This window comes from Pomacea canaliculata, linkage group LG2, assembly GCF_003073045.1.
Source record: "Pomacea canaliculata isolate SZHN2017 linkage group LG2, ASM307304v1, whole genome shotgun sequence".
NCBI classification, from domain to species: Eukaryota; Metazoa; Mollusca; class Gastropoda; order Architaenioglossa; family Ampullariidae; genus Pomacea; species Pomacea canaliculata.
In genome coordinates this window covers 14,267,892-14,339,017 of record NC_037591.1, presented here as the reverse complement: position 1 = coordinate 14,339,017, position 71,126 = coordinate 14,267,892, and the positions used below count along the sequence as shown (strand labels likewise).

The following is a 71,126-nucleotide window of genomic DNA, read 5'->3' as shown; positions in this document are numbered from 1 at the left end:
AATGGAAATGTTATTTTGACAGCAAATCAGTAAGATACAGAAAAGTATTAGAGCATAAAATAAAATCTGAGATGGGCGCCAAAAAAAAAATTAATTAAAACTCCAAGTCAGGACAGTTTATTTCAAAAGGTCAAATCATATCACCCTTCACAGACCATAGACACACCCTAGCATGGAGAGGGCATGTACCTTAAGATAGCACTCTCAAAGAATTTACACTTTTATATAAATATCAATCACCTTTCTTCAGTTAGTCTGATTAGCAGAGACACTGTGTCGTTTTGAAATTCTGAAAGCTGAAAGTCAGAGGTCCAAAAATAATTTTTGTATAGGTTTCTCTTTCTCTTCAGCTGATGAACAGAATTGTAACTTGAAGACTTGTAAAGTGAATGCATGCAACTGGATTACTATTGACAGTTTTGCTCTAGTTTTCACAGTAAGATTCCCTTGTGTGCTAATAATATTGAATGTAGCACTCTTAAACATGAAAATGTGCATCAAATGTGCACCCCAACATCAAAACAAACTTTCAGGTGTAGCCTCTTGATTAAATTCTTTACACACACTGTCAACATAAGTACTATCAACAAAACTAAGTTCTTTATCTATAAAGTAAGGACAAGGCATTATGCATGCATCTGTGCATACATGGCTACTCAAATGATTTTATGTATAAGCATTGTTGGTTGTGTTAATGCTGCATGTACTTTAACCTCAGCTCAGTCACAGAAATAGCACGGACAGAAAGACATAAAGCTAGCTCCCAATAAAATATACCCCTTTTTCTATAATTAAACAAGTATACAGTTCCAAATGGAAAAACAAGAAAATTAAAATATATATTATAAATATATATATATATACTTATTATAAATATATATATATACTCTTTCCAAGACCTTTACTATGTATCTACAAATCAATGATTTTATGAAAGTATCACAAAATGTTCTGAAATAGACAAAGTAAATGTATCACAGCAAAAGTATAAAGAATGTGCACAAAATTTTAAAAACATTTATGACATTTATTCTCAGAAGAATTGTGGTCTCACAGCCTTGGTGACATTAAAAACTAGTCACTTGCAGTTTGTGCATCTATGCCATTAATTACCTTCTCAATTTTTGTCATATTAAAAGCTGTCTCTTTCTTTCTAGTCTTCATGAAACTGCCTGACAACAGCCTCTGTTCCTGTAGTGTTTCTAAAGAAAGTTTCATAAAATCTCCTCGACAGTATCCAGGAGGTAGTGGAAAGTCAAAAACAACTGGCTCATGGACAGGTCTGTACTGATCATTGCACACAGAAGCATTGATAAAAGTTGTTTTTCCATTTGAGAATACGCCATAACCTGTAACACAATCACCATAAACACTCAGAAGTTTATGTATGTACAATGATAAGGTCAAAATGTCTTGGATAAACTTTATGGGAAAGTGGTTTACAATATATTTGTTCTCAAACATGTCTGCTTTCCTATTTCAAAAAGAAACAGCCTCAAATTATGTACTACAGGACACAGCTGACACTGAAAACAAATTCATATGATTAGGCAAAAGTGCCATCACCATGAAGATGCATGTGCATGATGTTACAAACTGCTAAAAATGAAAAAAAAACATATTTTGTCAAGTAAATGGCTAAATTTGTTATGTAAATGTGTTTTACCATTATGGATATGTCCATAAACATGAAATTTGGGTTTCACCCGTTTGGTTACGGTATTTAATAGTTCAGCACATCCCACATGTTTGTCACTTTTTGTAGTATCTCCATATCCTGTCAGACGACACATAAAATATTTAAAGATCACCAGAAAACATTTCAAGAGATATATTTATGTCTTGTTTAAAAAAAATGTAAATGAAAATCAGTTAGAATAACTTAAAATCATTACACATAAAATTACTGCTCCTTTAACAAATAATAATAGCACCATGCAAAGATTCTTTCATGTTACAGTTGGTGTGTGTGATAAAGAAAATAATAATTTTTTTATTGGAAAGATGTTGAAATAAAATGAAATCTTCCAAAACTGTTTTTAATCATTCATTCTATGTTTTAAATAAACCAGTCTTGTATAATGTGGGGATAAAGATAAGGTTCTGTTTCTGTGGTCTTTGCTTATCAGTATCTTTTCTACACATATACATATCTGTTTGTATATATATATACAAAGAAACAGATTCCTGTAAACTATAGTCTTTAAGATATTGTGCACATAAATAAAAGCACACTCTGCCAACCTAGCGGTGGAGAATGTGTCAGAAGAATATCTGTATCAGTTGGAATCTTATCCCATATTTCAAGCAAAGGCAGACCCCGTGAACAGCTGAAACCTGATGTTCCAAATCTGGGAACCCTGCATTTAGGATGTACCCACATTTGAGCTGACAAGTATTCTTTCTTCATAGATTGTACTATACTCACATTATTTTTATATAAATATAAAATTTAACTCTATATATATATATATAGTATTCCTCTTTATTATCCCTTTACACAAATGAAATCTTGCAATGGGGATAGTTTATGACAAATTTAAAATAATATCAACATGCTACAAAAAATAGTGATACAGCTAATAACAGAAAAAAAGCCATTTTTCAAATAATCTAATTCAAAATTCTCCAATTTTTTTTTTTACAAGTTAGAACTCTTAAAATAATCAGACCAAATAAAAAAATTCCCTAGACAGTGCTAGATGCTGATTATTCCCCTCACAGGAACTGAAATTGTTCATTTGCCCAGTAATCTATATTTAAAAGTTTCCTACAGATTATTAAATTCTTGACAAAGTTACCATGGAGTTCCATAGATCTTGATGCCACAGATTTCAATAACCTCATCTTCAAGGTACAGAACATCATGCAGCAACTCCTTGCAACCTTGTGCTACTTCTTTGTGACTAGCAGTTTGTGGAAGACCAAGTTGCAATCTTTCAAGTGTTGGATGTGTTCCACCTCCACCAAATTCATCAAATGTGACTTCATGATTTCCTGCTGTCACAACTTTAATTCTGTGGGGAAGGTGAGCTTGAAAACAAAACAAAATGGAAGAGATACATACAGAACAGGTTCAGCAAAGACAAAGGATGAACACATATATATATCAAAGATTACAGAGGTTATACTTCTCTTTAAGTACAAGGACTTCTTGCAAATGAAAATTGAAAATTTAAGCAAATTTCTAAAACTTGATAAAGCTCACCCATGAAACTGTTAAAGCTTGTTATTTCACATGGCATTCCAGCCATTGTGAAGTCACCAGCGTGAAGAAGGATATCTCCATTAGGAATTTTGTTAGCAAATTTGATTCTGCCTGACTCAATGGCAGCATGTGTGTCAGAGATACAAACAAATCTTAAAGAATCAGGTGGTTGCGTTGCGGCATATGACCATCCAATGCGATAAACAGGATGAAGTTGTTTCAGTGTTTCCCACAGCAGATCAGGATTATGTGTATTGGGTTCCACTTCAATTTTAGCATTCAACGGTTCGGTTTGCTGACTCCCAGGGTTAGATTTATGTCTCCTTTTTTGACTGTTACTGCTGTTCATGTTTGAATCCTAATCTGTAATCATGGGAATGTCAAACTTCTTTATACCTCAATATTACCCTTCTCCCTATCTGCCTAAATGCTAATGACTCATTCTCCCACTTTCTTAATTGTGTCATCTGATTAATTAAATTGTCTCCAATGAGGGTAGATGTTAAAAGAAATAATGTAACAATGGAAATCAAATAAGCTATAAGAATCCAAGCTTCAAGATGCAAATTCATTCATTGAAGCTGAAACCATATGACAATAGAATTATTAAATAATGGACTGATTTATATTAATGAAGCCAATAAAGAATTTTGGTCATCTTGAGACCATAGATAATATATATGTATATGAAAAGTCCTTAATAGCCATAATAGCACTATTTTTTAATTTTGAATTACACATAAATGATTAGACTTGTTAAACTGAAAAAAGACATATACAAAGTAACTCTAACACTAAAAGCATGCATCCAAGTATGATACATAGATATATATATGAGAAGTATAGTACTGATAACGTACAAGAATGTATTTTTTTTTTAATATAAACTATTATTTTTGATAGTCCTTCTCTTGCAAATTTTACTTACATTCGATATTTCTTGCAAGCAAATAAATAATTAGTCAACTGTCACAAAGTTAACTGTGACTGTAAAACTGCTGTCGGTGTTTTTCCAGGATTTCCTATATTTATCTGTTGACTAAGCTGGCGCATGACCAAACACATAATGGTGAGGTATATATATATAGCAGTCACATTAGCAAATTGTACTTTGGTTTTTAAAAAGAGACTAGTTTTTCTTTGATTTTGGCAATGGTGCTTCCATTTCCTGATGTCGTTCTACCTCGCTCTATTTTCCAAATCATCAAAAGCAGAGGTAAAAGGTATTCTTTCCAACCGAAGCCAAGATTACGATCTTCGAGCGAAGCCAAAGTATTACCTCCCTTCCATCTGCGCACTCGAGTGTTGAAGGCAGAAAACTCATTTGCAAACTGAACAACGCAGTGATAGAAAATATAGTCATGTAAATGTTATAGTACAGCCGAACTCACCATCTTTGAGTGCATTTGTTTAAATTTCCACAACTCTCCCTCCCGTATACTTATTTTGGTACAAAGCTTTTCCAGCATCGTTTGCTAATTCGACCTGTGATTATGGCAGACTCCAATGCAGACGAAGACACACTTGCGAGTTTATTCCAGTCAGTTTGGGATACCTACATTTTCCTCGAGAGTCAAGAGGAATCTACAGGATCAGACAAAGTGCAGGTTTGATGATCATCTTTATTCGCCAGTATTATAGTTTCCAAGTGATGAGTGATATTGCTCATAAAAGAGTTCATTTATTTGCGAAGTGACATTGCACGAGAATAAAGTCTTACAGGTAGCACCCTCTTATTCGATAAATGCCATCTCACTCGCTGATGCCACTGTAGGCACTGCTATATGTACACTTAAGAAATGAAATGTAAAAGAAAATGAAAACGTCCTTCTTACACCCACACATCCGACGCAAGCTTCTTTCACAGACATGGATGAAAATGCGTGCATACACATACATATTCACCCTCTCTTTTGCTTAGGCTATACACTACCCACACATTTCAATTCCACTTCTTACATGCTGCACAGACATACCCGAATATACATGCACACTCACACACACTGCACACAGTGCCCATAGAGTTGTACGAGGCACATTCAACATTCAGTCCTTACTCAAGCCACAGCTGATTTCCATGAGGCTATTGCTTTGGCTTAAAAACTGTTTATCAAGCATGTTCTGGCCTGTTAATTTCAGTATTGACATCAGAGGAGGTATGCGACCAAAAAAATATATATATATATCGCTGAGTTTGATACAGCTAGCTCAAGTGAATAACCAAATGAATTATTGATAAATTAGACTTTATCATCATTTGTTTGAGAAATCTTCTTTTTTATCTTTGATTTGTATACCTGATAAATTAAGCTGTTGGCAATTATGTAACTCTTATTTGTAACTATTGCAGCTATAGTAATAATGATATGAGAACTTAATTGTATAGCACTGTTCCCCAACCAAAGTCAGGCTCACAGTCATAGTCCTTTACAAAACCTACTTTACATTTTTAGTAACTTTAAACTGTCCTATGCACTAATTAATGACATTAAATATATAAATATTCACTGTTACTGTTATTGCACTGGCCCCTTCTCACCCCAAAACACATACACACCACAGAGACATGTCCACAATCTAGGACAAGAAATAACTATAGATAAGACTTACACACACATTCTCTCTCTTTCTCTCCCTCTATCACACACACACACAGAAAGCGCACATCATAAATAAAGTTTCCATGTTTATTGTCTTATTTAGGGAAAGAATGTTAAGAGAGGAACAAAGAAAGGAAGTGTCTGTTGTGTGTACCAATAGAGAGAGAGAGTGTATGTGAGAGAGAAGGAGAGTACATGTGTATGTTTAGTTAAATGTATACGATCTTCATAATAAGAATAACATTAGCATAATAAATAGTGGCTATGACAAAGGCAGAGATTTGCAGTCATGCTACCTTTGAGGCAAGATATTTCACTTCAGTACATTTCTCAAGTTCCTACTTGACTCTTTGACCTGGTTTAATCATGCTACTTTTCAGGTAGAGGTAAGAAAAGCCCTGGCAAAGGCTGAACAGGCCATAAACATGGTAAACCAGTTGCAGCTTTTCAGTGATAATGAAGATATTGATGAAGTTGCAACAAATGAAATCAGGTTTGATGCTGGGTTTTTTTGCCCCCTTAATCTTTTCTCAGAATGCTCTGTAGTTTTGATATTTAAAAATTGCTTCAGAAATGTATACAATGTTTCTCAAGGGTTTTTATTTCTTTTTACCTGAAAGGATGAGACATTATGGTCTTATTGAATCCAGTGTACCTACAGACCAGAATTAAATTTGTATTTAGAAGTATTTGCTCTATGCCATCATTTGCACATTAAATAAAATTTATTTAGATCAAGTACTGTTAGATCAACAACATGAACACCTGTGCATAAACTAACAAAGTGTCATCATCATGGCCACCGTCATCATCATCATCATCATTAAATTAAATGTTTGTGGTTACAGGTATATGCTCCTCCCAGCATTGTTTGCATATTTACATGGGCTCAACACACATGCTAGTCGTCTAGAAAGTGTAAAGAAGGCAAAGGTATATACTCCTGTTCATGGCCAGTGCACTCTTAGCAGCTTCATTTAGCGTTCATGAATAGCGTTCATTTAGAATTTTAGATAAAGCAGGATTACTGCCAGCCTTTCTAAATCTGACGTATTATTTGCTTTTGTTTGTTTGGGTATTTTGATAGGGAGATGGGATTTGGGAAAGTTCTGTTGCACCATACTATCTCTTCTGTTGGCCATGGCTGTTGCATAGGAAGTTCTGGGCAAAGTAACTAAAATCAATCTTTGCCTAATATTAGTGGTACTCATTTCTGTATTTGTTTGTGTATAGTTGGCATAGCAATTTTGAGTAAATACTTGTATTTGTATTCTCTTGAAGAGCCACTACAGAGATTTCTTGAAAATGTGCAAGTCATACAAAGTATCGGCAGTATATATTCCTGTTGATCCTGAAGATGAAGAAGACAGCACGGATAAATCTCCTGAAGCTAGCATTGTAAAGTGAGTGAAAACTGAAAGTGTTATTTCAGCTATGTACAAAGAAAGTCCCTATATTATTCAGGGCAAGCAATTCTTCGTCATACTCTTACATCATCAGCTATCATTCCCCTTTTTGTCATCTTCTTATACCTGCATCTGCCTTTTTGACATCATCATTTTTAAAGCTTAATTTTAGTTTCAAAGTTTTTACTTGTTACAGAAGCAAAGATCTCCAAGCTATGGCTGTTCAGCGTCATTCAAAAATTGAGAGGTATCGGCAACGAAAGGAGTTGGAAACTCGCCTGAAGGATCTCTCTTTGCTAGTTGAGAAGGAAACCGTAGATGAAGAAACCAAGGCAAGATAACATCTTTTGTCACATTATCATTGTACTCATTAATCAGAGATGTGTTTTCCAAGTTCCCTTCCACCCACCCCTACCCCCAACTGCACCTACTTGCTCTGGTAGATTAAAACAGTCAGATAATATAGTAGACATTTCTTAACTGAAGAAAGCATACATTTTAAGCTAGTCATATGATCATCATTCCCCATTATAAACCTAACTGTAAGTAACAGTAAGTTGACACATACATAAATGACATAAAATCTAGGGAAGATATAGTTCATAATTATTGTTTGTTTCTCATTAATTTTTTTTTTTTTTTTACTTTTTCAGAGAGAATTTTATCTTTCTCAAGTAAAGCGATGGATAAATATTGCTTTGGATGAACTGGACAGTTTCACTCGTAATTCTGTTTTTGTTTTGTCTTAAAAGTATTGTCATTTTTACTTGTCAATAAGAATTATTTCATGAAATACTGTCAGACTATATGTATCTAAAAGAATATCCTTGTTATAATTCTGCACACATCTCCGAACTTGTGTATCATTCTGTCCGCAGTACTCACTGAATGTGCATGCACTGCAAAAACAAAATACAGAAACAGTACAAAACTAGATAAGCTTTCTTTGATAGTTTTTGCTAAACATTAAGTCACTGAGTCATTGAAGGTTTTATTGTATTTTTTTTTTTTTTTCCTCTCACCAATTGTATGTGTGTGTGCGCTTATCTCCAACCTTGGGCTTCACTACTAAGTGTTGAAAAGCATGAAAGGTAAGTTTAGGCCTTTATTTTTAATATGCTATTTATTTCAGAGGAAATACAAATCCTTAAGCACATGGCACAGATGAAAGACCAGCAGGGGCACAGTCATCACAGGGAACCACCTGGTGCTGGGACTCAACAAAATCCAAAGGTGAGCTTTACAGTTTGAATGGATTTTTGCAAGTGCAGGAACTGTAAAGATTTTCATACAATTTTATCTATTTGCACGTAGATGCATGCACATTCATCTGTATAAGCAAACATACACGCAAACCTCATTTGCTTGTGTAAATATGGTAATTTCTTTGTGTGCAGCCTCTTCGTCCATTTATCTTGACAAAGGATGTCCTTCAAAAGAAGGTAATAGGTGCTGGCTATCCAGCCTTGCCAACAATGACAATAGATGAATTTTATGAAAAGAAGGTGGCTGATGGAACTTTTGCAAATCTTCATTCAGGACAAGGAGGGTGAGAGCATCATTTGTAAGTTTTTAGTCAAGTTTTTAGAGAATTTGGCTCCCAAACCACAGGAAAAAGATGAACAAAGAGCTTAGTTATATTTTCGCAGGTTATGGCATGCTTATGACTACATTACTTAAAGACACATTTCACTTGTAATTTTTTCATGTGTGACCATTACTCTCTGTAGGAAAGCCATAGACATCAAGTGTGAACATCAGAACCTCTTTTCAATATCTTTAAGCTTTTATTTAAACTTATTGTTGTGTATTTGATGCTACAACCTGTATCGTAGATTGCATCCTCAACATTCCAAGCTGATCTGTTAAATTCATACTATAAAATTAAATGTTCCAAATTGTTTTCATTTTCTTATGTGGTAGGATAACATAGGAACAATTCTTACCTCCCCTTTCACATAACTGATGTTTGAGGGAGGGATTTCCTCTTAACATCCGATGTCTCAGCCATTTCCTATCATTTTTCATCATCTGTTTCCAGTCATAGTCAAATAATGCTATGATTTCAAATTAAATATTATCCCAATTTCAGTGCATAGTTTAAGCCAAAACTCAGAGTTTATTACAGAGCAGCAGTAAATTTCCTAAAGGTGACTGTGTTGTCAATCTTTGTCATTACTTCGCTTATTGACTGGCAGCATTCCAGTCTACTGTAAACACCACCAGCCAGTCATGCTGAAGTGGCTTTTCTACTTTCACTTGTTCCTGTTAAAAGAGTAATAGCAGCATTGTATCATGCTGGACAATAGTTCATGACAGAATTAAACACTGCCAATGTCATATGTCTGTTTTGTTTTGAAATGATGTCAGAAATGTTGAAAAAGATCAACGCCAAATTTATATATCAAGCATAAAGAGCAAGGTTATCTTCTGCTGTCTTGCATAGATCTGTAAAAGCCATTCCTTTATTAGCATCCCAGAAAGCACGGTCAGAGTAAATTTCCTTCATTGTATAGTGACACCAGATAATTCTGATCATCATGAAGAAGTCAAATGGCGTTCATCTTTCAATTACTGTTACAAACGGCATGTGCTCTCTCTGTTCTAGTCTATCCCTGCAGGATATGGCTTTAAACCCAGAGAAAGCAGCTAAAGAACAAGAAGAAGAAGACGCTGAGGAAGAGAGAAAACGAGAAAATGATGACCCTGAGATGCTGAGAAGAGCACGAGCAATGGATGAGTTCAAAGATGGTATGATGGAGTAGAATTTGCTTCAGTTTTGAAACTCTGTTTTTGGTTTTATTGGTTTTGAGATAGTGTGATTGATTTGGTCTTTTTTTATCTGTAAGTATAACATTGTATGTATATGCTTCTTTTGTGCTTTATCTTGTAGTTTTTTTAGTGGCCATGAAAACACAGTATCAAGCTAATTTTAATGTGTTATATTGCTTGACATCATTTTGTAAGTTTAATGTATTAGGGTTGTATGATTTGTGTTTGAATGTGTGCACACATACCTACAAGCATGTAGAGATGTATATACATGTGTACATCCAAGTATCCATGTTTGTAAATTGATGTTTTCATTGTTTTCTTCACAGATCATCGAAGAGGCTGGGGAAACCGCCAAAATATGGGATAAAAGAGACTGTTTCTACATACTGAGGCTTAATGTGGAATTCTTGTCCTAAAGACTTGTCCTATAACTGTGTTAAGGTACCCAGGGCACTAATGGAATGTTAATTCCAAAAAATATGGCTCTTTAACCCCTCTGATCTTGAGGAGAAGCTCTTGACCTTTTATCATGACACAACCACAGAAAAATCTGCAACATGCAGCAGAGAACCCTCCTTCAAGACAACAGCTGCTTATAGTACTTACTACTGGTTGATTGGGTGTGTACTAATGTAGAGAGTGTGAGGAAGGAATGAGGCTCTTGATATTAATTTTTTTTTTTAGGCAGAAATAAATAAGAAACAAGGGTTTGAATAACATTTTGTGAATTGTTTGTGGTGGCTCATCATTAAGTTTGAGAAATTTACCTCTGATAAATGATCGAGTGTGTGGAAGAAGGCCTTTTTATTGATCAAGTTGCTGTGTACCTGACTTCATTAATTATTGATTTTAAGTAAAAACTTTAGTACACCATATAATCCAAGTAAATGTCTGTAACATGCAGTAGTTACCTTGGGTCATTCACCTGACAGCTTTTTAGCAGAGTATTTAAGCATGGCTTACACATCTGCAGGACAAATCCAATTTTTGAGTACCAACAGCTGGGGAGATTGTAAAAAGAGAGTCTTTTTCCCCATGTCTCTTTCAACAGAGCTTTCTTAAGTATATTTCTATGAAGAGGTATTCAAAGTGCTATTACATATACCTAGAGGTAGACAGATTAATGGGTGTGGTAAGATACTTCTTTGTGGTCTCTCGGTTTTAAAATTGCACTCTTTATGTTCAGTGCTTTTTATGATGTACATGTGTTCATGGGAGGTCATCCTGCTGAATGACAGAATAAATACTTCTCCTTACCCTTTGATAGAAAGCGGGTTGCTAACAGAGCCTCTGTAGAAGTGCAGGTGAACGTACCAGTGTATTGTGCCTCATGGTTTCTCCACATCTTCTCTCTGTCGTTGTCAGTTCAAATTTTCCTGCTCCAGTATAGACACCGACTACACAGAATTTTCTCCCTGCCAAAATGTCCACCATTCTGACTGACGAAACTTCGTCCTGTAAAACGCCATCCAATTGGTTGTGAAGTTGGCGAGACAGAAGATATGACGTTTCAAAAGCTATGAGCAACGCTTCCCTGTCGGTATTCTGGGGGGGGTGGGTCTGCATGATTGTTTCTCCTTTCATCTTTTGTATTCTGTTTCATACTAATAGCTGCCTTCAGGACCACCGAGAGCCAGCGCGGGCCTTGAGGCAGACGACCTCTCCTTGCCCCTTATAATGGTAGATTATTTTCCCAGTATATAAAAGTATGTTTACAATTCGATTGTCAATATCTACATTTCATTCAGTAACGTAATGTACAGACTGCAAACATTAGGACAAGTGCGCTAGGATTTACATCACTACTTGAACATAGAGTTGTTTACACATGAGTGGTTAGTAGGTGAGGAAGAATGACGGTAAAGGATCAAATATTATATCCCGCTCCATAGAAAAAATCCCCAGAGTGAAGAATGTTATGTCGGTAGCGATGTCAAAACCTCGACAGATTAGAAAAACAAAGGCAATACAATTGTTCCATTCGCCTATTGCAGGTGTGATAAAGGTGCTATTAGCAGTCTATACAGTACAAGGAAATGCCCGGGCATTACACAAACGCAGCACTGTCCGGGCTAATAATATAGGTCCTTACAATACCTGGCTCACACATTGCCTTAAAATTACAGAGTGGTGCTTTGCGGATATACGGATACGAATGGTTTATTTGTTAAGCCTTGGGGCCCATTCAAAAGAGTGGGCATACGTTTCAGAGAAAGAAATATAATACCCAATAGATGAAAAGTATATTTAGCATAAAGTAGCATTTGTTTTCTTTATCACTAAATATAGAAACTTGGCAAGGTTTGCTTTGTGTAATAACAACAAAAAACTGTTTATGAAGTGGCTAAGAAAGACTTCAGTCACGTCTGCCGGCGATGAAACCAAGATTATGCGCGACACAGAAAGCACACACTAGCAGAGCAGAGCAAGTTTTGTGTGTATGTGCGAGAAGGAGAGAAAGAAAAAAAAAATTGAGTGTGTGCATTTGAATGACTGTATGTAAGTAAACTAAAGACAGAATAGCCTACAGACTGCTGCAGGCTTTGTGTTGCAACACTGAATACTGAAGACCGTAAATTTCTGGTAGTTACGAGTGTCTGCTAAGATAAACAGCTGTTACGGGTGGGGTCAGTAAGTGCTGGGGGTGAATAAGGGGGTACTATTTATTGGTAAAGTTACTGCTCCTCGGTTGTCAAGTTCAGTCGCTGTTACGGAAAATACGCACCAAATGTTTACTTTACGACCACCAAAACGTCTTCGGTCTCTTCTCTGGGCACACAAAAGCGTACCAGACGTTTACCGAGGAGGATATTTACATCACCTGGAAGACCCGTTTTCAGTTCCGCAAACAAACGTCACATGTGGCTTGAAGTAGTCCTTTAAAGATGAAGAACGAGCTGGTCTCTTTTTTTCAGGTGTGTTTACACGCTCACATATGTATTGAGGCTGAATCTTTAAGCAGGGCTTAATCTTAAGATCTCAATGAGTCTGACCTGCAACAGTTGTTTAGAATGTAAGAAGAATATTGAGTTTTTTTCCCGTTTAGGTTTCAGAATACTGCTTTCGACCGTTTTCCCCCGTAAGCATATCTAGAGCGAGACAGATGCTCGAGTAGGGGTGAGAGGTGGGACAAGCACATCTGGCACAGAGAGAAGCACTCCGAGGGTTTTGAAACTCCTCTCCTATGCACGGTGTCTCTATGTTCGCTTAGGTGCGAGGTCCTCCAGGTGAGTAAGAAATAATATATGAACTGTCAAGTGTACTCTCCTAATCCTTCACCGTCATCACCCTCCTTTACAACAAGGGGAAGGTGCTAACTCCCGTGAGTACGAGTGTACTGTAACAGCCTGGGGCCACGCCTGACTCCCGCAGAGACCGTGGCTGACAACTGAGACATGATGCATTTTTTATTGTTATTTTTATATACTCTGTATGTGACCTTTATGCACAAGTTTTCGAAGACGTTAAAGCAGAGTAATGTTCACACAAAGCATTTTTTTTACCTACGTCATGTAAGGGAAACCAAAACGAATTTACGATACTCTCTTTTTTTTTTTTTTAACTTAAATTCCTGCTTTCTCAGTCGTGTGGTTCTTTTTTTTTTTTTTTTTCCTTTGTAACGATCACTTACAACACCGACAACCTGGACAATTTTTTGTTGGTTTTTTTTTTCTGTTTTTCCTTCTTTTTTTTTTTGGCTCACTTCTTCATATGTAATGGGATATTCGCCTTCAGTCTCGCATACTTGGCTGCTATTATTTCAGTCGCAAGTGTCAGGCACATTATGATAAAGACGTTTCTCTTCAAGAATCTGCCCACTACCTGCTCATTGCCCTTGTACAAGTGTTGCTTTGCTCCGTAAGTACTTTATACTGCCCCTATACGTTCTACACTGCTCTTTTGCGAGTGTCGAATCAACCGACCCACCCTCTATAAGTGCTTTATTGCCCTCTGCAAGTAGTATATTGATCTCTGCAAGTGTTTTGTTGCCCCCACGAGTGTCGTGCCGTGCTTTCCAGCAAGTATCTTTGTGGTCTGTAATCCTACAAATGCCACAGCTGTCTTACTGTGATGTCCGATAAACGCTCGAGGAAGTCACTGCTGTCTGACAACAAACTTCTATTACTGGACTGTGGGCAGAAGATTTTTTTTTTTTTTTCAGTTAAATACTAAAACGAGGTCAGTTGTATACAAAGCTTCCGGTTTAGTCACATTCTTTGTTTAGGCTCGCCGAGACTAACAGCGGAGAACTTCGCAAGACGCTAGGCGTTGGTCTTGGCAGACAGACAGCAATCCACCTATAGACACCCGTGGGCTGAGCATTCAGTTCTGTAATCCCACTGGGTAGTGTTTGTCAGGATTGTTTGCCTGTTTAAGCCCGATTTTTTTTTTTTTTTTTGGAACTGACATTTTTCATACATACAAGCATGTGCCTATACTTTGACAATAAAATCTCCTCGGGCCCATAGTCACTAGCGTTCTGTGGATACCAACTGGCTCCTGTCCATTAATTCACTCCCTACCCTTCCTCCCAGTCCAGACCACTCCTGCTTCATTACGTCATTGTGTACAAAGGCCATGCAGTTACCTCCCTACCTGTCTCCATCACGTCTGCTAACCTTTTGTTTTTTCGCGACAGCGAGTGTAAACGCGCCTGTGTTAGAAGACTAGAAGTTTGGCCCACACAGGCAGGTTCGAAAAACGTTTCAGATAAACACAATATGTTGATGAGGAAGCGAACATTGTGGACTTGAGTGTCAGGGCCTTTGAGGGAGACGAAAACGATTGTTTGTAAATATAACAGCGTCGACAAATACAGGTTTGGGTTACGGCGGTGTTGTTGTCATGTGTCACACTCGGATGTCATGACACTGGAAACGCAATGTGACTACCAGTCTTCTAAGCTCGAGTTCATTCTTGTCACATTTAATGTTCGTCTAGCACAGGGGTGGGCACACCTTTTTTTTTTTTGTGTGCAGGCTGGTCTCAAGTTGTTGTTTTTTTTATTCCGTTGCACAGATGCATAACACATAAAATACAATACATGTACTTAAAAATATAGAGCAGACAACATATGCTCATACGGTAACAGTTATTTAAGAATACATCCATCACTCAAGCACGCCGACCTAAAAATAATGTATACACAATCTCTTTTTCAGTCTTGTTCCAGTTAGAGACTTATCTGAGATATTTCATCTACACTTGCTCCAAAACTCGTTCCCCTCTGACTACTGAAAATGAGTAGTAAAAAAGTTTTCAGGTGTTCAGGTCTGCTTTACGACATGCTGGGTTCAGGATTAGGGTTGGGGTTTAAATTAATGAATTGTCATCTATTTTTGCACTGCCATTGTTCTTCCTTTCTCATCTAGGTCTTTGACCTCCTTCTCCATCCTCAATGCTCAGTTGTAGTTTGAAAAACAAAGTCCGTCTAAAATTTGGATATTTGCTTTTTATGTGTCAACTGACATCTGTTTTAACACAGAGGACCTTGGCTCTGAGCTGCTGAAGGCTGACAACCCTTTCTCTCTTTTTTTCTCTCGAAGTAAACACCTTGTCAAGTCCTCGTTCCTAGCGAAGTAGTCGATATGTCAGCACAACACTAAAAAACAGGAAAATGTTTAGAGTTGTGTGGTTCATTTTCTGTCACTTCATCTTTGCATTTATTCGAAAATGCACATATTAATTTTATTATTCACTTTCTTTATTTTGAGAAAAGCAAAAACAGATGCAGAAAATATTTATGGCGGATTTAATTTCTCTGAAACTGCGATGATTTTTAATTTTAAAAAAAATATGGAAACCTGTTAAGAAACCAAACACGTATTTAGAATTAAAAATTGGATTATGTCATGAATAGAAAAGAGGTCTTCGCATGACTAGTTCACAGTTCCTGCCAAGAATATTTGAATCAGCCCTTGCGTGATCCTAGCTAAAATATATATACCCCACCTCACCTCATGGCTCCCTTGAGCTTAGTCATTTGCGATGTGCAAGGACAAGGTTATCATTCGATCATAACTGGGGGATATTGATTCACGTCGCTTTTTCTTACATTTTATTTGCCTGTGGACATTATTATGTAAATCATGAATCATAAGGAAAGACATGTTTCTCAAGATGGAAGCCCACAACGGGGAGGTTACGTTATTTATAGTAGGAAGCACTGTACAGTAACCCGAGCAGAGGGCAACTAGACGAGGAACAGATAGTCTGGTTTACAAAGGCCTACTTTAGTTCAAAATTTAAAAAGAGAAAAAAAGAGACCGAGCAAAGCCACAAAATCTGGGTGAATATCCTCATTCGCTTCTCAAGATACATGCCGTACAAACATTCCTATACAGACAAAGAGGTCAGCAACTGATGTCAGGGTTTACATTGACGTTCACTTCAACATTTTTGACCTGAAAAACCACTGGTTTACTACATCAGATAAATAACTTGCTTCATCTAATCTGGATTTTTAAGTAAACTTAGAAGCTATATATTGTTTTGTGCAAGGGAAAGAGAAGGTTGGTCTTACCAAGGAGTTGGTATGCCCGTTGTTGATGTATACAAATATCTTGGAATCTTGTTTACAACAAAGCTAAGTTGTTCTGCTGCTTGTTGAGACTTGGGAAATAGAGGTAATAAAGTCCTTATCTACTACTCAAAATTTTAGAGTATACAATAATACTAGTCTGGGAGTGTTTTTAAAAATTGTCTGGCATACACACGTCCAACCAGTGTTACAGTATGATCTCTAGGGGCTAGACAGTGACTCAGTTTCTCTTTCTGCCTTTACAAAAGTCCTTAGTGTAGATGGGTGTACCTTAGTCTAAGATGAACTGTGCCGATACATAATAATTTTGAATTCAATCATTAGATGTATTAGCTGTTGGTTAAAACTTACTAGAATGACCAACAACAAACATTAAACGAAGAAATAGGTCACAAGCGAAAGAAAGAATAGTTCACTAAAAAAAGTCAATGACTTTGCGCTTGGCTGTAAATTGAAAGAATGTTTACTTGGGACCATGAACACTCAATCAAGAGATTTAAATTTGCCTGCTACCCGCATTAGCAAATCGATTCCTGTAAATATTCAGAACAATAAATTTCCCGGTTCACCCACCCAACATCTGCAGAAGACTTTGCGTGTAACAAGAACACTAAAGTTTTGTCTGAAGCCACGAATGGTTGCATGAACAGCATTCTACTTATTTCTTTAGTCTTTATCCATAGCTACAATGTTTTTCCTTTAAAAAAAAACCCGAGCTATTTAAATCTCTCAAGATTGGGTTTATGTTTCATGTTTCAACACAGACTTAATTTTAAGCTGAATCTTTGACCTCGCACAGGGCTTGGTTCTCCCATCCCCACCCGTCTGCATGTTGACAAGTAAGACCACTGTACATCCATCACCTTCATATCAAATAGTTTATAAAACATTTATACATTTTTTTTTGTCTTATTTATTTCTTTTTCTATTTTTAGTTTCGCTGTCTGCACATGCTGGAATGTTCTTTGGTAGTTTCGCCGTCACATTAATGTCCTAGTTGATGGCGCCACCTTACACGAAAAGCACTCATCTACTCATTTGCAGCAGTTCGTTGTATTTAATGAGTCGATCGTTCAGCAGAAGTTGAGAAACCACTGGTGAAAACCCAGCTGTCTAATTAGCATTTTCCGTGCACTCGTCAAGGTCCCGCAAGAGCAAGTCACAGATCACGTGACTAGAAAAAGGTGTATTTTCACAAAGGGTGCGCAGCTCTTTCACTCCGTGAGGACTATGCAAGGATCCCCCGTATCAAATACAGACAAAGGGCTTGTTCAGTCGATGGTAAGTTACATAAATCCTTCCAGGTGTAAGACCTACTTTAGACGAGCAATTATCGACTGCGCTGCACACTTTCGAGGAAGATAAAGTTACCACAGGAGTATTTTAAAAAAAAAAAAAACGGTGGCAACGAACTTTTATATCAAGGTCTGCTTGATATGCTAATATATACTGGGACAGAGTGAGGGTTGTCGTGTCAAACAGCATACCTCGCTAATCTTTATAATTTATTCGTCTACTCACGATTGACCGTATATTTTATTATTTATAATGTCATTCATTAAATTGTTTTACTATTGTCAGGGATTTTCAGGTAAAATGTTCACAGCGCACATGTCGCTGTATTTATATAGAAGGTCACACCCACACACACACAAATAGAACCTGATCCGAAGAAAAACTTTTGTCCGTGAATTAACTTGTATAGCGCATTATCCCAGCCAACAGGCTAGCTCATCGCGCTATACTCATTACAGTAATTCGCGACAATCACAATCGATGAACAACAAAAGCTTTAGCCACGAGCCGAAATTAAACAGAGGAGACATATTAGGGGAAACAGCTGTCATAACCAAGAGTTAGTAAGATAAAGAGAAGTTTGGCCGATCACTTTACAGTCAACAGCAGAAGTATAATTAGTGAAAAGCATCAACGAAGAGAGAGAGAGAGTGGAAAACAGCTTCAATCAGTGGGAAATAATGGCTCAAATATATCTTACAAATAAATATATGTGGACGACCGCAGGTGAGGAGAAATACTGACACGAAGATCTGTCACGCATCCAAAGGGAAACACGTGCACCATGTAGAAATGAAGTTCGGGATCATCTCGACCTCTCAGCCTCCGAGGGACACAGCTCGTTGCGTGTGGAGTGAGAGTATCGGCGAAATCAGTGGTTTAAAAAATTCAGTAGGTGAGGGAAGGGGAAGGGGAAGGAGGAGAAGGGTACACGATACTACGATGCCCACATATGCCACTGTGTATTGATCTTCCTCATACATCAAATAACTGTGTATTATTCAAATTTTCATTTCTTCATTCTTTCACGAATGTTTTCCCTTTATTGCTTGTTTATTTTCTTGTTTTTTTTTTACCCCCAACATTCTGACCCACTGCCTTCATTCCTATCCTTCTTATTTTTTATCTTAATACTTTCTTCTTTGATCGTCCTTTCTTTCTTTCTAGATTTGCAGACTCGGAAGAGTAATTACATTACTATTGGTTTGGTCGTCTGCAGCTTCAGAAACTAAAAATGGCGTTGTCATGGAGAATAATGTCTCAGTTATTTTCATTCTTCCGCTAATGTGATTATCTAACTGCTGCAAGCATCTTCTGTACGCGTACGTGTAGATAAATCAGTGTATAAAACCTGATCTGTTTCTGGCATCCGGCTTTAATAAGGACATCGCTACAGGAAAGCTCACGAGCAGGCTATCATCACACACACACGCGTGCACGAAGAGAGAGAGAGAAATCGAGAGCGATAAAAATTAAGTTTTAGACTTCTTTGTCCGCTGCTCGGAGACTGACTCGAGGTCACTCGGGTGTTTTCGGGTCGAAGTCACAGAAACACAGAGAGAGAGAGAGCGAGAATATGTGTCGCTTTTGTGTGTGAGTGAGGGAGGGAGTGAGAGAGGAAGGAGGGCAGCACACCCAGCGCTGTGAAGGTGGAGGTGGCGCTGCTGCGTGGCTGTAACACCGCCTTGGCGTTGACGGCAGCACTTGACGCAATGGTGGAGCCACGCTGCGCCCTCGTTTATGAAAGTCGCGCAGCCTTCGGGGTCTTGGCCTGTGTAGGAAGGCACTTACACCGACACAAGATGCCTGAGAGCACACCGGATACCAAGGTCGGATTCATTTCTTGAGTGTTTGAAAGAGTGGTACCAGCTTTCTCTTTCATTTCTTTTTTTTTTTCTTTCATGCAGGGGGAGCAAAGAGACCTTTGCGTGCCTGGCTAATCCAACAATGGGTGAGTAAGGCGGAACAGAGCAAAGGTACTGACTATCAGACCGTGACGGCCTCCACAACACACATACATACACTCTTCAATAGACACGTACATACACACATTAACATCCACCCACACACACTCACCCGCGCGAGCATACACACCCAAAGGTCGTGTCGAGCGGTCGGGTGCTCACCATGAAGCGACTGCAGCTACGAGTGTACAAGCTCTTGATAATCGTCTCCGCTGCGGTTGTAACTTTTTCGCTGGTGTTGCTGCACACGGTCAGCTATCAAGAAAGTGGGTTATTCAGCAAGATCCTGGAGCCCACATTGCCCTTATTCCAGATTGAAAAGTTTCCAGGAGCCCCAGCTTTTGTGAAGGGCTTGCGGCCGAAGTCTGATGGTGCGACTGAGAGATCATCGAGATTCTCGGACTACCGGTGGCAGCCTGTTGGGGACTCACTCGACACCTACGTGTACTCTGCGTACCTGGACGACCTTCGGTCGCCGCCTGTGTTGCGAGTCATCGCCATCATTGTTGACCATCTGACAGACCATAATCTCACCTGTCTGTACTATGCCAAATTTCCGTCCGGAGGCAACGAGCAACCTTATATGAGTCGTCGAATAGAGCAGCTTCAGTATATTCCGGAACCAGACTGGAAGTATAAGTAAGTTTTTGTTTGTTGGTTGGTTGGTTTGCTTGTTTGTTTGTTTGTTTGTTTGTTTGTTTGTTTGTTTGTTTGTTTTTGTTTTTGTTTTCTATTTTGTTTCTGTAGAGTTTTATGTCAGTTTTGTTTTCATCTGTTTCTTGCCAGAACAATCCTGGCTCACCTGTGTAACCGACCGCGAACACAAGGATTTCTTGTAACTTGACTCCAAAACAAAACTATAATTAGTCTTCCAGAATAACTACTATTAACTGCTTGTAATTTTATTAATTTTTATTATACTGTAAATAGAACATTTTCTAGCGTTAGATCGCCTTCAGAGCCTTCTGAAGGTCCTTCTTAACCGTACAAATGTTGTCGAACACTCGATCTCGTGTGTAATGGTGATAGTAATCAATCCAGGTTTTGAGACAAACGTGAAACTTTAGTCAACATGTTCCTTTACCGATTTAATGAGATTTAAGACTTTGTACGGTTAAGGATGATTAGGCTAAGCTGTCATGTTCGTGGGCTTGATATATTAATGCCTTCTTGACACTATAACTTGATCCGCTTACAATGGCTTGATCGTAGTCAAGCACGGAAGTCGTGGAGAAATATTAAACTCCAAAGACGTGCACGCGCACGCAATGTGGTCAAATACAAATACCTATGAAATTTCAGAATCTAATACAATACCTGCATCGATAATAAACGATGGGAGGTAACTGGTCATCTTATACACCACTGCCATTCATTAAAGTCCTCATGTGTTGTGAGAGAGAAATGAAGTATGAAGTATTTGCTCCCAGAGCTAGCAAGCCGGAGACCGCACATGCTTCGTGTATTGGTCAGCAATATACTTGAATCTGATTGAGAATACCTGTACAACCTGGATTAGCGCCTAAGCTGTTTACACTAAATACTATGTACAAACATCGAGAGAAACCTGGAGCTCATGCCATGTTTAACACTGCAGCCTCACCTGTTAGCAGACAATCTGGATCCTGGACTTTATAACAAACAAGAAGCAGAGAGTTTCTATTAACGGTCTTCTCTCAGATTCTGTTGTCACCTGTACAGGTTTCTCAAGGATGATACTTGTCTCGACTACTGTTCATATTTTACACTAACAGTTGTAGAAGCACTATATAGAAGCTTTCCTATAAAATGTGTTGATGACACTCCATTGCTGTCACTTCTGTATAACAATGAACATGTTGACAGCTCCACTCTTCCTGACTGTTCGCTTGTCTGACTAATACTTCCTTGTCTTGGCTGCTTCCGAGACTAAGTAAATTATCTTTGACTTTCGGATGAACAAGCCTGAGGCAAACAAATCAGTATTATCCATGATGATGTCATCGAGATAGTCGACTTATAAATATCTAGGTAATATCTTCCATAACCAGGGACATCAACACTGACATGATCCTCCGTATGAGCCGACAACGTCTGTACCTCCTACGGAAATTCGGATCTTTCTCTGTCAGCTCTGTCGTCTTCACTTATTGTCAGTCCTTCGTTGAAAGTCTCATCACTTTTTCTTTCATCTCTTGGTCCCCATCCTCTTCCTAATACAAGAAAAGTCTTGTCTCACTTGTTAACATCTGCTCAAAGATCGCCGGAACCAGGCAGATGGACTCAGAAAATCCTTAGCAAGGCATCCCGTATCCTTTTTCTGATCATGTGTTGGCAAGTGAGTTCTCACTCTAGCTGTCTGGCTGGAGGTACACGATGTCTGTATTCAGAACCAATCGTCACCGCAACTCATTAATTCCCCGTGCTATTCATTTAATCAACTCTACTGGCCGTGATATTTAATTAGTTTGAGGTAACATAAGGTCACCAACTGTATCTTCTTGCTTCGTTGTTGTCGTTGTCATCATCATGCATATCTTCTTCTGCTTGTTCTGCAGGTATCGAGGGGCCTTTCTCCACTGTCCAGTGTCGCTGGACGCAGCACCGCCGCAAGCCGTGTCCATTGTAGTCGAGGGTTCATCGCGTGCTCCGCTCAACTTGCTGCCCGTCGGATGGACCAGGAGCGGCAACCCGCTGCGTTACGGCATCACGCGCTGCATCCCGGCACTGCACTCCAACTTCTCCCATGTCACCTCGCTGCTAGAAATGTTCGCCTTCAGCCAGAAGTTTGGGGTCAGTTTTGATGATGTCATCCTCTCACCTCTCGGACTTCTCTCCCTCCCTCTCTCCGCTACCCTGTCTCCTTGAGTGTGTATGTGTGTGTAAAATCGTGACACCCTGTTGTACACAGGTAATCCTAATTAGCATTCATTACTTCATTATTTGGTCCCTTGACTGTTCCCGATCGTTAGGGGGAAAGGCACATGGGTCGACGAGGCAGCTAACAAAGCCGCCATTGAGGTCTGTATTGAGCGACGGTAAGCAGGTCCTAAGAGGGACTACCAGTCCTCCCCTTCACGTTCTTCTGGCCATCTGTAAAAAGAGTCAGCTGCACAGTTTTTGCTATGTATTGGTTGCGACAGACGATCGGCAGCTGTTGTTCTCGATAAGTCGAATACGTTGGAGGCTGAACAGAAATGTTTAATACAATCCCATTGAACGGAAAGAAAATGGAGTTCAGCAGATGAACATAGGAGAGTGTGGCGTGGAGGTATGCCGTTAATGTAGTATTGATGATCATGGTGATGGCGATATTGTAGTGTTTGTTTGTTTGTTTGTTTGTTTGTTTGTTTGTTTGTTTGTTTGTTTGTTTGTTTGTTTGTTTGTTTCTAAATAAGGTCCAGACTAAAGTTACACGTGACGAAACTTGAAGCTACGCCAGCTTTGATAAGGTACGTTGGTGGAATGAACCGTTGGTCCTGGGGTCGGAGGAACAAGGCGAGGGTCAGATGTTGTTGCCCTGGGACAGAAGAAATCAATGGCATGCTTTCTAGTGCAAGCATAATTATAAAGTCTTGTTCACCCCGTGATACTGCTGCACCCTTGCTGTCAAAGAGTTGGCACAGATGTCCTGGGATAAGATAGCAATAAACAATAGCCATAAGGTCTGGGCATCATTTTACACTTGAGGAGATAAGACTCGTGCCTTTGATATCCCCACTCTGCCGAGAGCTGCAACTTATTCTCGCTTGACAACTAAGGTCCTCGGAGATTCTTGGCAACGTTCGCCATAGTGTATGCCATGATGCATGTGGCAAGGTGTGACAAGGAGAGTGACAGCACTTATTACAATTTTTTATCCGGGACATGTTGGCAAGATTTGTGCGAGTAGGTCAGGGGTCATCCTCTACAGGTGCGTGGTGTGGTGAACACCAACACCTAGACACAGCAAGGAACTGTGCTGCAAACATTTGTCTTAGTGTGCTGTGGCATGTTTCTGGTAGGCAGTCGACGGCAACCAGTAAATCTGTTGTTAATGACCATGATAACAAGTAAAAACAAGATAACAGCAAAGCCATGTACAGAGTCAATTAAACAAGAGTTTAATAAATTATAAATAATTCATAAAAATACACAAATAATGACGTGAAGGAGTCGTTTGATGCGCACCTTTTTAGAGTTTAGGCAAAATAAATTTAAAACTTCAAGCTTTTTGTTTTTTATTACTGTTTTAAAATTTTATACAAGCACACCAAAAGCAAATAATATATATATATGTTATTACTGAATAAAACATAAACATGAAAATTAGAATTAAACAAAATATAAAGTAATAAATAATAAATGTAACATAAAAGTAAATGCAATGAAACATCAAACAACTCAAATATACAATAAAATAGGATATGGGTACATACTAGCCTTTAATTTTCAATTGGCTCTAATTTAAAAGTAAGAAAAATATAAAATAATAGTTTAAAATTAGATTGAAATAAGTAGTCAAAAGTATGTTTGTTAAATAAAAGTAAACATGCACTATCAAAATAATAAAAAAATAGTAATGTTAGACAAGAGAATTATAAACAGACCTAAGCGTCTAATTTTAATGTAATGTTACCCTTTAAAAATATTTGTTGGATGTAGACTGGTAATAGTAAAAATACATAATGATCTGTGATAATGGTGAGTGCTAATTTAAATCTCTAAAACGCCAGGAATATAATATCGGCGTCGAGGCCAAGAGAGGACAGAAGACATGTTGAACATTCATAATCTGCCATAATCTCACATTGGCTAGAAATTAAAATTCTCGTCAAATTTTAGGGGAGCCGTGTCTGGCCCTAGTTGTATCAGCGGTTCTAGGCGTGGCGCTGACCTTTCCTCAGAAGACGACGTTTCCATGGAGATGCTCATTATCTTTACTCGTCGCGCATGCGCTGATCCTCAGCCTCTAATTATTCTTCATATGAAAACTTTTTCTGTAACTTGCTGGCTTTCCTTGGCAAAACCTCTAAAGAGTTAGTTTTACATTCAACAGCTGAGTCCACAGTTAGCGGAGTCTCAGTATCTTTACCACACGAAAGTAAACTTACAACTAGGTAGAGATGTAGCGAGATCGATAATACCATTTGTTGTATTGATTTTGCTAGTGTTTGATTGACACAAACTGTCATTTTTCTTTCTTTCTGCCACGTATCCTGCAGAAAACTACAAAAGTTCCATCATAGTTTGCTTTCTGTAAACAACAAAACAAGTTTCGTTATATAATCCTATTTGCGATTAACCAACATTTAATTTTATTCAGTTTTATTTAATTTTATTTCTATGGTGGCTATAAGCACAAGCACACTAACATTTTAATACAATAACTACAGTACAGTAAAATTTCATGCGCATGACATGATTCTGTGTGGTGACACAAAATGTACAAGGTAACCAGCAAACAGATATAGTAATAATACATTGAACAAGTTACACGATACCAAAATATGCCAGGGACTACAGGAACTGCTTGAACACGGACATTGCCCATCAAATGAATTAAATTTGAAAGACTGCTTTGAAATTTTCTGTTCATTGGCGAAATTTAAGGTTGTGTGGGTGATGCACAAAAATCAACATATCCTGGAAACACAGCTTTGCGATTAACAGCCACCAATGGATGAGGACACAATCTTGTTCATTCCTGAGCACAATGGCCAGTGCTTCTCCGGGTACCGTGTTTGCTTGGTCACCTCGAAAATGCATCGGGTAGACGGATCGATTTTTAACGGGTCGGGGAAGCGAATACCCGAGTGGTTAAAGCTCTGGCGTCCGAACTGAGAGAGCGCGGGTTCAATACCCGATTAGCGCAGCAAGCTGTTGGAACTCATTAATCCTATTTCCTTTATTTTATATGGAAAAAATAGTTTTAATATAGGATTTTTTTTTAATCGAGCTCGGTTCGGGAACGGATTAAACTCGTATGTAGAGGTACTACTTTGAATATATTTGTTAAAATTGGCTGCTGCTGTAGGAGGAGGATTTAAAAAGAATCAATGTTAAAGATTACAAAATAATAATAATAATAATAATAAAGCCTCTAATATTGACTGGGAGTCTTTCTTGAAGCCGAACGAAACAGGTGGTGACAAACTCTACCCAACCCTTACCCCCACCTCCTTAAGAAAGAGTAAGTCATTTATTTTTCCTGTAGTCGATCTTTCCTATGGTCTCCGCCAAAAACGTGCTTCGTGGGAGGTAGAGGGAGGGGTGGAGACCTTATTGACGAGTTGCAAACCCTTACGATTCTATCCAAGCGTGCTACTCCAGGGTTAGTAGTGAGGACAGCGGTGCCGCTGTTGCCGTTATTGTTCTCAAATGGAGGCAGGGGTCCCATAGCTTACCAGCTGTAGGAACAGTGAACTGTGAGTGGCTTGTTGTGTCTAGGACTCGGCAGGCAGAAGGAGGAGCCCTCTCCCTGCCATTTCGCCTCTTTATACCTCCCCTGTCTGCTTTCTGTTCAGGGAAGGTAACTGCTAACCTGCACTAGCGCACTTGTCACCGGACTGCTGGTCTCAAATAAATAAATAAAGCCAAAACAACTTGTGTTGAAGCTCTAGATGATGATGATTGTTGTTTACATGGATTGCATGTAATTTTTTTTATTTCATTTCCCCAATGCGCTCAAAGTAGATACAACATTCTTTAGACCTAAACAGGAAAAGAGTTTGAGTTTTCTCTTTTTCCCTTTCTTACCTTCTAATGTGTCACTCGCCAGACGTATGTCAAGGTGTAAATCGTTGGGATGGAGTGGCAATGTTCAGCCACGCAGTTAATTAAAGGTCGCGCCAACGCCTGGCTTCATAATGCAGTAGCTGGGGCACAAATAATTAAAGTATTTTTAATTAAAGGTGTGTATCCACAGGCAGAGTATGACCTGCTATATGGGGCTGTTTGAATCAAGGCAGGTAATAGAATGGAAATATTTGACTTACGGCTTAAAAATAGTTTGCTGTTCAATCCAATCTTGGCAAAAATAACTTTCATAGAGTCAGACAGATATCGACAAGGGATGTATATAGATAGCGGCGATGTATATGTATGCAGAGAGCTACATAGGCAGCTAGCGGCATGTTGTTGTCATTCCCCCTGGTTACATGCGAGATACCGGCAATGGCCAGACTTCCTCCCTCAGTTCCTGAAGGAGCACACACTCCTGTAGTATATGCTCCGTGTTTTGCTTTTTATTGCCACCGAAACACGATGTGCATGACACCAGACGTAGTCTTCGATATCGGTGGTGCTTTAATCTGTTTGCCTTGGCGGAAAATTGTCATCTGCTCTGATGGTGGTAGCTGTCTGATGCTGGGGTAGTCTGTGAAGAGCTTTAATGACTGTCTTTATCTCCGTTAGGCTGAATATGTGTCGTCCTGTCTGTCTTCAGCCCCGCGTCTTGCCATTCTGTCAGCCTTCACATTGCCTTCAATGCCACAGTGGGAGGGTATCCACTGTAGTTATTAGGCAGTTACTATTTCTCAGCCCCGCTGTTAGAGTATATAGCTTGCACAACAGGCAGTTAAACGATCTGAGAGTCTGCTGTTCCCTGCGCAGATGAAGGCTTCCACTTCGGCTCTGTACTTGGTGCAGTGAGATCCTGTTGGTATGGCAGCAAGGAAAGTACAGAAAAGAAAGATACAATGAAAACCTAAAAATATTCTACGGCAAGGTTCATAGGATGACAGACACTGAGCAAGTCGACAGTTAAAAGGCGGAGGTACAGAAAAAGCAGCGATGCCATTCCCTTGTATATATATATTTAAAGTCTTATACATCTACATCCTCAAACATTAGGCATACAGACCCATGTAGTAAGCAGACCCGTCAAAAGACTGTTACACCATTTTAAATCCCTAACATGAAAGAGTAGAAGATACAAAATTGCGTGGAACGAGGGTGTAAGAAAAAATGTCGGTGTTTGAGGTGTATTAACAATGTGTATTAACTCTGTAGGGCGTCCACAATGTGGACCATTGTAATCTGGTACACTGGCAGGTAGATTCTTTTTCAGGCATATTTGAATTGCTGACGACAGTTGGCCGTCATTCACCGCCCTCGGCTGATTGCTCAGCTGATGTCATACCCTGCGCAGTCATGCGAATACAAGAGGCGTAGGTCTACTTCGCGATTCAATGCACACGAGTTTGGCTTTGTAAAAAGACAAAAAAAGACGGAAATAGGCAAACACTTGAACGACTTTTGCGAATGGAAATATTTATCAGTGCAAATTACTTGACCTTTGCCCCCACCCTTGACGACTGAATCTTTTATTTACAGAGTCTTTGTGAGTCTTTGTGACGAGTGCAGTGCGGTCACTTCACAAGACACAGTTGAGGTTGGGGCAGGTGTTAGTAGGTCGAGTCTTTGTGAAGTATGTTACTGATTAAGTCGAGTAAGTCGGGTCTTTGTAAAGTATGTTACTCGTATACAGTAGACTGAGTAGAGGAACTTGTTTATACTGCACACTGCATGTCACGAACACTTGATACTGCACACACTATGCCACGGTCTTATAATAACAACACATCGCCAGTCACGCCTGACTGCAAATCGTCTACTTGCAATGACAAGGAGCGAGTGTGTTCATCCCAGTCGGCAATTATACTCGGGACATGTGGTCAGATACAAAAATAAACAGCAAAACAAATGCTAGTTACAAAACAAAGATGAAGACAATGATAAATTTGTACATCGAAGAAAACTTTTAAAAAAATACACATGCAATCTCACATCGTACACTCTACAAAATCATTATTTTTTTTAATTTATTTTTGCTGATTTGTTGATGGTTTTTTTTTTTTTCCTTTTGCTGAACTTACTCGGAGTCTGTATAACAGTGTTTCTTTCCCTACATACATCACGATGTGAATGAAACGAGATTTAAAAAATAACAACAGGGTTCAGGAATGTACCTAGTTATACAGCTGATGGGAGAGGTGAAACCTTGTGTTAATTCATGATGTCACACACACACAGGTCTGTCCTTTGACTGTGATGTTTGTAGGATTCTATATTCATTATATATATATCGTAGGGAGGCTACTCAATGAATTGGGAAACAGTTCTGCCCAGCGGTTGAAAAGTAAAAGCTGTTGCTGTCATGTCGACCCTGGTGTAGGTGTCGTCCACAGCACTTTGTACCTTACCTTGAGTGTCACGAGCGCTTCTTCCTTCTTTTCTTTTTAATGTAGGTCGACCGCATGTAGGTGTGTCCCTCTCTATGACCCCCTATGTGTTCAGGTCGACCACCTTATAATGTCTGTCTGTTGTTGCAATGTGGGAGGGTCAACCACTTTACAATATGTGGGACTTGCTATAATATAGTCAGGTCAACAATGTTTGTCCCTTTCTATAATTATTCAGGTTGACTACTATATAATTATACTATTATGGTGGAGGTCGACTACTTCATAATGTCTGCCCCTTGCTGTCATGTGTGCAGGTCAACCACTTCATAATGTCTGCTCCTTGCTGTCATGTGTGCAGGTCAACCACTTTATAATGTCTGCACCTTGCTGTAATGTGTGCAGGTCAACCACTTTATAATGTCTGCTCCTTGCTGTCATGTGTGCAGGTCAACCACTTCATAATGTCTGCTCCTTGCTGTAATGTGTGCAGGTCAACCACTTTATAATGTCTGCACCTTGCTGTAATGTGTGCAGGTCAACCACTTTATAATGTCTGCTCCTTGCTGTCATGTGTGCAGGTCAACCACTTCATAATGTCTGCTCCTTGCTGTCATGTGTGCAGGTCAACCACTTTATAATGTCTGCACCTTGCTGCAATGTGTGCAGGTCAACCACTTTATAATGTCTGCACCTTGCTGTAATGTGTGCAGGTCAACCACTTCATAATGTCTGCTCCTTGCTGTCATGTGTGCAGGTCAACCACTTCATATTGTACGTTCTGAATGCCAGTGAGAGCGTGTCGCGCGCCCTCGACCTGTATCGCAGGCGGGGACTCGTGGAGGTGTACGAGTGGAACCTCCCTGTCAACACCTCACATATACACTACTACGGACAGCTGGCCAATATGCAGGACTGTCTGTATCGCAGCCTTCACGTGTCCAGGTACGGGAAATTAAAGTCTTTTTGTTGTCCTGATAATTATTTTTAAGTATTTTGGATAAAATCATCTAGAGTCCTGTTTCCTTGTTCTTTTTCTACTAACACCTTTCTTATCGAATCTCTGTCACTTCTAACCCTAACTTTCTAATGACAGAATGGAGTGCAGCGATTTAGAACTTGTTATAGCTTCTGCTTACGCACAAAATTGCGTACAGTACGCATTAAAAGTTCGGAGGACCCCTTCAAATTTCGTCAATGGGGTCCCCTTCAAATTTGGGCGAAGAACATGGACCCCTTAAAAATCTGAAGAAAGTTGGACCTGGGACCCCAAAGAATTTAGCCTTAGCAGAAACCCTGTTATAGTCTATTTGCCGTGGATATGTTAGTCACCCGCCGATCTCTGAGAGCTGGGGTAACTAATAGAAAATTCTCTTAACCTCCGGGGTCGGACTCCAGTGCTTTATGTCTCCCTACACGCACGTGATGTGGATGGAGTTGAGCACATCACTTCTTGCTGACGATAATTTCAACTAACTCCGCCATCCATGCCGACACAATATACCTACATTAACTTGCTGATTAACAAAGATTCTCTGTTGAGTCGATCGTTCGCGACATCGTCTCCACTTCCTCCCACATTATCTCCCCCAGTCACCTCTACGAATATCTCCACTGTGAACAACAGAACAGGTCCTCGTGTCATGACCTTAGCGACTCTGAACACCAGGTTAAGAGTTCACTGTCGACGATGGACCAGCTTCTGGCGATGTGAAAGTCATTCAACACTCCGTCTCTCACGAGGCTTGTGGCTTCATCGAGAACTTCCTCTGATAATAGTAACTCACTCGCCATGTGGTGATCACGTGGTCTTCTCCTGGCTTGACTCTAGCGTGGACCATTTGGTCCTCCCGATTCTCTACTCCGACTTCAGCACTATCCTTGCTAGACCTATTGCACCTATCATGTTAGCTCCTCACAGATGAACCTGCCATCGAAGTCTCATTTTACCTTAGTGTTAGCTTCTTTACTAATAAAAACATTTTCCAGATCGTTGCTGAGTTGAAAGAAAGGAGAAAGAACCTTTATTGTGCTTTGATTTCGCAATAAGGGAAAGAGACTCAAAGAGTAAAGAATTCTTTATTATGTCGAGTGAATGGAGTGGGACGGGGGAAGGTGCTAAAGCTTATATATTCAAAACTCAATTTTGAACTTACCCCACACAATCTTGATCGCCCGCGATCTCACCCTGTCACCGGCAACACTGTCCACAGTTAAATGCTCCTGGCAAAATCCTCGTCTCATACAAAGTTTCACGCTTCAAAGGATCTCAGAGTTTATCATAATAAGAAATATTTCTGGACTTTTATTGACCCTAAAACTCGAACGAGTCATTCATAAAAAAGCAATAACTTAGCCTTTCGGAACGGTCTCTCGTCCGATTTTGTTCTGAGTACTTTTTTCTCAAACCTTTCTCTCACCCTTGCTCCTTTGTCTGGAAGAGTTTGTGTGTGTGTTCATGTAAAGGTGCGACACCTGATGCCTGAACAAATATTTTCTAAAGCTCTTTGAGGCTTGCTTTGTTGCTGGACATAAAGCGCTATCTATAAACGAAAAAAAAATTCTCGTTAAAAGCAACAAAGATAATAAAAGTAAACAAATAAATGTAAAGTGACTGCAGGCGTGTCGGTGTTGCAGGTACGTACTCATCGGCGACGTTGACGAGTTGTTTGTGCCGCACCAGGGGCGACAGCTGCTGCCGATGCTGTGGCGACACCTGCACAGCTCGCTGGAGTGTGGGGCGCTGCAGTTCATCAACGTCTTCTTCCCCTGCAGTTGCCGGACACGGACATGGACTTCCCTGGCAGGGACTTCGCCCTAAGGTCAGTTCCCCTGGTCGACATCGCCACCGACATCATCAACAACAACAACAACAACAACAACAACAACAACAACAACAACAACAGTACGACGAAATTTGCTGCCATTGCCGCAGACACAGACCCAACCAGCCGGCAAGAAATCCTGGGTCCCTTACGGACCTCATCCGGGCTGAGATCTGGGGCCTTAGCGAGGAAACGTGGGAACCAAGCGGGATTTAGAAGCGGTATTGTCAAGGGACCTAGGAGGGTTTACCCGCTTGTCACATCTTTCACTCAACTTTATTCAGACTCGCTTCAGAGATCGGAGTTATTTCACTTCGAGATCGACGTACGAAAAAAAGTCCTTCAGGTCTGTGCAAAGGTCCAAGCGAACAGAACCTGTCTAATTAACCTGTACCACCTACAGGTGGGGAATCAGTAGGGAAAATGTGTGGCAGAACCTTAGAGATAAAAGTCCAGGATTTTGTGAACAGGCTGTTACTAAGAGTTGAGGGGATTATTCACACACCCATGCAAGCATTCACTTACAATTATTGATGTGTCTGCAACACGATATTTCATAAACATTCTGTCGTTTGAGGCTGACAGGTCTGCGAACACACGCTGAAAGTCCAATTCACATCCGTGCTCGCACAGGGCGCAAAAACTCAACAGCCCCTGGATAACGGACACATCCTCTAAAACGTCTTCAACGACTATACATCCAAATACTCTGCCTGCAAGAGCCCCTATCATCCTTGCGTAGCTCACCTAAAAAAAGCCACAATACTCTTCACTATAAACGCAGCTTGCATACACAAAGTCGCCCCATTCTCACCCAATCTGCCAGGGCATCGCTGTGCCGACAAAACTAACAGCGTCTCCTTGGTGATGTAACGAGATTAGATGATAAAATAAATGTGGATAAATAGGGTTGAAGGGTAAGGGAGTTGGTGTGGCTTGGCGCATGCTTTCTGCGATGCATAATTCAAACCGTTTTCTGCTCTCATGTCATGCTGGTAAACGTTTCCGTTGCTAGTGTGTCGCTGGTTTGGATACTGGGAAAAAAAGAGTTAGCGGACAGATTATTTCAGCCATTCAAACTTAGCTTGTGCTGATAATGTATTCAATAAAACTATAGTCCAGCTGAATTACCCAGGCTGTAATGGACAAAAAAACATAGAAATACTTTCCCAGATTGTTTATTGATCATGCTGGCTGAGAGACGTATGCAGTCGCGTATTGTGGACCTGAAATGAGTGTGTTTGGTTTTGTAAATACCATCTCAACATTCTGATCTATCGGTTCTTTGATTTAAACATTCATGCGTCGGTGCACCAAAACGGCGAAAGGCTTATACTTGTATGTCCCTTCCCTAACTTGACAGGTTGACAGCTCACGTTCGACAACGGGGGCACGACATTTGGAGTGAACGGAGGAGACAAAAACTGCCATAGTGTCAGTCGTCATGCAAGTATTCCACTCGCCTCCCGTTTACGTCTTTCACATTCTCGTAATATTTTCAAATTTCGACATAGTCCAGACAATCTATCCCCGCTTGCAACAGGTCTGAAAAAAATGGTGCTGAACACATTGTGCAAAGTCTGATACTGTGAGATAACGGTAACATCAACAAACCCATCTTGTTTATTGTTTGTTCTCTTTGAAGATTGAAGCAGATGGCGGCGAACCCATTTACACTGGATTCAAGCCATTCGTTATCTTTCCCTTGTCAACAAAACCTATGACCTCCCACTGCTTTGTTTAACGCCAGGAGGGATTTATTCAGTGTTCTGTTCGATCTCTTCGTCGACTTCACAATGTCAGGGTCAGAGTCGTAGTGAAGATCAGTTCACATTTTCTTTGGTGAAGAGAGAGAGAAAGGGATGAGTCTAAACAACAGCTTCTGTCGTAACCAGAAAGTTTGTGTCCCAAGTGAGAGGCCAGTTTGTTCGATACCCGTGTAGCGCAGCAAACTTCTCCTAGTCGACCCAGCTGGTGGGAATGGGCACTGACTCCTAAGAGGGTTAGAAAAGTTGAGACAGAGAGCAATGTCACCTCCCTCACGTAAAGCTGGCCTCGAGAAAAGTAAGGTCTCTAATACTCCACCCTCTCCCTCTGAAAAGGTCAGAGGACGACATTAACCTTTGTGTTCAATCTCACCAACTTCGTCTCTCCCCACAAAGGATTTCCCCCAAAGTTGTCTCTCAACGTCTACCATATTTTCTCGCGTCGTCTCCCCTGCCTCTCGCCAAAACTTTGTGTTAGATGCACGAGACTGCGTGTGTTTGTGCGTGCACTGATCATTTCTATTTGTATTTAATCGAGACACAGATTGATTGGTTGATTGCGCTCGCAGGTACAACTTATCGACGCTGCTGAAGACGACGGCGATGACCGACCCCACAGTGGACCGCCAGAAGATGGCGCTGGATCCCACACGCGTGGAGACTACATGTGAGTTCATGGAAGCCGTCTGTGTGCGTGCTGTGAGTGTTGCATGGGCTGAGGGTGAAACCTGAATCCCTTGACGAAACCGTGAGGCTCCGTGAAGCAGCAGTCCAGCCCATCCGTCATCTGCCTGCTTACTTTGCCTACCTGCCTTCCTTGAACTTCTGCGTCTGCTTGCCTATATTGCCTACCTTCTTTGCCTGCTTGCTTGCCTACCTTGCCTTTCTAGCTTGCTTGCCTACCTTGCCTACCTGCTTACCTCGACTACCTGCCTCAACTGCCTGCCTGCTGTCATAACAGCTGTCGTAACATGTGGAGACTTGCCGAGACATATAATACACACGGTTAAAGGCCTAGTGGGTTTAATTTTTTTTTCTTCTGATGATTAGGTAAAGGCTCAGTGTAGTTACCATTTCCCAAACTCTTGGTAAATACTACCTTCCCAACATTCTTTTCAAGAAATACCCGCCTACAGGCTCAGAAATAAGTTAATAACAGACATCAGGATTGTGCAGGGTTAGTTTACACTGTCAAGGCGCCGTATCCTGTCTTAATCATGGGTGTCTGTGGGCAGATATGGTCATGAATATGACCGATTTCTGTGCATGGAGATGTTTGTAGCTCACCTATCTCGAGAACAGAAGGGTAGAGGGATGTTTGCTGGTATGTATCTTGAGAGTAGAAGAGCAGGGTTGGCATTCAACCAGATTTTAGAAAATAGCATCTTGCACCGAGCTTTGCCCAGTCACCACAAAAAAATTGCACTCCACTAGACCTTTAATGTATTCAAAATCTGGCGTTGTTTGAGCGAGACAAGCTGACTGTGTTTACCTTTTATTTTCTTCAGATATTCATGATGCTTCAAAGTTCCGGCCCGGCTTTATGAAATGCATGGTCAACATTTCGGATGTTGCGCTCCATCACTACCGAACTCTGACACATCCTGGAGATTTGAATAAAATGAGGGAGGGCATCGGAGTTCATCTGGATTCTTATCTCCATCAGTTCGCCCCTGATGTCATCAAGCATATACAATCGGATTTACAAGCACTTGACAGTGTTTAGAGTGATGCACCTTGGATCAGTGTCGCAGGCTTACCTGTGGGAGGGTTGAGGACTGGTGACAAAAGTGATTGTGATGGGGCTGGTAGCAGTGATGGTGATGGTGATGGTGCTGGTAGCGGTGATGGTGGTGGTGTATGCGAGATTGCGAGTGAAAAATGGAAAATGTTCTTTGAGGCTGATTTATTTTTTTTTTTTTTTCAAAATCACCAGCTTCATCTCAGACCACGAGACGCCAACTACTCCTGTGGATATAAAGGTGCTTCCTGTTTTTTTCTAATTTTTATTTACTTACTTTTCATCTGCACCAAGCTCACTAATCTATGCAATAGACAGCCTCGATAGACGTGGTGTTGTTATGAATTAAAAACGAATAAAGACCGCAGTTGTTGAGCTTTTTGGAGCGTTCAGGCTCCTTCAACTCAGTTTCAGCTCTCACGCATCTCGCAAACATGCCTCGTGCCTTAGCTACAGTGCTTGTTGGAATTCCTGTCGGTTGTAATCAGAGTTGTGACACCAATGACCTCAGCATCCTGCATCAAGTGATGCTGGCCATGAGCACATAACAAGCTGGGGAAATTACTCATACACACAGTTCACAGGTTATCGGGTTTTCTCCAGCTTGTAAACGAGTTACAATTGGACAAGAATCTGGCTGGACTTCACGACTTCTGTGCTTCCTTGCCGCAACTAAACAGGCTCTTAATTTTCCCCTGGAGAGCTTGAGGGCATTACACAGGTCGTACTTTTTATTGCAGTCTGTTTCATTTGGAATTTTTTTTTTATTTTTTTGCTTAATTTGCAAAGCTGTTGTTGACTACTGCATGTAAAGCATGACCGAAACCCAGTTCAATTTGAGGTGCTAACTTGCATCATTATAAGAGGACATTACTTTTCGAAGACACAAACCTGCTGCCTGACTTCTGTAATGTCAACTACCCTCCCTGTTTTAAGACTGGGAGCGTTTATGTGACACTTGGGGCCACGTCTAACTTAACCCTAAATAAGTTCCCTGAGTTGAAAAGGTGCATCAGTTTGTGTCTGTGAGATCTGAAAGGATAATTGAATTGCAATGAGTGGTTTTCAGTCTTTGTTTAGCCGATGTACCAACACTCCCACTTATGAGGGATGCTAGATAGTTTGGCTATGATTGTTCAGCACTGTTCAAATAAACACCCGCTGTCCTCCCCACACACCAATCCATCACCATCACCCGTTATCTCGCCAATCCGCCTGCTGTTACATACCGTGGCCCAATATATTATTATATATTAACATTTCCCCCATGTTTATCTCCAATGAATTTATTATCCTATTGTCTTATCACCTCCGCCACTCTATACTGGGGTAGATGAAAGGCAAACAGGACGAGTGCTAGAGGGTATGTTCCCCTCCGCACCCCACACCCCACATGACATGCTCTTCCTCCTTCCCATCAATGATAGCTTATTCAACAATTACTTTAAAAGTTCTGGTCGTCAAATGCAGGTTTAAAATCTCATCTTATTTATTTATTGTCGTGCTAAGAGAGTTATTTTTTTCAATCCAGGGAAGTTGCCATGTCATGCTCAATGGACATGGTGGCAAGCCCAGTTAATTTCTATGTAGCATTGTTGACCTCAGATTTTATTTAATTAATTTTCACTTTGGGAAACTTATTTTCTCCTTGGGTTAAAGAAACGGACAGGGTAAGTAAAATTCTTAATGACTCACTGCATATTTGACACAGTATTAATTTATATTGGACAACGAAGATTAGAGTCACAGAGACGGTATTTGATGGCATATTGAGCAATAAAGCTTTTTTTAAATAATTTAAGAAAATATTTTAAAATATTTTATTTCACTTACAGCAATAGGAATGTGAGTTTGAGCGGAGCGATATATTTCTGTTATCTTTCTGATGACTTACTGACGCTGAGTTTAAAAGTTTGAAATTAACAGACTTTCAGGAATCGTGTAGGCAAAATTCCTAGCATCATTCATTGTTTTGAAAAACAAATGCAGACGATCTATCCCACCCCCTCCTCACTCAATGTTAGGCCACTAGGCATTTGTCTAGTTTTCTTAATGGTAGCATCAGACATGGAGACAACGAATTAGAGAAATTTTGCTTTTAAAAAAGCAGTCGTTATGCAGATATTTATAATGATTAATTTCGAAATAATAAGGAATTTCAGGCAGAATACTTCTACTGTTGTCATTTCTTTCTTTTTTTCATTTTAAATTATAAGAACTGAGCTAGATTTCTGTCTGTTACATAATTTATAAATTATTTGTCTCTAGCATTTGCTTTATTCAATTATTCCGACACCACAACGTATGTCAAAATGATGCTTCATTCTTCCAGCCATCAGATTATAATGTAGTTTTCTATATTTTAATAATAGATAAACATCACCTGTGTGTTTGTGTGTGTGTGCGTGCGTGCAGATGCAGAATATGTGCATGACTATATATTAATTTTACTTTAATATACTATAGTGTTGTTATGAACTTTTCATACAAAATATTTTATCATCGGTGACCATACTAGTCATATTTTTTGCCAAAATTCAGTTTGTCGTGCAGCAAGACTGTCCTAGACTGTGTTGCGCTATTTTACATATCTGCAGAGTTTTGTATTTTACTGGTTCATATTGTTTCCCAGTATGACTAACACTGCTATGCAAATGATTGAAGTAATATTTTGTGGGTAAAAAAATGTCACTGTCACTTGTCATTGTCACTTGTTTTTTGTGAACAAATAGACATCGCAATAAAATTTCTCACAGTCCTATTGCGCTCAGGTGTTGTAGACAAATTACCGTCACTGGATAAAGAGACAGTAAATTTTTTTTCTAAAGCTTTGTTGTGTTTATTGTTTATTCTGTGGTGAAACAGAACAAAAAAGTTGAGAGTCCTAGTAGAAAGTTAATCCAACTAATTTATGTAAAATTTAAGGTTCAGCATCTATTTACAGGGCTGGCGGCTTTGCCTTAGCTGCTTAGCGGCATAAGCAGTTCCTTTCCTTTCAAAACACTGCTATGCAAATGACTGAAGTTTGTTTCCCACCGAAGTTTGCTACCGAAGATGATTATGGATGACAGCTATGTGACTTGGTGGAGAATTCCGACAGAATTTAAAAACAATTCCTTTGGTTTTACTGCCATTACGTTCAAAGAAATTGGCGTCGCATCAGGCAATAATTGATCTTAATTAAGGCTACACCATGAGTGTCTACAGGCCCTCCGAGAAGAGAGAGAGAGCAGTGCAGTGTTATCGGAGACTTTGACATAATATTGTCCTTGGTGGTTACTGCAACAGTTGTTGATATACACTGATAAACAAAAGCGGGAATAAAACATTGCCTTGGATGAGCAAGTGCACGTTGTGACAGAGTTAGGAAAAAGTTGACAAGTACTCCACCTGTTAACCTTAAAGTGAATGATCCATGACACCAGCTGATGACCAAGGAAAAATTCGTCAAAGAGTCTTCTAGCTAGGAGATATGGTTGGATGGTAATAGCCGACGAGAAATCAGCAAATATCAGTCTTGCATGGACATCTGGTATTTCAAAGTGTTTATACAGACTATAAACATTTTTAGACATTATCTAAATGGTATTATGCAGACTGCAAAGGGTCAAGACATCTTTTAATGACATTTAGAATCAGTGCTTTAATGATTTTCTCCAGCACTTTCACGATGTTAAGGCCACTGATCTTTAATTGTTAAGATGCTGAGCTGACGCCCTTTTCGGAACTGGTACATATATATATTTCTGCGCAAAATTTAAGGTATTGGGTATGAATCCAGAGAGCTCTGAAACATCTATAGTAGTTTTGCGACAGAGTGTTAACACTTTTGCAATGTGTACAATGCCAGCCGGCCTGGCACTGATGTCCTCTGAGTCACCATAATCCGCCATTTCATACAACGAACTCGAAAGCATAGATCGAGTACTGGAGTGTGTAAAATATGTTTATAATTAGAAAGACTAATTAGAATAGCCTGAACGACGTTTGAAATGAATCCAGAGTAATGTTATTAATACACAGATTAAAACTCTTTGTTGGATGTAGAGTTATGGACATACATGGGCCATTGCTACAGCATGTGATTCACGGACCTCTGACCTGTGACCTCTGTCCCTGGTGTGAGTCATTGCACATCAGGGTAGACAACTCTCAACTACACTAACGCTGTTCCGTGTTCTGTCGTCGAGTAGGCGGGACTGCACAATATTTCTCCTGTCATCGGTGAAAGATTCTTCTTATCATCACGCTTAAGGGTTCGGTAATTCTGTTGACGGTAAGAGTGTTATTTTCTTAGTTCCAATAACCTTGCCTCATGCTGCTTCAAATGCATTTTCACTTTTTTTTTATCTCCTTTGTGTAAGCTTCTCTATATTAGCTCCGGCATTTTTTTTAAATTATTATAATTGAATGAGAAAAGTTTTCGTGATTTGATAGCATCAGATCATATATATATTGATGGTCTGCTTCTGTGTGTGCGTGTTTCAGAAACCATAATGAACGTTGAACATGAGATACAACTTTTGAAGGAAGAAATTCAGCGTCTTGGAACTCCAGGTGTGTGTGTATTAAAAATTTGCACACATAAAAATCTATGATTTCTTGATTTTTTTTCTTACTTATTTTAAATTGAAATCTGTACCAGCTGGATTATTGTCTTGGCTTCAAACTTCAACAAAGCTGACCTGCGGAGACTTTTGGGGCAGTTTTCCATCCTCCTTAACCAATGTCAATGTTACTATTTCCAGGGAGGTTGCATTGGGAGGGGATCCACTGTAATACTGTCTGTTCAGCAGATTGTTATAGGTTGCTGTTGTGAGAACATTTATTTCCTGGTTCTTGCTGTTTGAGAACCTTCAAAAACTGGCATCAGAAACCTTGATGACTTCTCATTGTTGTCACATAACACCCAGGCTGAGATATGCATATATAAGCCTCCACTTTATATATTTGTGGAGTATCTATCATGACTGCACCACTGTCCCTGAATTGGATAGTGATTCTTTTCATTTCTGGTAGCTACTTTAGCTGATCCATCCATATACACAAGGGTCCAATGGTTGATGTATTCCAAGATTTTCCTTTCATAATCTGTGGCTTCATGAGTGCCAAAATGTTGCATGTAGCCATTCACTCGTCCTTTGTTGACCAGTTGTTGAGGGGAGCACATAGACCAACGGTTCTCAACCTTTTACTTGTGACGCCCCCTCCTGACGAACAAAAGTACCTCCGCGCGCCCCCCTTAGCCAGCAATGTAAGCTAATTTCACTTATACCGGTATAAGAAACTTTAAAAAAATGACGACCTTCGCGCCCCGCTTGTAAGCATGTTGAGGTTGAGAACCGCTGGCAAATAAAGAAAAGCAGATAAAGCCCACCATTCAGCGTCATGAGTGATGGTCCTGCATGGGATGACCAGTCCACTCCTTTACGTTCTTTGGAGATACAAGTCCATCAGGACTTTTTTTTTTAGGTTTGTTCTACAACCAAATATTAAGCCTCTCATCTCCTTTGATGCATGGTTCACCACAAAAGTATACAGTTCTGTAACAATGAGGAATGTTCTACTTTAAATATTTATATATTTTGTTCTCTGTTTATTGGTAACTATGCTGTTTTTTAAAAAAGTTGTTCACTGTTACAGTCACCAGTATGTGATATTAAAATAATGCAAGTGGTGATTTTTGTCTTATTTTATTTCAGGACCTGATGGCAAGTTGGAGGTTACCTTTGGGATTCTTTTCAACGATGACAAATGTGCCAACCTTTTCGAAGCTATTGTTGGGACACTGCGTGCAGCAAAACGAAAGAAAATTGTCAAGTATGATGGAGAACTTCTACTGCAAGGTGTTCATGACAATGTAAAAATTACACTACTTGAGGTCTAGCTGATGTACCACAGCAGTTTTATGCCTCACCACTTTGCATGCTGATGAACTTAACAACTGCAAGACTAGTGAAACTTAGAGATGATTGAAAAATTAGCCCATTGCATGCTTGTCTAATTCAGATCATGACTTAGTTCATCATATATTATGAATTAGGAGCAAGTTACTTCGAAAGCAAGAATAAGTATTGTATGTAAAGGTCTGTGAAGTGTATCATTCAACATAGGAGCCATTTCAACCTTTGCCTGTTCAAAGCATGCTAAGACTGGAGTCCTCTGTGACATATCTAATGGTGTGTGCTGGGGTCATTTACAAATTGTTTAACATGTAAAAAATAGAACCTAGGAAGTCAACTCCATGATTTTACCACTCAGCTATTTGCTGTTTTGTATTAAACTACCTTTTGCCTGGACTTGAGACTCTTAATCTTAAACTTGCAGCTGTACAGATTTTTCACAAATAAACAGTACCGTCTTTCAGCTTTATTATCTTAACTGACCAGCAAAATTGATAAATTGCGAACTCATGCTTTAAAAGACATTCATAATTATCAGCTATTCGTCTTGCTGGACATGATTTACTTAAAATGACAAACCAAACAAAATCTAAAACGAAATAAAGTGTGAAAACTTTCCTGATGAAGCTTAATTATTAATAAGCAAGCCAGGTTTTTATAATCTATGTATGATCCATTAGCTTCCTCAACAACCAACTTTTCTTCTATCTTCTTTTCGATAAAAACAATTATACAATTAAAAGCACTTTGGTTTCTGCAAGAAGTGTTCCCTAAACAAAGACATGGGACCTGATGTGATGTAGGCCTGTGACTCGGCCCTATAGTTAAGACTTCATATTTTTTGTGGTAATCATATTCATTCACCCACCCCAACCCCATGAAAAATATTTGACAGTATAAGATGAGAGAGAAGGAACCCTGGAATCTATTTGTTAAGCTGTTGTCTTATCATCCTGCTAAAGATGCTTGCTTTTTTTGGTCAACCTAGCAAGGACAGCCAATGCATCAAACACAAATTTCATTGGCAATCATGCAGGAAAAGATGTCAAGGTCATATTCTGCAGAACACCAAGCACACTACTTTTAAAAAAAAAAAAGGAAATATATATGTATATTCAACATCAACACCAAGTACATTTCTACAATAACTAAATCTGAAAATTCAAAACAATCTTTTCATGTGAATGAATTAACCATTTTTTTCTATGTACAACATGGGGAGATTTACCTTCATAGACTATGGTAAGAAATGAAAGTGGTAAACAGATTCCACTTTTACTAAGCAAACGACTTCAAGCCTAAACTACCATTGCATTATTCTGTCTATGCTTTACAATGAATAGAAAAGCACTGAAATCAGACAACAAATCTACATATCCCGGTCCCACTATTATATGTATGCACACAAACCTTTTTTGCCAACTGATCAACATTTGTACACACGATTCACACACAGAAATAAAAAATAAAAACCTTAAGTCTGAGAACTGGTGAGAACACAGGAAAACAAAGAAATTACACGTATGTTATCCATATCAACAATCAAATAAGTCTTCTTAAATATGACCTGGTTAACAACTTGTGTAGAAAATGTCCACATTGGAGGTTCCAAAATTATGTTTTTTAAAAAAAGAACTGTACAATATGTACACAGCAGCATTCCCAACTGCCACACCAACAAGTGATATTCTGCCCAGCGCATTATTTACAGTGATGTCGTGTGGAGTTGGCGGCATAAATGAAGTTAATATTTCGCTCTGAAATAGAACTCTCGTTGCTTCCTTCTTCCACAAGTTTCAAACTACCTTTTCTCTGTTTTAAAATCAATAATAAACCATGAACTTTTAAAAATTGTAATTGCTTAAAAGGACCAAAGAAAAAAAACATCTACTTGGTCTGGTGTTAGTGAAAGTATATCCCAGCAATTTTCACATAAGGGAAAACTTTATTAAAATGACCTGATCAATGGAAATGCTGCCTGGAAGTGCCAGACCTGTCTTATCCCTGATGCCCCAAAGCCAATTTATTTGGAGAAGAGAAGAGGGAAAAAAAACACAATGACAACTTTCAACATCTAACCACAATCACTTCTTGAAAGGGTGAGCACCGTGTAGTGTTAGCAGGAGTAAGATTTACCCTTCCTGGTTTCACTGAGAAAAAAAAAAAAACAAATGTAGGATACAGTGTATCACTTAGCCCTGGCAAATGAAACAAAAGAGCATCAAAGAAAGCTACCCTGTTAGTCTAAGATCAGCATGACTTGCAAAAGGGTAGTTTAAATATCAATTTCTCTTTCTAACGAGCCTGCATGTTGTCAAATCTCTACCATCAGACGAGCAGCCACACATAATGAACCATGATAATACTGATGATTACAAAGAAAAACAAATGGTATAAAGAAAACTAATTGTATGAAGTCAAATATATCCCAGAAGAGAATGAACACTGTTGGCAAACACCCAAAGCTGAAGAAATCCCCATGCATAACAATATAAATAGGTTAGATGTGTTAAAGAGAAATTTCCTAGGTTGCAACATTGAAAAACTAAAGAGGTGTGGCAAGGTATCTGCACAGGATGGAGTAAAAAATGCCCTCACCATCAACTGTAAGTACAAACACTACCCATATCCTTTTGACCTTAAGGGTCGTGTAATCTAGTCACCACCTATGCATTTAAGCACACTTGAATAAAGCAGCATTATCTCATTGTGTCACACTCTGCATAAATACATCTTTTGTTCTCTTCTGCTGAAAGGCTTATATCGGGGTGAAAATGGTGCCATTTTTGCATTTTTTTAAAAGTTTCACTATTTTGGGACCAATATCGTATGTTTAATTATGGAAAAGAAAGAAAAATTGGAGGCACTTCCAAGTAATTTGTATGTCTTTGCAGCCTGAACTTCATCAGTTCTGGTAGAGATTATCAAATTCACACATAACTTATCACTGATTTAATGTTCTTCAAGTATTTTAGATAAGCAGGCAAAAAAAGCACACAAAGCATCTTCTGATAAAAATTCTTCTGAACATGAGCTATAGTCAAATACCAGGTTTCCTATGAAATAAAGGCATGCAGAATGTGCAACAGATAAACATATTTATGGCATACTGAGGTCTCCACCCTCAATACGCAAGACTGAACAAACTAAAAAAATTTTTTTGAAAGCCTCAAGCATCAAGTTTTATACACTTTTGGGACTAAAAGTCAAGACAATAGTTTCTCATTCTGGGTTTCTTCTATTTTCATACTTGGTATTTTATATATAAAACAAAATAGTCATTGTGGTAAAAGATATGACAGCAAGAACCATTTAAAGAGAAAATGTTCATGGTTACTCCATTCGTTTTCTTTTGCCAAAGCATTTGCAAAACCATGTTCAAAGATCAACCGCAATCTTTATAGACAGGATGAAAATTTAAGTCAGAACACATGGACTGAATGTGTTCAACATGATAACCGACATAGACAGCCTGTCTCATGTCACATGCAAGCAACAAAGCAAGCAGCGATGAGGTAAAACAAGTCACTATGTCAGAAATCACCATCGTCAGTCCGAATACTACTAAGTGTTTGCAGGCAGGTGGGTTAAGTTATAAAAAAAAAAAATTTCACCTCCCTACTCCACCCCCATGGCTGACTCATACGAATAAAAAAAGAACGAAAAATCTTCTCTACTAGATCGACAAAGTTAATGAAGTTTTAAACACAAATAACTATTTGCCAAAAGCTTAGCAGGGTAGCTACAGACACACAATGTTCAACTACAGTTCAACATAAAACCCCAACATGTTCACTGAAGTTTGACATTTAGCCCTAGGCACGCATTTTGCTTTTGTAACTGCTTTTGTGCAGACAATTGCTCTTTGACAAAGTGAGACTACTTAACCCATGTGGGGCTTGTCTGCTTCACAACATCTTATCAACAAAACAACTTCAAATTACTAACCCAAAAGTAAATTTTATCATGCATGCAGGAAGAAAAAAAAAACAAAATAACTGGTACAAACAGATTAAAACTACAGCCATGAGCCAAGGTTATGCCATGTGTCACAAAGCAACTATTCTGACAATCACAAAAGGCTAAGCTTTCTATTTAAAATGGGGAAAAAAATAGGGGCTCATGAATAATTCCCACAAGCGTCCGATTCTTGTATTCTTCATGTGATAAAAAAATCTACACAAGTGTTCGCAATTAAAGAATCTTGGAAACACATAATATATAGAATATTTTTACACTAGTAAACAAAGGCTCAGAACCTAAACAGGACAAAGCATTTGTTTATGCTTGTGAGCATATGCTGTTTATACTAAATGTCTTAAAGAACAACACTAAATGGTTATGGGCAACTAAATGCAAGTGGAAAGATCTACACTTGTAGTTCTGAGCAAGAATGAACCACAATGCAACTCTAAGCAAGTTTTTCTTGACATTCACACACCTACCAACCCACCCATTCACTCACACATACACGTGTGTGCATGTGCTATGTTCCTCCTGCAGGAAAATATTAGATTGTAAAAGGCAATTTTGTTATTTGGTGAAGTGTCCAAGCATCCCTACACAGCAGACACATCTTGGTCAAGATAGTTTCCTCACCAGAAGCTTTCCTTTGTATTAAAAAAAAAAAAAGACAACTTTATGCTGCTGCTGAAGAAACAGGAGAAAGAGTGGAATAAAACTCCTTCCCACAGTTCGGAGACTGATAAATGAAGATGCAGAAGAATGCACATTATCCTGCATGTGATATCGCAGTAAAGGTCTTGCAGGTCACAGGCAAGCTCAAAGACGGGTTTCAGTATTCTTCCTCGCCATCATACGCCTCCTCATCTCCAAGGAAGGAAAACTTGTTAGTATCAGCCCAATCCTGTTGATGACAAAAATATAATCTAATGTACATTTCCAACTGAATACAAAAATGCCCTGTATGGAGCTGTCATGTGCATGCTTCTATGTGACAGCTTATGCCTGTGTAAAGAGAAAGTATGCAGAAATCTACAAGCTAGCATTTTTGCTTTAAACTATTTCAGTGGCAACCTCTTGCAAACAATACCTTAGGAGGACCCTGATCCAACTTAGGCATGTCTTCAATTGACTTAGGCAATGGCTTTTCTTTGGGAACTCTGTAAACGAGGAAAGCAGAATTGTTGTTAGTTGTTAGCATCGCATGGCATGATGCTACATTCAGCATATAAATTCTACGAACACACCAATTCTCTAGTTTTAAAGAATGTATCCATCTTGTTCGTTAAACACATTTATCACACTGTATTACAAATCCAATTGTGCATATATACAAACTCTGGAAGAAAAAAGAAACAAAGTGCTCTCTGACTGAGGCATGGCTTCAGCTACTAAGTTTACTTTGCTTTTCAGTTTATTTGCTTACAAATTCAAGATATCAAAATATTAGAACCTTTACCTTTTTTGGTTGTTCTGCCGATTGTCTGATCGTCCACCGACGGAGCCACGTCCTAAGCGTTCTGTACAAATAACAAATATTGTAATCAATGCCACATTGCTGCCATCCTACAATCTGCAGTTTTTGTTTTCGATTTTTACAAAATCTATCTTTCTACAAGATTTTTACAAAGCCTTCTTTGGTCAACGTTAACAAGTTGCCTAGCCATGGGAGCTTTTTCTATATAGGTTATTCAGATGAAAGGGGATGCAACTGCTGTCCATATCTGTATAGGAAGTTTAAAAATAAATGTTGTTGACCTGTATCATGGACTGGATAGTATTGACCATTATTGCATTGATGGGTAATACAATTAACAGCCAAATCCAGTGTATTCATGTTTAGATAACCAAGTAAAACTTAGGTTGGGTAAACTTAACAGGGAAAGCAACACAGCTGTATTCAAAAATCTAACAAGTGAATTAAACACTTAATTCTTCTACAAAGTATTTAACAACTCCTTGTTCATAGACTGAGCCATACTTACCGTTATCACTACCACTACCTCTTCTTTCACCTCGATTACCATCTCGACGATCACTCTCTCGTCTTTCAGCATCCCGCCTGTCTCCTTCTTTTCTGTCCCCTTCATGCAGATCAGGATCCCCTTTTCCAGAATCACTGAGTGCCTGTGAGGTTGCAAATATTATGCTCATAACTATGTCTAAAATAAAATCATGCAACAAATAACAAAAATAATTGTTATATTGTGCAAAGTTTTAGCAACAAGCTAAAACACTGTGCAAAAACACATACATGGGGTGTTTAATGCTGAGCCAGCAATTATGAGTATATTGACTATATTTGTCAAAAGAAGCTAGCCCTGTAAATGTGTGCTACATGCAAAGGAAGAACAGCATGTCCAAGAAAAGATCTGAACCCAAGACAGTCAATCATCCCTGTATTGGTGACAGATATTAATCTTTGTACCACCGAATAGCTCAACACATATGAACAACAGAGTGGATCGGTTAATTCTAAAAAAAGGAACATCTTTACTGTATTTTCTGAAAGTTTACTGGTAGGTTAACTCCAAACTTATGGGTCCAAACTTCGAAAGATTTCTTGCCAAGCATGGAAAGGAAAACCTGTATTTTTCTAGCAGAAAGGCATCTTCAGATCTGACCACCCCTTGAGATGGTTTATGCAAACTTTTATTTTTAAAGGACAACATGAAAGCAACATTTTTTCTTTATGATCGGTTAAGTTCATTGTCCTGGTCTGTTTTCTATTACTCAGGATTGCATCTTTTCTCTTAGAATTCACTCATACATATGCTATTTTTAGAAATACTCCCCTTTTGTCACTTCCTGTTTTCTCAAAAAATCCAGGTGTAAGAGAAAACCAATATTTCTTGTGCATCTTCGTCATAAAATACCACCAGAATATGTTTTTGTGATATTTTATGCTCTATTTCCAGCAATTTTTGCTGAGTGCTTATGTCATCCTTTACGCCAGATGTCATCCTTCCCATTTTCATATCACATTTAATAAATCTTTTTCTTTATTTGGATAGCTGGATTGTTGCGCAAGGGTTATAGATAACTTAATGCTTCTAGAACACAATAACATTCAGCAGCAACTGAATACAAAACTGATGTGTATTCCTTCAAAGCAAGTGTAAATCCACAAAGGGATTTATAGAGAAATGGGTTGTTAAAATAATTTTTTCTGCTGTTGTGGGCCATGAGATTCTTATTCACTTTAACAAGCCAGTAAGATGTAAAATTAATCAGGCACTCTATACTTAGAAACCAGCACAAATATTCACCTTCTCTGTCTCACTGTTGGATCTCTTGAATTCATCCTTTCTTGGCCGAGCCCAAGCATTTTCTTTGGGTGGAGGAGCAGGCACCATTTTCACTTCTTCAGTTTTAGAAGACACAGGCTTGCTCTCTCGTTCTGTACCATGAGTGTCCTCTGAATATTTTGTTGTCTCACCATCTTTCCAAGAAGAGCCTTCAAAATAATTTAAAGACAACACTTTCTAAGGGAAAAAAGTACATACATTTATAAAGAAGTATATTTAAGTAAAGCAACAACAACAAATTCAAAAGAGATGGAGACTTACTGGAGTGACTTGTCTTGCCACTCGAGCTACTAAGTCGTCTCTCCCGACCTCGACCCCCATCAGATCTGTCTGAATCCCTCCGCTGCCTGCCACCTTCTTTATGCAAACTAGAAGATTGCACAGAAACATGTTTACAAAACTGTATTAACTCAGATACATCACCAGAAGCTCATACAGGCATACATGTCATCAAAAAGATAATTTACTAGCAGTCTATTCAGAAGGCATCTGAATTAATCTGTCATTAATTTTCTGCTTCTTGTCATTATGGAAAATTTTATGTACACACACACACACCACCTTTGTATGCATAATGCAAAATCATAACGCTATCTTACCCATCTTTAGAACCATAGCGATTTTCCTTATCCTCATCACTTGGATGAGTGTGCTCGGATTCTTTAAGCAACCTTTCCTCAATTTCCTTCTCTTTTGATGCTGTGTCAACAGGTTTTGCATCTCCAAATATTGATGACTGTCGAACTGGTGTGATATCTTTGGTATCAATAGGTTTTGTACGGGGTTGTAGATGGAGACGAGGGCGCTCCTTAGCTGCATCTGCAGACAGAAGTTTTTGTGTTAAATATCACTTATGGCTGGTTTATCAGTTGTAAATATGATTAGGACAAAAACTCAAATAGTAATGAGCTCATCCTTGGTAAGCTGGATATGACTCAAATAATCAGCACATAACTTTGGAACCTTTGAACGATGGGCAGGCCTCCTCCACCGGCATATATGAGGTTTAAACCACTGTAAGTCCTTGATTTTGAGAACACATACTCTGATTAAAGTGGTATGCACAAAAGTGTGAAGAGTTCAAATAGCTACAGAGATTATCTTACTGATCACATAATTTTAAAATGTTTCTTTAAGCATAAGCTTCAGTTTTGAGTAAAAGATGGTGAATAAATAGAGTAGCAATTTACTTTCATTATGTTACAAAAATGTAGCAGAAAGAATAAATTTTATTCAAAATTGGTTTTACAATTTTATCAATAAGCAAAAACACAGAAAATGCAATGAATCAATTTTACAAATAAGTAACAGACTTTGCCAATGCACTTGTCAAATCTTTGGTGATGGCCACAGTACATAATCTGGAATATTTTCAGTGGATTTAAAAGAAAAATAAGAAAAGCACTAGAGACTAATACTTCTTATATAAACCCCGAACGCATTAAAGCATAAACCAAATGAAAAAGTACTACACATTGCAGAATTTTTAGGGGACGAAGTAGGTGAAAGTTTTACCAACCTTGACTCCCTTCATGGCTGCTTGGCTTTTCTCCCCTGTGGCAAAGTAAAACACATTTGTTATAAATGTGAATTAAGTGTGCATACCATTAACTGGACACACCTGACTTCTCATAGGTTTTTATAAAAAAAAAAACATTTGTATGCTGATCTATGGCACAGGTATTACAATTTTAAACTTCCACTAAAAATCATCTTCCAGTAGCACGGAAAAACAGACCTGGATCCCTCTGATCCCTGAGCGTCTTCTTCACGTCGGTATCCTCCCCCAAATGTTCGACGTCCACCAAAGCCTAAGGAAACAAATTTCAAGTAGTTCAAATAATTTTATTGATAAGATCAACACAAGCATGTCATTATACATGTTAATAATCCCAAAGCAAAATGAGCTAGAAGATTCAAAATTTAACTTCTGATCCTTAATTTAGCTACAAAAAAAGGGGGAAGGGGGAACCCACTATCCCCACGACCACATACACACACTCGTGGTCTTAAACCAAGGCTTTTAATATACACTCAACACTGTATTATTGATAATATAGAACTTCCCCCCACAACTACATTATGACTACACTTTAAAATCTAAACTTCACACCAACAATAACTAATATATAACTGGGGATGGGGAGAAGAAGAGAGAAGAGAGAATAACATTTACTAACAACACAGTGGACTGTTTACACATTTCAGATCCAATGAAACCCCAGCAGAGGCAACAAAAAGTTACTTATGCTCACATCCTCTTTTTATATCTTTTTCATTAAACTACCAGCACCAAGGATGGTTCTACCTTTTTCTAACTGCAATTATATATGCACATTTAAGACCAGTCAAACAAATTATTTTGTAATGAATCAAAGTTATCTGTTGATACTGCCTATTGTAAGAATCTTAAGACAATCTAATGTAATCTGACGAAATTTTCTTTTAATTATTTGCTTTAAGCAGTTTTGTAGTCTTCAACTCATCACAGATCATCGCCAAATTGTTCTGCCTTAAAATGGCACAATTAGCTATATAACTTATAAATAGAGTAAGCAAGCATGCTATTTTGAACTGATGTTTTTTTTTAATCACTTTATAATATGAGCATTAATTAAACAGAACCAATTTTAGACTAAAGGCAAAATATTGTTGATTTTAAGTTGTTAGGGACCCCTAAATTTTTCATATGTAAGGCCAGGGAGCCCAGTGTTTATAGGGTTTATGACAACATGGAGATCAGGTAAGCACTACCTGAACATTAATGAACTGTTACATCACTAATAGCTAATGTAAAATGCAGACTTTTAATGTCAGCCATTTAGAACACAAATTCCTAGCAGGAAATACAATGCATGCTTCTGTTTCTTCCTCAGGTTTACTACAGATAATACAGGACCAATAATACATACACATATATAAATACCATATGCACAACTTTTACAAATTACTCAAAGAAAACTTTTTACACATCATCATATGAAAATATAAAAACTGATTAGCCATTGGCACTGTGAAAAAAGTATAAATTACCTCGATCATCATCAAAACGTCTTTCCTCACGACCATATCTGTCACCATCTTTGTAACGATCACTGAATCCTCGGCGTCCACCTCCATATCTTCCATCATCTCTGTCACCAAAGCGACCACCTCCTCTGTCACCTCCATATCTGCCCTCTTCACGGTCTCCAAAACGACCACCTCCAAATCCCTCACCACCGCGATCACCCCCACGATCCCCAAATCTTCCACCACTTCTTCGGTCACCAAAACGATCAGATCCTCGATCACCAAATCCTGATCGATCTGACAAGCCACGGTCTCTGTCATCACCATAGCGATCACTGTACCGATCTCCATAGCGATCACCATAACGATCACCTCTGTCACTAGCTCGATCTCCGCGATCTCCTCCTCGATCATCATCTGAAATGCACAGGCAGAAAAAAAAAATTAGGACTAGAAGATAAACTCAAAAGCATTATAACATATTGCCTTTTATCAATTCAAATGGTAAATGGATATTTATGCAAGTATATTTATATAGCCCTTTTCTCCAGCCTCAGTCAGACTAAAAGAATCCATATAGAGGCATGCAAAGACACTTTTCCAGAGCAGTGTGACTGCTATTTGATAAAAAGAAAAGTGATAGGGGATTCTACAGCTCTTTGAAAAAAGAAAAGCCATATTCAACTGATTTCTTACTTTCAAACAAAACCGATAAAACTTATACAACTACTTTGACACATAATGTTTCCTATGACTGACATACTCTTCTATACAACTGCAACAAAACATGATGACTCACATGAAGGGGCATCTCTTCTGCGCCAGTCTCCTTCAGTACGACTTGGGTCACCACCACCTCCTCGCCAGTCATCTCGGTCTAGAAAAGCAAACAACAGGATCTTTCATTCACCAAGCTGTCTTATAATAATAATAATGGAGAAAAGTCTAGCATTAGAATAAAAATCTGAGTTAAAAAAAGAGCTCTCAACAAGAATCACCTACATACTGTCTATAAATGAGGAACACTTCCCACAGACCACACTGCTACTCATTAAAGGGAGGATACTGCTTTCAGACCATATAAAAACTTCTATTCACAATGACAAAAATGTCTTCCTTCACCCGTGATAATGAGACAACCTTTGTGTGCATTAATGCTGGATGATTTTATAGACCAATTGCAACAAACACTGGGCAAAAGGATAGAAATTTAGGCTATGTTAAATTTAAATTATCATACTTCATTATTACATATTTATAGATTATTTACAGATTTTTTTCTAATTTTTTTTTTGCCATTTTTTTTCTTAACCTGGACACTTTCTGCAGGAATTGTATTCATTCAAATTAACAAGACTTTTGTTGTTATGTATAGTTATTTAATCGTAAATTTTTTTAAAACCACACACAATTGCTCCAAACAAGCACTTGGCTTTAAGGACACTCAAGGTGTAAATCACAAGGACACAACTCACCACTACGACTTTCACCACGATCTCTGTCTCCTTGACTATGCCCTGCCAAGTCAACTCTCAGTTTGCGACCACAGAATGTCTGCAAGCAAGGGACTGAACTCAAATGAGCAGCTCAGGAACAGAGAAAATATGGATCCAATTTTTGTTAAGAACCTTTACAAAAAAGCAATATTTTTCTAGACGAAAATTGAATTTTTTTAAAGCAAAGAATAATAAACATGTACAAACACTAAAATTTATGGAGAAAAGCATGTAACATTATACATACACTTTCATTAAGCGCAAGTGCTTCAATAAGGGCTGTCCTGGTCTCAAACTCCACATAACCAAACCCTCTCTGTCTGCCATTTTCATTGGGAAGGCGCACATTCACCACCTGTAACAGTTAAAGATTTTAGGAACAGGCATTCTGCTGTTAGTGCAGATTTGAATAACTCATCTTCAGGACTAACCAACCACCCACCCTTCTACAAATACGCACACTTCTTTCTCCCAGCCTTTTATTAGACATACATATATCCTTACACACATACAAATAGATAATATAGACATCATGAGCAAGGACTCACAGTACAGCAGGGAAAGAGCAGACCAGAATTAAAGTATATAGACAAAACACATTGTGCAACAATTGTTTTAAAACATTTAAGTCTGATTTACCGGTAAGTTATTTTGCCTGAAGAACTCCATAATCTTGTCCTCACTAGCGTCATATGCTAAGTTGCCAATAAATGCGGTAAATGGAGGCTTTGTTGGAATGGATGACATCTCGACATCTGGACCACGAGCAGCTTTGGGTGCAGTTGGCAGTACAGAACGATCAAAGAAATTCCGAGTTTCTTCAACTTCTGTCAACAATTTACCAAGATGAACATCAACATTTCTGCTCCATCCACTCTGACAAACGCTAAATCAATAAAGCAATATAATGTATCAATTACCTGCTTTTATTATCATCATTGTAATACTTTTTAAACCCCACTTTAGAGCCCATTCAAGCCAATTCATTACGTACCAAATTAAAATGCTATCATCAACCCATTGAGACATCATTCAGAAAGGGTAAAGGGCGTCATCAAAACTTTTGTGAAGAGCTTTACCCATTTTATAGCGATCAATATGAAAATACACCCTCTAAACTAATAAACATAAAATTTTTTCAATCTTTATTAACATCTGCAATTACTACTGGCAATTCACCTTCTCCATCTGCATTATCCATTTCTGCTGCCCAGCTCCTATGCGTGACAACTGGAGCAGGTACCACTCCTCCATCATTAGCCAGAAACTCATTCAGATTAAGAGTCTTCCCCTTTGACTTTGTCTTCTTCTTGCCACCTGCACAATTTAACAAAATTGTAGCAGCTATTTACACAAACCATTGTCTGATTCACATCTACTAATTTGTGCAGTTCTTTTTTATGCTAGAAAAGATGCTTTCTGGAAAGGAGAGGTCAATGTAGTTGTGTGCCCTAACAATTATAATAGAGTAAGGTGAACCCTCACTTTCAGCAGGGCTAGCTTTTTGTGAGGGCAGAACCCATATTCTCTCCTTTGTTGTCTCACCTTATAGGGTCAGATATCCGGTGTACAAATGAATTAACTGTGAGAAGTATGGTGCATCATGCAAGTATCAATTTGGCTAGTGTGTGCAGTTTTTGGTCAGAAGGTTCTTGCTCTAACTGCTGTGCAATACACTCCCTCTCGGGCAGAAGGGTGGGCAGCACAAAATTTTCTATGAAACAATATACCAAGCATATCTTTCTACACATTTTCACAGCTTTTCAGCAAGTTTGCCAATTTTTTATCTATTTTATCATTTCAACCTTATAAAGACAACATTAACAAAAAAAATGCACTTTCTGCTAAGAAATAACTTTTATTAGTTTGTCGAAAATATCTCCATATGAACAATGTAAACTCTGTGTAATGTTTCTTTAAATAACTAGGTGCACTTATCCAAGCATGCCACAATATACTAACTCTGACTTAGATTGTGACCATCGCAACTGACAGTTGTCACTATAAGATCTCTTTTCCCATATCACAAAAGTAGGCTTGCTTTAATGACAAAGCTTAAACTGCACATGGTTGAAGTGCTTACATAAACTACAGCCTTCTGACATCACAAGTTAGAATTTAAATCTAGGTAATTAAGTACTTTCCAAAGCCCAACTGGCGAAAGCCAGCCAGGCCTTCGCCTCCCTCAGGAACACATGGAAGGCAAGAAACAGTCAGATAATCAAGCTGAGAATCTTCAAGTCAAATGTGATCAGCACCCTCCTTTACAGATCGGAATCATGGAAGATGACCAAAACCATCAGTAACAAGCTTGACGTCTTCCAAAACAGATGCCTCAGGCACATACCTTAACATCTTTTGGCCAAACACCATCGCCAACGAAAAACTCCAAAGAAGAACTGAAACCGAGTCCATCACCAAGAAGGTTCAACATAGGCGTTGGCGATGGATTGGACATCTGCTCTGCCAGCAGACAGCAGAACTCTCCAGAGTTGCCCTAAGATGGACTCCAGACAGCCGAAGAAAACGAGGATGCCCAAGGGGGAGGGGGGGAATTGGTGTTTTACGCCGTGCCAGCAACTATGGATATATTACGGCAAGGCAGCCAGCCCTGTAAACAGATGCCATGTGCAGAGAAAGAACAGCGTGCCCGAGACGAGAAATGAACTCTGGGCAGCCAACTTTCACTGTATTGGTAGCAGGCACTAACCGCTGCGGACCGATGTACGAGGCTGCCCAAGGAAACTTGGAGAGAACAGTGGAAAGGGAGATGAAAGGAAAGGGTTGGACATGGGGTCACCTGGAGCAAGTTTCAGCCGATCGACATCAGCGGCGGACTCTGGTTGAGGCCTTATGTGCAAAGTGATGCACGAAGAGGAATAGACAGAAAACTCAAATCATAATAAAAGTATTTTTATAGTGCCTTCAGCTGCCAGCGGCAAGGTCAAAGTGCTTTGACAAATACAACCAGCTTAACAATGTCTCTGTCACACACACATGCACACAAGGAGTAGAAGATATGAAAAAAAAGTCTGTAATTACTTTAAGTATTTCTAGTAGGTCTTAAGGCCTAAAGTGACAAAAGTGAGCATATGGTTTTGCGTTTATTTTCATCATTTTTGGACTATTGACTACATCATAACCATAGGAACGGACCTTTCATCTAGGAATTATATGCTCATTTTTTTTAACTTAAGAACAAAAATATATTCTCTAGTTATGAAGAACATACTAGTATTCACAATTTTCCTGAACATCCCTTGGCTTCTAATCTCTGCTGCATGTTAACTTACAAACTGGAAGTGATTATTAAGTTAATGTAAAGTTACCAGTTTAATTATATGATTTGCACAAACCCTAAATATCTTAGACAGGAAGTAAAATGTTATCAAATGAAAAATAAAAGTTGGAATATACAGGTGGTCATCGACTTAGGTCGTTGTTCCGTTCCTACGTCGCGTCGTAAACCTATTTTTGCTGTAAGTCGTAATATATGTACATATTGTACGTAAATCCTCTCCTAACACATATCCAAACAGTAATTATCAAATAATACATATAAAATACATTTAATAATGAAACAGGAATAATAAACAGTAATAAAAAAACATGGAGTTCGCGTTAGGACGCAGAACCACTTAAGTTGAAACAAGGCTTTATATAGTAAATGGGAGATGTGTTCGTAACCACGAAACATCATAACTCGGGGCTGACGTAACCCAAGGACAGCCTGTATTAAGATTTTCACCACACAAACACCAAAAACATCTAGTTTCAAAATAGAAGCAACATATAATGACTGTTTCAGCGGATATTCCAAGGCAACATAAAAAAAATTCAGGACTGCATTCGTAAAGTCTCTTGCAGTAAGTAGTAGGTCTTATCATTTTTCACTTCATCAAACTTTCTCAAATTTTAATTTGTATACTGCACCATACATCCACAAATTTGTATTTTTAATCTTTATAGTTTACAATGAGGCAATACTAATAGTAAAGTTCATTTTTAAGACATGCCTTGAAAAGTTACAATTTTACAATAAAAGGAAAAAGGAGCTCTAAAGCAGTTGAGGCCAGGACTAAAAAAAAAAAACTCTTATCTTGCATCATATTGAAGAATGTCAAAACTAATAAATGTTCCCATAATTTGCCTAAAGCAATAAACTCGGTTTTCAAGACAGCAAAAATCTGATTTCTCTCTCTCTTTTCTTAAACAAACAAGTATATTTTCGATGGTCATGTTTCGTGCATCCACCCTCTTTTTCACTTTTCTTAGTAGTTTGAATGAAAGAAATTTGGATTTGATAAGCTTCTGCAAGTTCCACAAGATTATTATATAAAAGCAACTAAAATCCAATCGATCTTACTGTGAATAAGACTTGTACGATTTTAAATCTCATTTAAACTAAAAACTGGTAGCATGTTCTCTCTATTTTAACTAGTTCATCAATTCCACTCAGTTTCAGCCGGCAGAAACCGTATGGCACATGGAAACGGTTTCCAAAATTACCACCGACTGCCAACATAATAAAAACTTCCGAAAATGTACAATTATAGTTGTTTTATTAGAATTTATTGGATACAAATTGGTAATTGTCGCGATGAACAGTAGGTCCCTAAAACATTTTACCACCCCAAGGATGTCCATGCGCCTTACCTGAAGCCATCTTGAAAGATTGCGCTTGCGATGGATTCGCAAAAAAATAATTACGATGAATTTTAAGCAAAAGAAATATTTTTTTAATTCTATAATTTTTTTATTTTTAAAAATTTCAAGTAAATATGATTTACTTTAAAAACTTTTTCAGAAAAAAAATGTGATTTCGAGCCTATTATTTGCCTCGTCTTCCGCAAACCATCGCATCCGTCCACAAAATTGATTGGAAATAAGAGACACGGTGGCGTGTTTAGTTACAACTGTCGACACGGACCAGCAAGCTAGAGACCATGGTATCAAATTACACTTGCTTATTAAATTAACTGTTTTAAATAAATTATATTATATGATATTCAAAAAGACGGACTTACAATAAAGAAATGGTCAATCAGACGAGGAACAGAACATTGCAATTTCAAACTTTACAATAAAGTTTTTCTTATCATTTATACCGACGAAGTGTATATATAAAGGGCTTAGAATTATACTTTCCATGAGAAAAACTTATACTGTAATATTTAGATTTACGATTTTAAAATAAGTAGATATCACGAATGCGACATAGTTGCACAAAACCATTGCAGTATGAATGTGCATGCTACACTTTTGCATTTACTTTTTTTATTGCTTACATTTTCTCACTACTCATACTTAATGCTCCAGTTCCGGATCGACATTATAACTAGATAGTTAAAATTGTAATGTTTTTCTTTGAAAGCCTCAGTTGACTGCTTACTGGTTTTATCAGAATTATGTTCTGCTGATTGTTATAGTCTACTGATCTGGGAGTAAACGAGCATCACCAGAATCAAGTGATCAACTATATGCGTTTTGCACGCTATCAGCGAGCTCAGAAATTACGGGAAGTTGATGCATGCTTTGAAGATCTTAAAGACAGCAGGTATTTCATTCGTTTGTAACTCTTTACAATACATTAGTAAATATAGCATACACTTTGGTTTAGAAAGAGTAAAATGCTGCAATCACAGGTGTTTGCTCTTCTATGTACAATAAGATCTCTGTTGAAGCTGGTCAAATGTAAAGTCAGTCCTTCTATATGGATCTGAGACATGGCCTGTGACAAACACCATCACCAACAAGATTCAGACGTTCGTCAACAGATGTCTGCACCACATCCACAACGTCAGATAGCCCGAGAAGATCTGCAATACAGACCTGTGGGACAGAACTAATCAAAAACCTGCCAGCCAAGATATCAAGAAGCGGAAATGGCTAGCTCAGTCACACCATGCAAAAGCCGGCTGACAGTTTAACGAGACAAGCTCGATCTGGGCTGGAACCCACAGGGAGGCGCAGGGTTGGGAGACCCAGACAGACATGGAGGAAAACAGTCCACAGCGAGGTGGAGGCAGCTGGCATGACACGGTCCCAACTGGAAAGGGACGCCCAGAACCAAATACAGTGGCATGGTTTAGTTGTGGCCCTTTGCTCTACTGAGGATGAATTAGAACAAGAAGATCAACATGCATGCAGAAACTTGCTTTTTCACCAGTCAGTTGATTTAGAAGATTTCCATTCCAGTCAGCTTGTTGAAATTGTTCTTATTGTCTCTCTTTCTCTTTGCATCTCACACACTCACTTTCATTTGCTTGCTTCTCTCCCCTGCCTCTCATTCTCTCTTTTTACACACACATATTACTACATTGCCCATGTTTGTTGTATATAGTAGAGGTAGGTCCCATATTTGTCTATGTAGTACTTTTTTTAATTTAAAAAAATATTCAAGAACAATGTACATCTACCACCATAGCCATAATTGAAACAAATGTTTCTTTTAACTTTAGTGGGGACTGAATAAATGGTATGGATATTATTATATTTCAGCATAGCTTTATTTATAAGATGTAATTACTCATGTAAAATTTCAAACTGATCACAGTAACCTACTGAAGTGATCTCATCATATACCTTGCTTATAGAAGGTCTGTATAAACATGGTTTTATGTTTTGATATTTGAAAGTGTATCTTCTTAAATCTATTTAATGAGGACAGGAATTATTCTCATGTAAAAAGTTTATTATATGCAGACTTACAGATGAAACATTCACCATTGATGAGGTGACAGACATGCTGAATGACTTACTTGGTGTAGTTCGAGGAGAAGTAGAACTAGAGCTCCTCAACTCAGCTCACACAAATGTGCTGTTGATGCGTCAGATGTTTCTGCAGGCTGAAAAATGGCATCTCAAGCTGCAAGCTGATATATCTGAATTGGAGAACAGGTTTGTTGAGTGTGGCATCTTTCATGTTAGCATGCACATGTTCATGTTGAATATATGCTGTGCCCGTTGAATACACCTACAAGTTTTGGATACAAGACAAGTAGACCAACAGAATACACAAAAAATTGTTTGAATCATGCTTCCAGTGAATTCTTGCCTTGTATTCAAGTTACAAAAAAGGATAAAAATAGTTGTCAAAAACTAATAGCTACCTTTGATTGTGCTGCATTATTTTATATATTGAGGTATGTAAGTTCATAACTTAAAGATGCTTAAATAAATAGAAATCAGTTTTTAATGTTTTGGTACACATTCCAAAAATGTTTTTTCATACCTGAGTACGAGTGTTCATGGATATTGATAAGACCTGCAACATGCTTTGGTATGATAGCCTGGTTCAAAATCTCTACAAAGCAAGTGCTACTACTAGCAAGATCTACTTGACCAACAGAAAAATATGCGGGAGGGTTGAGGAACAAACATCCAAAAAAGTGAACCAAGATAATGACATTCCACAAGGAAGCATTCTTATCACTTTATTATTTTACAGCGGTCCGGTGGCGCAACGGTTAGCGCTGTTAGCGCCTGTCACCAATACAGTGAAGGCTGGCTGCCCTGAGTTCATTTCTCGTCTCGGGCATGCTGATCTTTCTCTGCACGTGGCATCTGTTTACAGGGCTGGCTGCTTGCCGTAATATAGCCTTAGTTGCTGACACGGCGTAAAACACCAATCCCCCCCCCTTATCACTTTATTATTTAACATAATAATTGCTGATCTTCTGAAATGTGTCAAACGTAAAAAAATAACACTTAACATTCAGCAGTACTGGGTGTTAATTTCCTTAGTGTTATAACTATCTCGGACTTCCAAACCATATATCAATATGTCCAGCTGAAATGACGGCAACACAAATAGAACTCTAGAGTAGACAATCCTATGCAAAGTCAAGTGACAGTATCTTGAAGTATCTGAATCACGCTCAGAACTCCAGACTACAAAATCAAACTCCTGACAGAATAGACATAATGTATGGCATATTAACTCTTATAAATTAGCTCTCTCAACACACCTAAAAAAAAATGGCACATGGTACTGTCTTTTACTGTAAAGATGGTTGAAATCATCTAGATCAGGGATGCCCAACCTACGGCCCGCGGGCCATATCCGGCCTGCGAAACTTCTGCCCACAGTGCAGGAAATCGGCATGTTAGTAATAATAATAAAAAAAAAAAAAAAAACGAAAAAAAAGGGAAGAAGAAGTATTTATCCCCACGTAGGGGCGTTTCCCAATTTTTTTGGACGAACATTTTGATTCAGTGCTCCGACTTGGTGTCTCTACGTTGAGGCCAGACATTCAGAAGTTGGTTTCGGAAAAACAACTTCAAATATCCCACTAATTACTACGTAATTAATGGTAAGTACAACTTGTTTCTAATAAAAAATGGTATCTGCTCTATTTTTTTTTTTTCTTTTTTGTATTTTTGCGGTGAAGTGGCCCGCGACACGGCTGTCCGAAATGGATATGGCCCGCAGGCCGAAAAAGGTTGGGCATCACTGATCTAGATTGTAGACTTCCATAAATGTTACACAGTATTAGAGAAAAAATAGGGGGAACAAAAGAGAGTGATTCCACTCTTTCCAAGAAATAAAATACAAAAAAATTACAATAATCTAAATATATGGTTATAAGTATAACATAATCTCAAAGTCTAAAAACTTTGAGACAATATCTACAAGAAAACAAAAAGGTTAATTATACAAATAATCATCAACATATGGTTTTCATTTGAGTTAGAAACTCGTAAACCAACAAACTTATCCTCCTAAGACCCTCCTGTCTTCACCCATTTTGCTCCCCTCCCTCATATTTCCCAGCAATTCAATTATGCCTTTAGATGGAAGTTTTTACTTTCAAACTCAACAACGTGTTGGTTGGGTTTTTTTTTGTTTGTTGCTTTTTTTTTTTTTTTTTTTTTTTTTTTTTGGCTAAAGTGGAAAGAGCTTAGGTTAGGTAGTTGTTTTTGAAACAATGAAATCATTGTGGTGTTTGCCAAGAAAGGGCTTTACAGTTGAAAAAAATTTTAAAAAGAAGAAATTTCTGGAATGGGAGATTTGGCATAAGATGCAACAGCTTGTTGTTTATTGCAACTTGTAATACATGTTCATATATCTAACATAGCATATCCTTATCTAGTTTTAAAGGTCTTTAAATGTTTTTAATGGTTCGATATTTCTTGCCTTTATTTTTCATGATCATCTAAGGGCCATGATTATCAGGGTTGTGAAACTAAACCACCTTGATGTTAATGCTTACCACTTCTAGCAGATGGCTCGGCCAACAGGGTACATTCAGGTGGGAAAGGGCAAAACCTAAATGGATTAGACATTGAAGAAAATCTTCAAACTGTTTCAGAGACCTACTGGAAAAAATCAAGGAATTTGAGGAGCGAGAGTTTGCTGGTGCAAAGCGTGACACAGAGTTCATCCCAAAGAAGCTGGAGCCTGTCAATGAAACAGGTGGCACAGCATTGCTACACATGGTGAGAGTCTTTGCTGCCCATATCGTCCTCATCAGAAGCTTATTGTTCAGTTGAGTGCTTGGGTAGCAGATTCCCTTGATTAGCTTTAAACACTATCAAACTAATTCAAACCATCGGAAAACTTCTTAAGCTTAAAGAAGTAATCAGTCTTGTTTGCAATGTCGATTATTAAAGTCCCACTATCTAAGACAACAATGAATGAACAGAAGTCTTTCTCCTACCAAGCCCCATTAACTTGGAACAGATTACCCATCAGCCTTTGTCACTCTGAGATGCATCTTTTCAGAACAGCAACTTTACTGCGACCCTGTCCTGACCATGAGCATGCCTAATGTGTGTCTGTATTTCCTTCATTTATCAGCGAGTATATAGAAGTTAACGTGTCTGTTATTTATGAATATGGGTTTATGGTTGCTGTAGATTCAGTTTACTTCTCTATATCATTTTGTAAAGTTCTTTTAGCAAATTTTTGGAAGAGCGTTATATAGATGATCATTATTATTATTAGATGTTTAAAATGTTTATTTTTGTCAATGCTAATTTTTCTGCAGAAAATTGAAGAGCTTGAAGGTGAAAATGAAAATTTGAAGCAACGCTTATGCAAGTTTGATAAAGATGTAAGAATAAGATATATTATTGTATTAAGGTCTTCATTTCTTATTCTTTTTAGCCCTTTTTCAAATAGCATGCATTTAATTGTCTTGGTATTGAAAAAGTTCTGAAAAGTGTATAGATTATGGGGTAGAGGTGCAGTTTATAGAGAGAATGCATTTCTATAAGAAAACTGTACCAGTCATCCTTCATGCACTACTTGTTTTGCAAATTAAATATTTCCTCTGCTGTAGATGCAAGCAAGTTTATTCCTGTTAAAATCTTTCTAGTAACATTGTCAGTTCTGATAAGACCTCTGTATTTTATGGCAATGGCAAATTAATCATGCAAAATAATATCTCTAGCAATTATCAAAATGCAAGTTATTGTTAACTAGATCAAATAATGTGTTTTCGAATTATGCTCTAATTTTGGGGGGTGGGGGTACCTAATCTGCCATGCAGTGTTCTTAATTTGTTTGTGAAGAGGTTGTAAATAAATTGGCATTGAAAGAGCTTTTATTGACTGTAAATAATATAAGGTATTGGGTAAATCAATAAAGTTTTGTTTTGATTTTAGGTTTAGAAAATTTAAAATTTCATATTCTTCAACAGTTCGCTGCTATGATAGCAAGTCAAGGAGACCTTACTTCTGAATTGGCAAGGGCAAAGGGAGAGCAGCGAATAAATGCGGTACGTGGTCTCCCTTGGTTTGAAACATGCTTTTGTTTTTGATTATTTTTTTTCCTGTTTGTTTCATCAAACCATTAATCATTCTCATTAAATCCATCGTTTACCTTCTTAAAAGTATAAAACAAGTTCAAGGCTTATTTTTGTGTAGATGAGCATTCACCTTGTACAGTTTGCTGAACACCTTCATTTTTCAGGGAGAAGGAGAGGCTATTGGTGCTCTGAGGAAAAGAATGTCTGGATTGGAATCTGAAATTGAGACAGTGTGTACCTTTTAAAAACAAGCCTTATCTTTATTAAAGTTAAAAACAGCAAGCAATGGGTGATGTCATAAGCTTCTGTTTTTTAATTTATAGCAGATACCCAGGAATGGATAATTAGTAAAAGTGTAATACCTGATTCAAAGAACATCATTCATGCTATAATCTATTGTTAATCTACAGATTTGTTATTATAAGTGAAATATTTTATCCCAGGAGCGCCAAAGGGGCAAGGAAAGTGTGGAGAGTGCTGGAAAAGACCTGGCCAGTGCCAAACATGAACTGTTGCGCATCAGGGAAATGCTAGAGATGGCAGAAAAGGTGAAGATTGTTTCTTCATTCACATCAACAAATAGACTTTTCTCAATGTTAAATCGAAGTCTTTGTTTCTCACAGACTACAGAATGCCTTTCTGGTAGTTGGAGTAATAATAATAAAAATAAACATACGACATATATAGCACTTAATCAAACTCACAAAGGAGCATGCTCTCAGCTCTTAAGATGAGTAGGAAACATGGACAGAATACGAAGGATGGAAGGAGAAACAATTATGCATACAAGTAATAAAAGACAAACATGGAAGATGCAAAGAGGAATCAGAAAACAAATGGTAAGGATGGAGAGTGCCATAAATCTGCAGTTATCAGTTGCTTCATGGTGAAGCACACAATGCTCTGTAAAGATGTATTTAGTAGTGAAAGCTGTTGACCTAGATGCCTTAATAAAATCTGCATCCGTATTATAGGATAGTAATTATAATCTGTACACAGATGAGAGAAATAAATTATCAAAATGTTGTATTAAAAAAAAGGCAGACAGAAAAGTTTAAGATTGTTTTGTGTTTTATAAGTTGTAGGTAAAACAAATATTCTAAGCTGTATTTGATGATACAACACATGTTGAGCTGTTTTGTGCATGGAAGCCCTTTTGCTTGCATGAAAATAAACATTTAAGTATATTTGATATTTATTCTGACCATGGAAATCGCTATATAGAGTTGTAGTATTAAATTAAATAATTAATTAAATCAATGTGAAATGTCTATTTTAGGAACTAGAGAAGAAAGTAAGTCAGACAACACCATTCAAGAACCTCAAAACTATGCTTCAGAAGAAAAATGAACAGATGAAAGATCTAAGGAAACGGCTTGCAAAGTGAGTCTTGAAATTGCAAATGGAAATTACTTTGGAGTTTTTATGACTGCTTTCTCAAACTTCACTGCCATAATTATCGCCATATTCATGTTCATTATCATTGCTACACATTTAAAACTGTCAGTTCCTCCCCATATCTATTTATTGGGTTTTTTTTCCTTTCTTTGCTTTGAAAACATTTGTAAAAGAAAGCAGTGATGTAGTAGTCTTGATTAATTTTTTTTTCAAGCTGTTGACATTGCTGTTGGTTTCTTTAAGCAGAGCATTTATGTTTGTTTTCTTGCACTTTTATTCTGCACATAAGTGCTGCTAGTTAACATGGAAACATCTGTTTCTTAGTATTAACTGGTGAGTTACATTATATGTCTTCAGATATGAGACGTTAGAGGATGAGTAGTCAGAATTTGATCATCTTCCTGCACTACTGCCACATCAGCCAGAGTATGCAGCTAAGTGCCTCCTGGTCAAGAGAAGACTATCAGTCAGATCACATTTCGATTTCCAATGTCTCAAGCATGCTAGGCCATGTCAGTTTTTTGGAGTTTCATTTTTGTGATACTGTTGTCCACTACGCAGTTAGTATGCTACTTCTGATCTTGTAATTTTACATATTTGCTATTAAAGCTGGTTCAATGCATAGCTTCTTTGTGCATGATACTGTATATATTTCAGTAGATATTATGAATAGATATTATATTGCATGTGATATTTGACATATCAGCAGTTAAACATCAAGCGTTGTGGTCTGTGTCAAGATGTTGGACCTTAAAATATTTTTATTCTCTACAAATCTCTACACAATGAGAATTTTAAGAAATGTGCATCATCTGCACTTTCTGGTCTGTTTCTTCTTGCAGCGTTTTCTGCTGTTTGCGTATATACTTGCATTTGTATGACATAGATCGACATGCCTCCTTCCTTGACTTGTGTTTTGTGTTCGGGCATAAAAGTATGATTCAGACTGAACTGATTCACAAGATCTCTATTCTGAACAAAGAGATGAGAAGGACATTCCAGAGTCAATTTACATGAAGATGGGGGCATAGAAAGATGCTCAGCTTTAGGGTTGTGATGATGGGGGGAGGGGTAGGGTACCAAACTCCATGCTGACAGTGAACATTCGCATTCTTCACTCCTCAGGTGCTTTTTTGTTGTTGTTTTTTTTGAGCTGGCAGCCACCCTTTTTGCCCCCCTACTTCCTATGCCACTAGAAGGTTCCCATTTTGTGTTCTGTTTATGTGACAGATTTGTGTCGTATTTTTGCTGCAATTGAAATTTTTTACATTTTAAAAAAGTTGTGTCCCATAAACAATCTATCATTTGCTTGAAATATGATTGAATGAAAATATTTTGTCAGGTGAAAGAAACCAAAGCTATAGTATGAAAATTTATGGAGTAGGCACTAATCAGTAGGCAAGCATATACAAGATACAGCAGTTATTGCAACGCACACAAATGTAAGATGGAGTATTTTGTTTTTGTGGTATATAAGCAGCCAGGTGATGTTGCTGTTGTATGAATTACTCCCCCAAAAAAGAATTCTGCAGTTTAAGTTCTTTCCTGTAAATCCATGCAGTAGTAAAAGTTAAATGATTTTTTTCTTTTCTGTGGATTTTAGCTGACAGAAGCCTTTTCATGTATCATTCTCATAATCAGTGCTGGTTTATAAAAGACAAACATAGATCCCTGAAAATAAAAATAAACAGCACATTAGCTTTAATTTGTAAGGTTTATTTTTGTTAAAAGAAAAGAGTGGAATATGTTTCTGTGGGTGTTCATGGAGTGGAAAAACCAGAAGAGCTGATATGCATCACACTTCCAGCAGATTATATTTATCTTGGGCAGCATATTGACACAGGAAACCTTACACTAACTTAATTCTTGTAATCTGATTAAAATTCTTTTCTTAGAATGTAAATCTAATTTATTGGTGCATTGACATACTGTCCTTTGTTATTTAGCAAGCTTACAACTAAATTTTGCAGCTAATAAATATTTTTGGAATCGAGGAAAGTAATTACATAAAGTGTGTGTACTGTATAGTTACTAGTGCTTTAAACAACAAAAACTATCTTTAGTCATATCTGCCACCACAAGGAACTGTTTGAACTTTAAAATAGTTCCAATAGTTCTCCATTGTGGGTTTTTTCCAGTTTTTTTACAAGGTAATAGAGTGGTGTGACATCACATGTGCATCACCAGTATACCCCACCCTGTAGCAACAAGACTAGCGAAAGTCAGGTATTAAAAGAGGAAAATATCTATGGACACAAAGATGACAGTAATGAAAAAATGAATTGTAGCTGTTTAAATAAGTGTGCAGTGAGTGTGTGTGTGGGGGGGGTAATAATACCACAGATCACCCACACATTTAAACTTTAGGCACACAGCTGCTGAAATTTACTTGCTAGTAATACAGTGAAAATGAAACCCTCCCTAGGTGAGTGCAGAAGAATGAGGTCGCAAGTGAAGACTACATTGTATCCCATCAACCCTACCAGCATCTGCACTAGGCCCAGTGCTTGTGTAAGCACTAGAGCACTTGTTCATGCTCTGCGACACACGGATCTTCATAGAGACCGGATCGCCGAATCATCTGGTAACAATTCAGCATCCTAAATTTGGCTGAAACACACAATATTGATCAAATGCTATAGATATATAAGTAGATTGAGGTTTGTTTGGGGTTTTTTTTAACAACAAAGCATTTGCATTAATTTGTTGTTGTTTGGGGTTTTTTTTAACTCTCTGAACAGTATTAGGCTGGGAGCAAGGGGATTTGTCTGGATTTTTAAACCTCTGCAAATAAACCGACATTATCCAGATTATGTGTATGCGTACCAGAGATTAACTTGCCTGCTGCTCTTCTCATAAACAGAACAGAACCCGAGTGTAAGGGAAGGAGATGAAGATTTAAGTATCCATCCCAATGCAGTCCATGCTGCAGTACGCTGGGACTGAGGGCTGAAACCACTTTTGTCAGGGAACAGCAGTGTTTGCTCAGACCCGAGCGTCGCTAGAGTTAGTATACACTGCACGCTGCGCTTGTGACACAAGACCAGTCAGATCACTGCAGTGTTCACAAGGATCACAGGATCACATGGGTGTTAGCAGGATTACAGCAGCACTTGTAGGAGTACGGGTCACATTTGTGTTTGCAGGAAACTCAAGCACTTGTCCTATTCACCGTGATGGAGAAAAAGCAGTGGGGGCGTACAGAAAAAAGAACCTTCCTGCGTGTCAGTGCAACACTTGAAGGGGACATCATGGAATTTGCAGGGAACGGGGAAGTACTTGTAGGAGACAGTCCGGCACTTGAAGGGAACAGTGCAGTACTTTCAAGAAGCAGAGCGGGATCTTTTGTGTCCCACGCCAAGCTACCAATGGCTTGTGTCTCCTGCTACTGTACTTACCATTGTATGCTGAAGTCACAGGCAAGTGCTGGAGCTTGTTGTGTTATATACACCATCGTCGTCACTTGTGACCCAAGTGCTGCAGCGCTGCGTTGCGCTGTGCAGACCATGGTGACATTGGAACCCAGTCGCTGCAGATCGAATGCGCAGTCTCGTGACACACACTTCTGCAGCTGCAGCTCATCCACCCCTGACCGTCTTTGTTCGTGCATACAATGCACACAATGTGCACAGGGTATAACAGTCATCTGGCGCAACAACAGATCCTCTTACTAGAAGAAGACGACGACGATGATAACTTCTTATACAGTGCAGATCACACGAGCACACGATCGGTGCTTCAAACATTAAAAAAAATAATTTATAAACAAACAGAACAGTTAAGTAGCATAAATCTCTGGAGAAGGAAATAACAGGAGGCGTTATATTAACAAAGACAAAGCAGTGTGAAATCATAGATAGTTGGCAGGATATCAAACAAAGTAGGTGTTCATTTTTTCATCATCCCCACAGCTCTATAGAGGCAAGATTCTCTACCGTGGAAGGCGTAACGAGTTTTTATTTTATTGTTTTATACAACATTGCATTATTTCTTCGAGTAAATGCTCTCGCTTTCTAACTGAAAGATAGCTATGCCCTCAAAAACATTCATCAAGCAGTCAGGCGAGCCGCTTGCGAGTCAGTGAACAAGAACGCACGTGGCTTCCCTAAGTTCACAAAAAGTTGGGAGGCGGGCGGCTGAAGCGCGTGCTGACCTTGCCTAGGTGGCTATCGTCCTATTGTCCTCCATACGATGATGGAGGTGGAACGGGGAGGATAGACCGTAGTCGGCAAACGACGTAAGTTGTACGTAAGTGAAACACGTAAGCTGTTCGTAGATAAACGTCGTATATAAGCAGTACGCAGGCAACAACGTACTCTGTATGTAGATCAGCGGCGTGAGCTGTTTCTAGAAAACGTATGCCATACGTTGATAAATAACGTCATCAACAGCTATACCAACGACGGAAGCAGTACGTCTGTAAACGACGTGAGCCGTACGTAAGTAAACGTGAGCTGTACGTAGGCAACAACGTATTCTATACGTAGATAAGCGGTTCTTAGAAAAACAACGTATGCCATACGTTGATAAACAACGTCATCAACAGCTAGATCAACGACGTCAGCTGTTCGTAGATAAGCGACTTTGGCCGTGTGTAGGTAAGCGACCTAAATCACACGTAGATAACTGATGTGCTGTAAACCGAAGGTGAGTAAACGTGAGCCGCATGGAGATAAACGACGTAAGTCAGACGTACCCAGTCGAGGCGATCTCAGCAGTGTGAGGTCGACCCAGTCTCCACGGGCCCGTTAGTGTCCCCCATCCATCCGATTCACTATGGCGGTCTTCACTACTGTCCCGTGCAACACCCTTCTGCTCATCTCGCACTGAGTACAAAATACTTTGAGTATTTCTTGCAGCCTCCATCTCTCACCCGCCATTGCCTCGTCATTATTATCAAGACGTCCAGTCTAGCATCACTCTGTCCTCATTGTTTTGTCCCTCCACCTTCGTGCACGACAAACATGGCGACATTCGTGTTTGTAAACAGAAGTGTCTGAAAAGGACATTAATTGTTAATAAATGAACAAACGTATTATTGTTATTGTTATTATTATTATTATTATTATTATTATTATTAGTAGTAGTAGTAGTAGTAGTAGTAGTAGTAGTAGTAGTAGTAGTAGTATCTCTATTAAGTTCTTTTTCTGGCTAGAATTCAGCATGGGTGCAAATGAGACAAGGGGAAGGGTTGGGAGTGTAAATACCGTTCGCAGTTTGTACTGATATATTTCTCAATGTTTTATTTGTTGTAAATGCCTACGTGCCAAGAAAGCAGTTTGGAAATATAAAGCCTGTTGTTGGAAAGTAAGTTATATCAACAACTGCGTTTGTTCGGTAGAACAGAAGCGAGCTTTATAGTTGTGTCTTCTCGTGAATTTTCTTAAACAAAAAAAAAAAAATAAATAAATAAATACTCAGACTACGAACAAATAACAACGTGCATCTTGTTAAGTAACGTGCTGCAGGTGTTGTGGGAAGGGGAGAGGGTCGGTGGGTTTGTGATCTTGACCCAGCATGAAGTGTCGGGGTGACCAAAACTTTGTTTGCTTTCTTCCCTCCTCACCTTTCCCATTCGTAAGCTTTCCGTGTGTGCATCCCTTGAAGTCAAAGTGTCTGGAGGCCAATCTGGTCTTTGACCAGGTCACTGACCTGTCTTGAAGCTACTGTAAAAACCGTGTCAGCTGCAAAGGTCGGTGAGTCTTTTGTCTATCCTTGTGTCTAGCCCTGGGCTGTGAACTAAGGGTCTGCAATCCACTAGACTTGCTAGTCTGGATCGACACACGTGACCAAGTGAGCTAGAAGCCCCGACCTAGTCTCGAGAAACAGATTAAAAGATAAAACTACTAAGTTTTCCTGGCGATTGTTTGGCTGGGAGAGTAGAGGGATCAATTCTTTTTCGTCTCATTTTCTTTCTCTCCTGCCATTTTCCTATTCTCTGAGCATGTGTCAATGTGTGCGGTCGTCCGTGCATGCGTGCGTGTGTGTGTATGTGCGTGTGTGTTTGTGTGAGAGAGAGGGAAGAGA

At 38.6% G+C, this 71,126-nt stretch overlaps 5 protein-coding genes and 1 long non-coding RNA gene across 8 annotated transcripts in view; 3 read left to right on the top strand and 3 right to left on the bottom strand.

The window, feature by feature from the left end:
- Positions 1-4,317, bottom strand: part of LOC112554825 (UPF0046 protein C25E10.12-like) — a 5,323-nt gene extending 1,006 nt beyond the window's left edge. The window contains exons 1-6 of the mRNA XM_025222882.1: positions 4,137-4,317; positions 3,209-3,571; positions 2,802-3,033; positions 2,245-2,360; positions 1,667-1,777; positions 1-1,349 (exon numbers count right to left, since the gene is read on the bottom strand). The exon at positions 1-1,349 is cut by the window's left edge and continues 1,006 nt beyond it. Of these exons, the coding sequence (XP_025078667.1) occupies positions 1,075-1,349; positions 1,667-1,777; positions 2,245-2,360; positions 2,802-3,033; positions 3,209-3,557 (1,083 nt within the window). The 5' untranslated portion in view covers positions 3,558-3,571; positions 4,137-4,317 and the 3' untranslated portion in view covers positions 1-1,074. The remainder of the gene's footprint in view (positions 1,350-1,666; positions 1,778-2,244; positions 2,361-2,801; positions 3,034-3,208; positions 3,572-4,136) is intronic.
- A 197-nt stretch (positions 4,318-4,514) lies between these two features.
- LOC112554836 (immunoglobulin-binding protein 1-like) lies at positions 4,515-11,259 on the top strand. The gene is made up of 10 exons (XM_025222893.1): positions 4,515-4,815; positions 6,189-6,301; positions 6,657-6,741; positions 7,090-7,211; positions 7,411-7,546; positions 7,868-7,937; positions 8,347-8,447; positions 8,612-8,763; positions 9,823-9,965; positions 10,316-11,259. The coding sequence occupies exons 1-10, from the start codon at positions 4,702-4,704 to the stop codon at positions 10,354-10,356; spliced, it is 1,077 nt and encodes a 358-aa protein (XP_025078678.1). The 5' UTR covers positions 4,515-4,701; the 3' UTR covers positions 10,357-11,259.
- Positions 11,260-19,365: 8,106 nt separating this feature from the next.
- Positions 19,366-39,541, top strand: LOC112554809. Of its 3 annotated transcripts, XR_003097329.1 has the most exons (7): positions 19,369-20,429; positions 22,328-22,562; positions 29,691-29,878; positions 31,571-31,755; positions 34,094-34,191; positions 35,033-35,986; positions 39,313-39,541. XR_003097329.1 is itself a non-coding variant. In XM_025222870.1 (5 exons), exons 1-4 carry the CDS (start codon positions 19,954-19,956, stop codon positions 31,752-31,754), a joined length of 1,083 nt encoding a protein of 360 aa, XP_025078655.1. In that variant the 5' UTR covers positions 19,366-19,953; the 3' UTR covers positions 31,755-31,791; positions 31,822-32,804. The 3 variants fall into 3 exon arrangements, 1 of the variants encoding a protein (XP_025078655.1); XR_003097328.1 differs by lacking the exon at positions 39,313-39,541 and having other exon boundaries at positions 35,033-38,094; XM_025222870.1 differs by lacking the exons at positions 34,094-34,191; positions 35,033-35,986; positions 39,313-39,541 and adding an exon at positions 31,822-32,804 and having other exon boundaries at positions 19,366-20,429; positions 31,571-31,791.
- Positions 39,542-41,619: 2,078 nt separating this feature from the next.
- Positions 41,620-57,613, bottom strand: LOC112557993 (eukaryotic translation initiation factor 4B-like). The gene is made up of 16 exons (XM_025228170.1): positions 57,604-57,613; positions 54,127-54,291; positions 53,587-53,774; positions 53,195-53,302; positions 52,927-53,005; positions 52,251-52,328; positions 51,473-51,868; positions 50,178-50,250; positions 49,959-49,993; positions 49,039-49,258; positions 48,701-48,807; positions 48,401-48,588; positions 47,117-47,258; positions 46,591-46,651; positions 46,222-46,291; positions 41,620-46,035 (listed from the first exon to the last, which is right to left on the bottom strand). Exons 1-16 carry the CDS (start codon positions 57,611-57,613, stop codon positions 45,964-45,966), a joined length of 1,992 nt encoding a protein of 663 aa, XP_025083955.1. The 3' UTR covers positions 41,620-45,963.
- A 152-nt stretch (positions 57,614-57,765) lies between these two features.
- On the top strand, positions 57,766-65,724 carry LOC112554862 (leucine zipper transcription factor-like protein 1). Its single transcript, XM_025222927.1, has 10 exons — positions 57,766-57,896; positions 58,377-58,504; positions 59,653-59,847; positions 62,262-62,388; positions 62,940-63,005; positions 63,594-63,671; positions 63,866-63,931; positions 64,145-64,249; positions 64,981-65,084; positions 65,457-65,724. Exons 1-10 carry the CDS (start codon positions 57,894-57,896, stop codon positions 65,479-65,481), a joined length of 897 nt encoding a protein of 298 aa, XP_025078712.1. The 5' UTR covers positions 57,766-57,893; the 3' UTR covers positions 65,482-65,724.
- Positions 65,725-66,241: 517 nt separating this feature from the next.
- Positions 66,242-68,991, bottom strand: LOC112554963. Its single transcript, XR_003097366.1, has 2 exons — positions 67,926-68,991; positions 66,242-67,709 (listed from the first exon to the last, which is right to left on the bottom strand). It is a non-coding gene; the product is annotated as an uncharacterized LOC112554963 (long non-coding RNA).
- Between the last annotated feature and the right edge of the window lie 2,135 nt (positions 68,992-71,126).

What these genes read in the sequence shown, in the direction of transcription:
- LOC112554836 (XM_025222893.1), top strand. Translation starts at nt 4,702, where the DNA reads ATGGCAGACTCCAATGCAGACGAAGACACACTTGCGAGTTTATTCCAG. An exon ending in CAGGATCAGACAAAGTGCAG is followed by an intron (nt 4,816 to 6,188) that starts GTTTGATGATCA and finishes GCTACTTTTCAG; the next exon opens with GTAGAGGTAAGAAAAGCCCT. An exon ending in CCGTAGATGAAGAAACCAAG is followed by an intron (nt 7,547 to 7,867) that starts GCAAGATAACAT and finishes TTACTTTTTCAG; the next exon opens with AGAGAATTTTATCTTTCTCA.
- LOC112557993 (XM_025228170.1), bottom strand. An exon ending in GGATAATGCAGATGGAGAAG is followed by an intron (nt 53,775 to 54,126) that starts GTGAATTGCCAG and finishes AATTGTTGACAG; the next exon opens with AAGTTGAAGAAACTCGGAAT. An exon ending in TGGATCAGGGTCCTCCTAAG is followed by an intron (nt 46,036 to 46,221) that starts GTATTGTTTGCA and finishes TGTCATCAACAG; the next exon opens with GATTGGGCTGATACTAACAA.
- LOC112554809 (XM_025222870.1), top strand. Translation starts at nt 19,954, where the DNA reads ATGAAGCGACTGCAGCTACGAGTGTACAAGCTCTTGATAATCGTCTCC. An exon ending in CCTTCAGCCAGAAGTTTGGG is followed by an intron (nt 22,563 to 29,690) that starts GTCAGTTTTGAT and finishes TCATGTGTGCAG; the next exon opens with GTCAACCACTTCATATTGTA. An exon ending in CGCAGCCTTCACGTGTCCAG is followed by an intron (nt 29,879 to 31,570) that starts GTACGGGAAATT and finishes TCGGTGTTGCAG; the next exon opens with GTACGTACTCATCGGCGACG.
- LOC112554862 (XM_025222927.1), top strand. An exon ending in GCACAGCATTGCTACACATG is followed by an intron (nt 62,389 to 62,939) that starts GTGAGAGTCTTT and finishes ATTTTTCTGCAG; the next exon opens with AAAATTGAAGAGCTTGAAGG. An exon ending in TGGAATCTGAAATTGAGACA is followed by an intron (nt 63,932 to 64,144) that starts GTGTGTACCTTT and finishes ATTTTATCCCAG; the next exon opens with GAGCGCCAAAGGGGCAAGGA.